This window comes from Coptis chinensis, chromosome 5 (genome assembly GCF_015680905.1).
Source record: "Coptis chinensis isolate HL-2020 chromosome 5, ASM1568090v1, whole genome shotgun sequence".
In the NCBI taxonomy this organism is placed as follows: Eukaryota; Viridiplantae; Streptophyta; class Magnoliopsida; order Ranunculales; family Ranunculaceae; genus Coptis; species Coptis chinensis.
Window position 1 is genome coordinate 78,535,926 of NC_141460.1, and position 72,089 is coordinate 78,608,014.

At 38.7% G+C, this 72,089-nt stretch overlaps 1 pseudogene across 1 annotated transcript; it reads left to right on the top strand.

The window, feature by feature from the left end:
* The first annotated feature begins 45,814 nt into the window (after nucleotides 1–45,814).
* LOC147499085 (shaggy-related protein kinase zeta-like) lies at nucleotides 45,815–47,010 on the top strand (annotated as a pseudogene). The gene is made up of 6 exons (XR_015194406.1): nucleotides 45,815–45,905; nucleotides 45,985–46,077; nucleotides 46,150–46,209; nucleotides 46,294–46,566; nucleotides 46,639–46,713; nucleotides 46,793–47,010. The product of XR_015194406.1 is annotated as a shaggy-related protein kinase zeta-like (transcript).
* The last annotated feature ends 25,079 nt before the right edge of the window (nucleotides 47,011–72,089 follow it).

Consider the following 72,089-nt stretch of genomic DNA (forward strand, 5'->3'; position numbering starts at 1 on the left):
TACCTAAACTAGAGAAATAATCTAAAATCCTACTCACTAAAAGTTGTAAATCTAGTTGTGAACCTTGCCTAGCCCTAAGGTATGGATGATCCCTTACTCGACCTATCCTACCAACCCACATGAGTAAGGTAACTTGACTAATCAGACGTTTACGGACTTTGGACTTTGGACTTCAGAATTTGGACTTTAAAAGGACAAAAACCTAAATTACCGGTTATCAAATAGCGCCACTACACGCCTAAGGACTTTGGACATTTAACGTAACAACTAGAATACATCATTGGACAACCCCCCCCCCCCCCCCCTCATCTTTTCGATTTTCATTTGTTTTGCGATACTAACGTGTTACGTACTTGCTTGTACAAACTTTTCTTTTTCTACTAACAGGTATCTGTGAACCAGATAGGGATTATCATAATTAGCAAAGTCTAAGAATGTCGTAGGAAGTTGAAGTACTGAATTGATCTTACAGTCTTGGACGAGACTTTTCATAGTAGCGCGCGAGACTAACCTGCAGTATTAGCACTCCAGTTTTCAGGACCAAGCCACTTTCCTTCTCAATACTATTTTGGACTTTGTAGACCTATTTATCCAACTTCCAGTAAGTTCACGAGCTCAGGAGTTAATTCGATCGTTATACGAAGAAAAACAGGACACCAGGTTTCGCATTCTTAAAATCCTCAAACTTTGTCGAGGAAATTATTTCGTTGATTGCTATAACCTATTTTTCATCGCATATTTGTATGTTGGCATGTGAACTCTTTGCATTTATAGAAGTTTTCCTAAGTATGTGTGGTTATTGACGTTAAAACGGTTAATATGATTCAAATATATTTGGATGTCTGCGTGATTTCAAACCACTTGCTTAGATTATTTTTGTATGTGTATGTTACATCCATTCATGTTCGCGGTATTACTTTGCATGAGTACGTTCTTGACATTTCTCTAGTTCGCATCTAGTTGCACGTGTAGGTTATATTTTGTGTATACATAGCTATATATATTATTGCATGCGTAGGAGGTGTTTCTATTCACGTAGGAGTAATATGTAGTTGCATGTGTAGCCTTCCTCTGTATAACTAGCCTGTGCTTATTGCATGATTAGTCATCTATTTTGGTATTTCTCGTCTTTATTTGCATGTTTTGTAATCTATTCACATGTTTAGGTTACATATACAGTTGTGCTAGTATATTACCTGTGTTTTCCCTACCTTCTCCATAATACATTAATTACGTAAACCAAAAAAAAAAAATTCTAATAATAAAAATTTCATCATAATCATATTACTAATAATCACATAATCTACCATCATCAATCATCTTCCTATTTCATCAGTGTCTAGCAAACTTGAGAGAATGAGGTTACCTAATTAAGGAACGTGCTAGCACGGAAAATCTCCCTCAATTCTCTCAGGTGACCTGGCTGCTCGAATATTCACACGTTATCCTAGCTCACCTACTCAAGTTGGCAACAGCTCAGGATGACGTGCTTCACCTCCCTCCTTCCGTAATTTCTAATCCTCTTGTCATAATTCGTTCCTTATGAACCTTGAATTGAAATTTGTGTTTGCATGAGACTACGGTTTGGTACTAATAAGGAATTCGAACATACATATCGTCGTCGCAAATACGATAAACAACTGCATAAGTTATCCTGTAGACATAGTTCTTCCTCCGTAATCCAACCTCATCAAGTTTCTCAGTTACCATTACCTCCCATAGTTATGACTCAGGAAAATCCAATAGTAGAGAAGCCCCTTTCGGACTTCTATACTGCCTTACAGGAAGGACTTGCTTCCTGCATTAAACTAGCTAGATGAAATTGCAGGTGATTTTCGCATTCCGCCAAACATTTTCGGTTTGTTACCTGTTTACCATGGTCTAGACCATGAAAAACTGTACAATCACCTTCGTCGGATTCAAACAATGGCCAACACGTTCCACCATCCGACCGTTACCAACGAACAAGTCTTGCTTAGGTTGTTTCCATTCACCTTAGCTGATAAAGCTTCAGTTTGGCTCATGGGCGAACCGCCGCAATCCCTTGACACATGGGCCAAGCTTGTACAAGCTTTCATGATAAAGTTTTATACTCAGAAGAAAACTACAGAGATGCTTCAGAAGATTCAATTTTTTCGCCAGCATCCCCAGGAATCCTTTATGGAAGTATGGAGCAAATTTACTGATCTGCTTCTCGAATGTGCACATCATCAACTCGACACTATTATCTTAGTCCGGTCATTCTTTAATGGTCTCTCTGACCATCAAAAGGAAACATTAGATATCATGAACATCAGTTATTTCATAGACAAAGGCGCTACTGAAGCATACACTTTTCTCGAGAAACATGCTTCACGAAACACCCATTGGGGTAACACTAATTCTTCTAGATCTTCTAAAGACACTCCTACCAAAGTTACGTCTATGTTCGAGGTCAAACCCGATCCGGAATTAAAAACTCTGATCGAGTCCCTAACCAAAAAGGTCGATGCTCTTTCTATTCAAGTGAATGATCAAAAACCCAAACAAGTCATGGCTGCCAACGCTTCCCCATGTCTTCTTTGCTTAAGTCCTGAGCACTCCAATTTTTATTGTCTTTTGGCATACGAGTGCCCTCCCCAACCATCTGAAGAGGCTTATGCTTTCAACATCCCTAATGCACCTTGGCGACAACATCCGAATTTGGCTTGGCGTACCCCTACCCAACAGCCAGCTCCTCCAGGTTTCAATAACCAACCTGTACGGCCATCCACGAACTACAATTCCTACCATCAAGGGAATCCTCCGCAATTCCCGCAAGGGCAAAGTCAGTTTCCCAACAACGCCAATATAGGGTACCAAAACAACCGCAGCCTTGTTCCCACTAATCCAGGTTATGGGTACCAAAATCAACCCGTAAACAATAGCCGTGAACTTGTTCCTGCTGCTCCACTAGTACAATCTACTGCCGATAAAACAGTTGAAGCCCCTTACTGACTTACATGAATCAACAGTCTCAAATATTAGCATCTATCCAATAGTCTCTTCAGCTGTTAGCACAAGATAAAAGTCAAAAGGGCGTGTTTCCTGGCCAAGCAGTCTCCAAACCTAAGCCCACAAACATTGCTTTTGAACTTACCAATGCACCAAGATCTAGTAATCTCAGCCAGGGTGAAGTGAATGCCATTACCACCCTTCATTCTGGCCGAACCGTCGACAATCAAATACGTATGCCAGACATTCAACCGACGGAAGCCGCGACTGAAGTCGTTCTAACTCCTACCTCACAACCTATATCGGACAAAGTTGTTCCTTCTAATTCTGCAACCACGTCCCCAGGGAAAGAAGCCACTGATCCATATGTGCGATTCCGCCCAAAAGCTCCATTCCCTGCCCGTTTGGCAAAGAACAAACCTGACGAACATTTCGAGGAGATCTGAGAAACCTTCAAAATTTTAACCATAAACCTACCTTTTCTCTATGCACTTAAGCATCTGCCCAAGCATGCCAAATTTGTGAAGGACATGTGCACCAACAAACGACGAACGAATATTCCTCAACAAGCGTTCCTCACTGAGCAGTTTCCCTCTATTACTGCTACCAATGATGTGGTTAAATACAAAGACCCAGGTCGACTAACTGTGCCATGTACGTTGGGCGACAAGTATACCGCTACCACACTTTTAGACCTAGGTGCGAGTGTTAATCTACTTCCCTACTACTTATTCAAGCAGTTAGGTCTTCATGAATTAAAACCTACTAGCATGACCCTGTAACTTGCAGATCGCTCAATCAAGTATCTAAAGGGCATAGTAGAAAATGTCCTCGTCAAGGTCCAAGATTTTTTCTATCAGTTGATTTTGTCATTCTAGATACCGAAGTTGCCTGTGACTCAATTCCTATCATTTTAAGACGTCCATTTCTTGCAACTGCTAACGCTCTCATCAATTGTCGAGATGGTTCAATGACAATGTCTTCCGGGAACTTTTTTGTATAAGTCAATGTGTTCAAATTAATGAAACAACTTCCCGATCCTGACATTGAAGGTGAGATTAGCATGATTGATAGTCTGGCACATGAATATTTCACAAACTCTTTTCCTGAAGACGAGGTACACCAATTTCTTTCTATTGATAATCCTGAGTTTGACGATGACTCATACATTAAGGATGTTCATGAATTATTAGAGTCAGTACCACTATTTTACCCTACTGCTGCATAACCAACCGATTTAGAAGAACCTAACTCGCTCTTTTCCATTGAAGAGGAGACCCCTCACGAATCCTTGATCCCCAATCTTCCAACTCTGAATTTAAAACCTCTACCCTCTAATTTGAAGTACATGCATCTCAATCCCGATGGTAATCACCTTATAATAATTTCTTCCCATTTGACTACCGACGAAGAAACGTGTTTGCTTCATGTCATTCGTGAACACCATTCCGCTATTGGTTGGTCCTTAGCTGATATCAAAAGAATATATCCTAGTGTATGCATGCATCACATACCTCTAGATGACGATGCAAAGACATCACGGGAAACGCAACGTCACCTTAACCCCTCCATGAAGGAGGTGGTGAGGGAGGAAGTTTTACGTTTACTTGATGCAGGTATCATATACCCTATCTCTGATAGTGATTGGGTTAGTCCTGTCCATGTTGTTCCCAAAAAGTCCGACATTACAGTTGTATGAAATTAAAATGATGAATGCATCTCCACTCACATTCCAGTGAAATGGAGAATTTGCATTGACTATCGCAAACTTAATGCCAGAACACGTAAAAATCACTTCCCTTTTCCATTCGTTGACTAGATGTTAGAACATTTAGCTAGTCATGCTTACTACTGTTTTTTTTATGGTTATTCCGGCTACTTCCAAATTGTCATCGATCCAGCTGATCAAGAAAAGACAACTTTCACATGTCCCTTTGGAACCTTTGCATACAAACGAATGCCTTTTGGTCTTTGCAATGCCCCTGGTACTTTCCAATGCTGCATGCTTCACATTTTTAGTGATATGGTGGAACGTTTTACGGAAGTCTTCATGGACGACTTTTCCATTTATGGAAACTCCTTTGACGACTGCCTATCCAACCTTTCTAAAGTGTTAACGCGTTGTTAAGAGAATAATTTGGTACTTAATTAGGAGAAGTGTCATTTTATGGTTACCAAAGGAATTGTTCTAGGTCATGTTGTTTCGAAAGACGGGATAGAGTTTGATAAAGCTAAAATTGTTAAAATTGCTTCTCTACCTATTTCCCGAACAGTTCGCGATATCCGTGCCTTTTTAGGCCACAATAGGTTTTATAGGCGATTCATTCAAGATTTTTCTAAAGTTGCTCGACCCTTAACCAATCTCCTGCTTAAGGATGCGGTCTTCGATTTCAATTTCAATTGAAAACAAGCTTTTGAAACTCTAAAAACCGCCCTGACTACCGCTCCTATCATTCAACCCCTTGATTGGTCTCAACCACTCGAACTGATGTGTGATGCTAGCAATTTTGCTATTGACACCGTCACTAGGACAACGACGTGATGACAAACCCGTCGTCATTTACTATGCTAGTAAAACTATTAATGACGCTCAATGTAATTACACGACAACTGAGAAAGAGTTTCTAGCCATTGTCTATGCTTTGGATAAGTTTTGCCCTTACCTGGTCTGATCATCAACCATCGTATATACTAACCATGCCGCACTTCGGTACTTACTCGCGAAAAAGGATGCGAAACAGAGATTGTTCCGCTGGATCCTTCTCTTGCAAGAATTCACCCTGGAAATCAAAGACAAGAAAGGAACCGAAAATGTCGTGGCCGACCATTTATCAAGGCTGGTTGGTGACATTGATAGTGATTCTAACGCCATCTGTGATTCCTTCCCAGACGAGTATTTGTACTCTATTTTCTCCTCTCCATGGTAATGCGGACATCGTTAACTACCTAGTTCCGAGGAAGTTCCTTCCTCTTGGTCACCGATCATAAAAGTTCTTATCCACTATAAAATATTATTTCTGGGATGACCCCTACCTATTTAAGTATTGTTCTGACCAACTCATTCATCGCTGCATTCCCGACTGGGAACAAACCGACGTGTTATCCTTTTGCCATGAACAATCTTGCGGTGGTCATTTCAGTGGAAAGAAAACGGTGGCCAAGGTTTTACAATGTGGTTTTTACTGGCCTACTCTTCTTCGCGATGCACACCAACATTGCAAAGCTTGCATTCGTTGTCAGCATCTGGGTCGCATTACCCAACGCAATATGATGCCCCTAAATCCTATTTTAATTGTGGAAATTTTTTTATGTTTGGGGCATTGATTTTATAGGACCCTTCCCTATTTCTCAAGGTTTTCTCTACACTCTAGTTGTTGTGGACTATGTGTCCAAATGGATTGAGGCACTCGCATGTCGCTCAAATGACCAGAAGAATATCGTGAAATTTGTAAAAGAAAACATTTTCTCTCATTTTGGTATCCCCAAAGCTATCATCAGTGATGGGGGTACACATTTTTGTAATAAAATTTTTGGATTTTTAATGAAGAAATATAGAGTTACTCACAAAGTTGCTACTCCATATCACCTACAGACGAGTGGCTAAGTGGAAGTCTCCAACAGAGAGATAAAGTCCATTCTGGAGAAAACTATCAATCCCTCAAGGAAAGATTGGTCTATCCGCTTATCAGATGCCTTGTGGGCATACCGAATGACCTTTAAGACACCTATAGGGATGTCTCTTTACCACATCATTTTTGGAAAACCTTGTCATCTGCCGGTTGAATTTGAGCATCGTGCCCTATGGGCCATCAAAAACCTCAATTACAATATCAATGCGGCAAGCGAGAAGCGAAAACTGCAATTAAAATGAGCTTGAGGAGATTCAGAGTGATGCATATTGATAAGTGCAGAATTATTACATATTCACGCCCAATTTTATATGAGTTAGTCCAGTTATTTTATATAATTTCATTATTGATTATCGTGTTTCCTTGGTTTTTGCGAAATGGTATGAATCGTGAACAAAGTTGAAAAGTCTTTGGAAGTTGACTAATTGTGCTATAGAGGGCCTCTATTTCCTATTTTGACTAAGCCCAAGTGACCAAAGCCCAGAACCGAGAGTTAAAAGGTTGGACCGAACCAGTTAACAACTAATGGCCATACCGATTCATGTCCACATGAGAGCACCGAATCAGACCTTATGTTTCTCCACCCTTCGCTCATGAACAGAGAACAAAAGGCCGAAAGTCCTTATTCAAATAAAACTGATCGAATTCGAAAATCTCGCTACCAAATTAGATACTCCTAGTTCCATTCCAAATCAAACACTGCTAAAAACCGAAACCTCTATATATACAAGCGAAAGCAGTGAAGAAAAGGGTCGGTCTTGGCTGGAAAATAAAAGCAGAGAGAACCAGAGAAAGGAAAACAAAGCTAGGACCGAACGAGAGAGAGAGGAGAAAAGCAGTGAACAGGACTGTAGCTGGGACGCGCAACACAGCAGTGAAGAAGGTGCGTTTCTTGGCTGGAAAAACAGCACAGGAAGGTGCGTTTCTTTGCTGGAAAAGAGGCAACAGCAGCAGGAGAGAGACTACACAGCGGGAAAGAAGGCGTTCTTGGCTGGGAACAAGAGAGGAACGACAATGATGAACAAGGGCGTCGCCTCTTGGCTGAAAGTGGGTCGCGAACACGCCAGTGGTGAAGAGAGGCTGCCACCGGTTCTGCGAAAGAAACATTGGAACCAAGGAGCAACAAGAGAGGACTTTCACAAAGAGGCTATGGATCTGTTAAGGAGTTTTATCTCTTCTCGTTTTATGGTTCCGTTATTATGTGTAGCTAAACTATAAGCTAGGGCTTAGAGGAAGCCCTAGACTTCGTGAGGTTTATTTGTTTAAGTGATTTTCGTTTGTTTCGAAGTTAAAGATTCATTGATCGTTTTCGTATTGATATTAGTGGTATACTTTCATTAATTATATCTTGCATGACTTGACTAGTTAATCGTTAGATACATATTCCGTTCTTATCAAAGCATCGTTTTTATCGTTTACGTAAACTTGTGAGAAGTCGTACTGTAAGAAGACGATTTTTGCTAGGAGTTTATATTCTCGTTTGTTGAAATTCGATCAAACCAATATATAGATTTATATAAGAGCTCAACGTTCACATCTTCGAGAAAGCTAGGGATCTCTTTTCCTCGTGCTACTCGTAATTAAAAGAGAACTTTAAAATTAATTAAACTAAAATAATCTACAACGGTCTAGGGTGGATTCGAATGCCTTAGTGTTTTCTTCGTTAATAGTTAATCCATTTAATTTATTGCTTTCGTAGTAATTAGTTAATTTTAGTTAATAGTAATTCAAACTTCCATAAAACAAATATTGTTCGAATTAGGTTAGGTAATATTTTAGTATTCAATTGTCCTGAGTAGCAATCCCTGTGGGATCGACCCGTTCGCCGCAACTATATTCAACGATAGCTGTGCGCTTGCGGTTTAACTAGGGTTAGATTAGTCTATTTAATTAGACTGACTAATTTTCTATCAAGTTTTTGGCGCCGCTGCCGGGGATTGTAGTGGCACAATTGAGTTTTAAAGTCTTATTTATCGTAATTCGTAGTTTAAGTTTAGTCGTAGTTATATTAATTCGTAGTTTACGTGTTTTATTTTAGTTATTTTTGCAGATAGTTAAGCAAAGATTTCTTCTTACAAGGTTGATAGTCGTGATTTTGTTGTGGACTTTGTGAAGTTTCTTGCTTGTCGTCACCCGGCGTCGCAAGTAGCCCTCGAAGGCTCACGGAGGTAACGATCTCTTTCCTTTGTGGGTTGAATTTTGTTTGTTTCGTGTGTTTTGTTTGTTTTATTGTTTCTTGCATTTAGGAAGGTTAAGTCACCTTTGACCAGCCTTAGGCATCTTGCATTAGGACAGGTTTTAGCCCGCTCACTAGGAAAGCTCTTTTGACACGTGGATCGAGTGACGGTGCTTTTGCACAAGAACGGGGAATCGTGTTATTTGGGTTTAGGAGCAAATATATTAAAGAATATTTAAAAATTCAACTGGGTTGAAATATTTGTTTGATATTGTTTGTGTGAGCATCGCTTTTGCATCATTTATTAGAGTCTTAGGTTTTAGAAGTGGTTTATGATCGAGACTCGATCCAATAATCCGAAGTTAGCACTATTTGATTCAGAAATTGAACGGACACTCCATAGGAGGATTAGAAATCTCGCCGAAGTTAGAGATACCTATAACCTTTGTCGGTAATACACCAATTTTGGCGACATGACCGACAATAATAATGACATTGTTGTCCAAGTACCTAGGTCCATTAAGGAATTCATATATCCTACTAGGACAACTCGACCGTCTTGCATCGCTCCTCCAATCCACCAATGCTAATAATTTCGAAGTTAAAGCCCAATCTACTTGGGCTACTTCCTAAGTTTAAGGGTACGGATGAGGAAGATCCATATCTTCATGTAAGAGAGTTTGAAGATATTTGTGGGACCGTGGGGTTTAGCGATGAGGCTATAAAAGTCGAAGTTATTCCCTTTTTCCCTTAAGGAGAAAGTTTAAAAGTTGGTTTCACACCCTTCCATCTAATTCCATAACTACATGGGAAAGATTATGCATTGTGTTCTTAAAGAATTTTTTCCCTAATCATAAGGCAACCGCTTTTAGAAAAAATTTATCATCTTTTGCCAAGTCGATGGAGAGTCATTATGGAAGTGTATGGAGAGGTTCAAGGACCGCTCTTGCAAAGTGTCCTAACCATGGCCTAGAGAAGGGTAGACTTATACATTCTCTATGAGGGTCTTGATTTTAGCTCTAAGGCTATGATTGAGACCATGAGTACCGGAGATTTCGCGGATAAGACCGTGGATGATGCATGGTCGCTTTTAGAAGGCGTTGCTGAAAAGGTCCAACAATGGGAAACTAGTCGGTGAGCCTAAGAAGGTGGCTAGTAGTACTACAAAGAATGTTATGTTTCACGTTGATAAAGATTTTGACTCGAATGCCAAAATAGCTGCCTTAGTTAGAAGAGTTGAGGCTCTTGAGGTAGAAAAGGAGACAAAATCTCCATTTCAAGTTAATAATGTTGAGACCCCGGTTGTTTGTTGTCAGGCGATAGTCTTGATCACGTGATTGATAATTGCCCCTCAAGGCCAATGCGCAAGTTAATGCTTTTAATTCACACCAAAAGCCAAGCAATAATCCGTTTTCTAATACGATATAACCCGGGTGGCGAACCACCCCAACCTATCTTGGTCCAAGGGTATACATCGTGGTGGTCCAGTTAGTAATACAAACCCGTGCAACAATATACACCCCAACCACCTAAGCTGTCACCTTTAGAAGAAACTATGGCTCAATTAGCACTGCACCACCATGAAATTCCGTGAAACAACCCAACACTTTTATGCAATTACCAAACGGCTACTCGAGGAGAATGCTCAAGCCCTTAGGAAGTTGGAAGTTCAAATTGGTCAAATTGCTAATACTTTGAATGAGAGGGACAAGGGTAAGTTTCCTAGTCAACCAAGAGCTAATCCTGGGGACAATTTGAAATAGGTTCTAACTTGAACCTAGGGAACCACCGAGAGCAAGCCAAGTCTATTACTATTCTTAGGAGTGGTAAACGAGGTTGATAATAGGGTTGAGGTACCTAAGGGGCGGTGAAGTCGATCTGATCCTATAGAGATTGAAAGGGAGGAGAATGACGTAATTGGGACTACTAGTCGTAATACTTCCAAGGAGAGCTTAGACCCTCCTACTCCTGTGTGAGACTAGTCCTATACCTTCTTATATACCAAAAGCTCCTTTTCCCCAACGGTTAGATCAGGCTAAGAAAGGTTCTAATTTGAGTGAGATGATGGACTTTGTTTAAACAAGTTCAAATCAACATTCCATTACTTGATGCCATAAAACAAGTTCCTTCTTATGCCAAGTTTCTTAAGGATTTGTGCACACGTAAACGTAAGTTGAATGTGCACAAGAAAGCCTTCCTTACCGAAAGCAAGTGAGCTCCATTATCCAAAACCAAACCCGCCTAAGTTTAGAGATCCCGGATGCCCTACTATTTTTGCTGCGTGAATTGGTGATCATGTGATTGAGAAGGCATTGCTAGATTTAGGGGGCTAGTGTTAATTTGTTGCCCTACTCGGTTTATTTACAGCCTTGGTCTTGGTAAGTTAAAACCCACCACCATTACTCTTCAATTAGCGGATAGGTGCGGAGAGTTCCACGGGTATTATTGAGGATGTTTTGATTCAGGTTGACAAGTTTTATTTCCCTGTTGATTTTATTGTTCTAGAGATACGGCCGTTCGGGGACCCTAAGCACCACATTTCTGTTATCTTAGGTCGCCCATTCTTGGCCACATCTAATGCTATCATTTCGACCGAATGGAGTGTTGAAACTTTCTTTTGGTAATATGACTACCGAGCTTAACGTGTTTAATGTGGGTCAACAACTCCCTGAGCCTGATGATTTTTGGGAAGTTAATCTTATTGAGTCTGTGGCTGTGGTGGAGTGTTGGACATTAAATGTGCGTAAAGATTTTGCCCGACCCTCATCAGTCCCAAAAACCTAACTTCCACAACAAGCACATTTTGCGTAAAGATTTCAAAATTGGCCAAAAAGTTTTAATTTACAACTCCAGATTACACATTTTTCCTAGTAAATTGAAAACATGATGGTCTGGTCCTTTCATTGTGTCAGTTGTGACCCATTATGGGGCCATCTCTTTGCTTAATCCACAAGATAACAGCGAATTTCAAGTAAATGGTCAATGCCTCAAACATTACTGTAACGCCCGTATTTTTAAATACGTATTTTTCTAATTATTTATTAATTAATTTAATTAATTATTTTCAAAATTCGTCGGATTGGACTCGGGATACGTGGGCCCGGTTTTGGGCCCGAAGTTTGTGAGGCTTGGGTTTAGGACCCAAGTATATAAACACTTTTTCTAGAAAATAGGGTTCCTGGATAATAAAATAATGAAAATGGAGGCAGAGAGAAGCTGGTTTGCTGGAGCGTTGGAGCGCGACGAATCGGACTAGGAGGATTCGTCGAACTGTTCATACAGGTGAGTAGCTAATTGACTATTTCACCGGATTTGTAGTTTACATACATTGGCGTATACTGTTTCGTTTTCTATATTGTTTATTATCCTGTTGTATTGGAATTCGTGCTATTTGAGTTATTAAATTTTATTAAATTTCGGATTTTGTATTAAACTGTCGAAATCTGGTCGATTTGGGAAAACTGTTCGAACTCTGTCAAGGTGTTAATGGCGGCGCTGGAGAACTCGCCCGTAAATTTTTGTGTGGACTGTCATTGAGGGTTGTTGGTTGATTGAATGAAGTTAGGTGGCTGTGGTGGAGTGTTGGTGATGAGGGTCGGTAAGGGTCGCCAAAGCTTGGTTGGAGGCGCTAATGGCGGTGGCCGAACCAGTGTTGGGCTGAATTTAGGTCGTTTCTTTTGGTTGAGTGATGATGGGTTGATGTTTGGTTGAAGTGGGATAGTGTAGGGTGTGTGGGTCATCGATTAGAGCTTGGTGGAAGCTCTGTTAATGGGCGATAAACTCTCGATCTAGTTTTGGGTTGAGATGTGAAGTTAAAATTAGAGTTTCGGTTTTGTTAAAGTTATAGGGGTTTGTGCAAGGGTTAAAACCGCTTAGGTTGGATGGGTGGCGATTGGAACGGTGGTGGCGGATTTTTGGGTGGTTTGTTTGGTGGAGGGATGATGAACAAGTAATTTCAATTTTTGGTTTGGGCCTTGGGCCAAAACCTTAAGTTTTGTTTTTGGGCGGTTTAGTTTTGGTTGGGGCCGACCTTTGTTTTGTTTTAGATTGTTGGGCCGAAATTTCAAGGTTTGGTTTGGGCCCAAATTCTATTAGTGGCTTGGCCGAAATTTCGATGGTGGTTGGCCGAAATTTCAGTTTTAGTTTGATGTGGGCTGAAATCTAATTTAAGTGGTTGGGCCCTTTTCTATTTGTTTTGAAATCTTTGGACCAGTTTAATTAAGTTTAGTTTGGGCCCAGTTTAAGTTAAGCTTTTGGGCCAGTATCTAATATTGCATGGACCAGTCCATTGGACTTAAAATAGATCTACATGGGTCTTTCACTGTTTAGACTTCAGGGTTCTAAGGTTTGGGCTTGGCCGGTTAGGTCCGAACCATGACTCGGGTCATGAGCCACGAGCCACGACCTTTGACCTTAGCCATGAACCATGGCTATGACCCTGAACATGTCGAACACGGAAACGACGGTTTGACTTTGACAATGACAGTTTGACTTCGACCATGACGGGTTGATTTTGACGTTGACCATGATGTGTTGACTTTGACCATGATGGGTTGACTTTGATTTTGACCATGATGCGTTGACTTTGACCATGATGGGTTGACTTTGATTTTGACAATGATGCGTTGACTTTGACCATGATGGGTTGACTTTGATTTATGGGTTGACTTTGACCGTTGACATTGGACTTTGACTTTGACCATGATGGGTTGACTTTGGCTTTGACCATGATGTGTTGACTTTGACCATGATGGGTTGACTTTGATTTTGACCATGATGTGTTGACTTTGACCATGATGTGTTGACTTTGACTTTGACCATGATGTGTTGACTTTGGCTTTTTGACCATTTAACCGTTGACTTTGACATTTAATGATTTGACTTTGACGGGACATGTGGACTTTGACTTTGACCGATTACATGTGGACTTTGACCTTGACCATGGCGTGTTGACCGTTGACCATTGACGGTTGACTTTGACAGATTGACTTTTCCAGGTTTTCACATATTTGATCATATGGATATATATAGTAAGAAAATATTGTTGATATTGTATAACTTGGTTTGGTCATTATCTAATTAAGATTTGGCGTGAGTAGTGTGTAAAGTATATAAATATTGGGCTTTGATTGTAGACTTTTGACCGCCTAATTGTGCTTACGTTTTATGTTGTATATTGTATGGACAAGCCATAAAATAAAATGGTATGCGAAACCCCGATAATTGGTTAGTCACCGTCTAAGAAAGATTTGATGATGATGTTGTGTATTTTTGACACGTGGACGATATTGAGATGTTAGGAGACATTATATTCCTAATATCTGCTTATAAAAATATATGTGATACGTTGAAGCATTATGACATGATATCATATGTTGGGATATATATATTAATGCAATATCTTGGAGAAATGTATATACACTCCATTATTTTATATGTGAGATGCTAATAGAGTATTTGTGAATATTGCCACGGGAGTGTGGTGTAGTGCAATAATATATTGTACGTGAAAGAATGAAAATGGTTATGAGGTAACCGAGATATTTCTATGTATTGTGGCTTAGTGCAATAAGGTAATTGACCCACGTGGTATAGTAGAAATGCTTATGAGTCATAAACGTATGACACTGAATAAATTACGAACGAAAATCCTAGAACCTCGACTACCACAACTCATGAGATTTGCCTTGTGTGGGCTTATGTGATATGATTGACCCATGTGTTGGGTGTATATATAAGATGTGATTGACCCGTGTGTTGGGCAATCGTCGTAGCGAATAGTGGCTTGATATATTCGTTTCGCAAAAATAGAACGATGATCGCTAATATTTTATATGCGAATAGTGGCGGGTCTTACATAGATTTGGCTTCCGTGTGAGGATTTACGGTGTCGCGGCATCCCAGGTGGTGGTTACGCACGAGTGGCTCATTATGTAAGGGAGGCATGTGGATGTACATGTTCGGCGTTGGGTTGCGATTGTGGTAGCCAGGGAAACTAGGTAAGACATAGATACGACGTGATTTTAGGGACACACAAAGAAAGCCTGAAATAATCTAATTATGGTAATATGTTGGTAAATAATATATCTCTAGATAGATGATTTGTATATGGTTGGCTTTGGTTATAGTTTAGTTAGAACCTAAAAGCCTCGATGGAGGAACTACATGCCTTATTTATTATGAGTATAGTTGTTGTGTGGTTAGTGGGAAGTTAAAAGGCCTCGATTGGAGGAACTACCTGCCTAGATTAGTGTGCTTAAGAATGTTAAAAGCCTCGATTGGAGGAACTACCTGCCTAGATTATTGTACTTAAGAATGTTGTATTAGTCGTTGAAAGTTAAAGGCCTCGGTGGAGGAACTAAGCTGCCATTATGGATTGTGTATATATATGTATATTATATGTTGTATTTTAGGACTACTCACACCAAGCATTGTTTATAATCTTGACCCGATTTGCATGTTTGCTTATCGGGTGTGTTCATTAAATGAACATAGTTGATAAGTCTTTGCGGGTTTAGTGATGAAGAAGGAAGGGTTGGCTGCTTGTGGTTTTGCATTAAGCGTTACATCTCCGGATACGTTTTGTTTTTCCCTCGAGGTGATATAGCTTTTCAATTATAGACAATGTTTTGTATTCTCATTTGTATATTTTAATTAAAGAGTTATTGAAAAGAGATTTGTAACCTAATCTTAATTGGGAATTTTTGTAATGAAGAGGACTTATGTATAATTGAAATTTTTATTGGTTTTTAATTATCCGCATATTTTAAACTGTTTATGGGTTTTTGGAAGTGGAGAGTGCGTCACACCTCGGAGATCGAAGAGTCGGGGACAAATAATGTTTTTTCCGAATTCTGTCGAAATTCGGGGTGTGACAATTACCACGAGTTACGCTCTCCAACTGTTGAACAAAATCTTCTTCAGGATCTGGTCTACATATACTAGATGTTTCATTTGACGTACTCAATCTTGTTTCTCTATAGAGGGTACATCATTTTGGTAGCCGAGCCATCTTCTATTTTAAGATCTCAAAAGTACTTTGAAGTGTGTGGTTGCAAGTGCTGGAGTCGTAGTCTACAAAAACTCTACTTCAGAACTGAGTATAAATGTCTTCTGGAACGCGAGCAAACGTTCTTGCTGGTAAACGATGGGTACCAAATATTTCTCCTTATTCCTTCTCTTCCCTTTTCTACTCTCTGCCTCGCAAACTTCAGCTAATCATTTGGTGTAAGTCTCACTCATCACGAATAGGTAATGATCGTAGTACTTTTGCTCGTAAACGACGTGCACGAAGGATAGGGTGGTGTATGCATTGTCAAACACCTTTTTGTCCAGGTCTTGACTTCCTATCCAATACTAGCCGGTATAAGGTATACTTTTGTCTGACACCAGCTGAGCAGAATAAACTTTGTCGCCGCACCGTTTCTCCCACGAGTTAGGAATCGTTTTAAGGATCTGACTTTAAAAGACTCACAAACGTCTTGAGGATCTGACGTTAAAAGACTCAATTCGTCTTGAGGATCTAACATTAAAAGATTGTTGGTTGTGTGAAGGTTTTTCATCCTTCATGGATTAGTAATTCTTGAATAATTGAACTTGGTTGAGCTATTGGTTTGAACTAGCCTATTAAGAAGTTTAATTTGTCCATTAGTTGTTGAGACATTTGTTCATTGTTGCTATCTTCATGAGTTTCAAATTGAAAAGTACATGTCAAGTCTGTGATCAACTTGGACACTTAGCTATTGAGTGCCAATTTATGTACTCTCCCTGTAAAAAAGCTACATATGATGGGATCCGATTGTTGGGCATATTGCAAACAACAAGCAATCCAAGATGGAAGTACTTGAAGTGTCAGCATGATTCATGTCGAAGTTATTTGCAATGGTTGGATGAAGCTATTTCTGATAAACTTTATGGATCAAGCTCATCAACAAACGAATGCTTTAAGTGTGGTCAGCCAGGCCATTGGATGCACGAGTGCCCTTGGGTAGACTGTGAATGCAATACAAAAGACTGTAAGGGGAGGAGGACTGTTAAGACTACAAAGTATGGATTAAATGTTGGAAAAAAGTATTTGAAATGCAAGAGCTGCGAGGAATTTCAATGGCTTCGTGATGCAGTGAAGATGACATCAAGAAAGAAAACAACCAGTTTGACTGCGGAACCCATTGTTACCCTGAAAATGACTCTGTCTGAATTCTCAAAGCTAAATATAAATTGAAATATGTAATATGTAATGCAAAGTTTAACTTTGAACTTCTGCACAATTTTAGCTTTGTAAGATGTATTCTGACATTTTTCTCTCTTTTTTCTGATTGCAACTTTTAGCCTTGTAAGGTGTAATCTGACATTTTTATGATTGCAAGTCCATAATGCTCACGATGTATGTATCTGAAACACTTGACAAGCGCTTGACCACTTTTTAAAATTGAAGCACTTATCTGTGTCTTTTTGCTCATTTTGCTATAACTTTTTCGGTAATAGCCTATTTTGTTATGTCTATTCAGTCATGCTAGCAATTAAGATACACTCTAATGTAACACAATTGCACTGTGAACACATGACAAGTATATATGAAAGTAACCTGTCAAAACTCCATAATTCTCATTTTAACATAAATTTTCTTTACTATATGGAATCCATAATGTAGTGACATACAAAACAAAGTTGCACTAACTAGACGCAATCTCAGGTAGTATGCCAACTTTTTCGGAAAAATAGTTTGAGATACAATGGTTTTATCATATGATTAAACTTCTTTTAAGTGATTGCTTATTAATCTCAACACCAGTTTTGTAGCACTTAAATGTTCTACTGCAATAAAATGGTAAATAACATGCAGTTGTGCGTAGTACACTATTAGCAACCTAATGCCATCACAAATAGCTTGCAATACTAATTGAATTCATTTTTATTGTACAATATTTCATTTGTTGTTAGATACTAAATTATATGCCACATATAGTCGTTTAGTGTTAGTATGTTACAACTTGTGGTTTAATGTGTAGTTTATTGATGCAATATGAAGTTCACTAGAGTCAATATGTCATTTATTGTTAGTTACTAAAGTATATGCTACATCTAGTAGTTTAACAGGAGTATGCTACATTTAGTGATTTAATGGGTAGCTTAGTGACTGCAATTGAAACTTCTTCACCCGGTTATTCCGGTTTTGCCCTTCAAAATGTGTGGTTGAAAATCCTGCGCATGCGAAATTTGGGTGCACCCTGCGCACTCTAGAAGCCCTCTGTTTTTTTTTTTTTTTTTTTTTTTTTTTTTTTTTTTTTTTTTATGTATTTCTCTTTTGGTAATGGGTTACTATTGGATCTGCAAGTTTGCATTGTTTCTTTTTGGAAGGAAGTTTGGAGACCTAGATGGAAATGTAGTTTTTACTTATGGTTGATATTATGTTTTGCAAAGTTAGTTACTCACATTATTGGAACTGGATGATTTCACTAAGTACTAAAGAAATGTAATTTCTCTTCTTCTTATTTCCTTTTAGCTTGCAACCAAATTTATCAAAAAATCTGAAATATAATCTCCTTGAGACCCTAACTCATACTCAATTACTATCTCCTAGTGTATAATATCTGCATCCATAGAAGGTACAAAACACTAAAGATGAGAATCAATCCAATTTGGAAACATAAACCAGGTTTTCACTAAAATAGCAAATATTTCTTGGGGTGCACAGTTCCACAAAATTTGTCCATAGCCACAAAATTTGTTTTGTGGAACAAATAAAAAAGGAGACCATAATTCGGCAACCAATAACCAATTCCTCACATTTCATTTTCTAAACAAACTAGCATTCTGGGCACGCTCGATGAGCATGAAACCTATTTTGGCACGCGCGATGCGCCTGTTGTTTTTCACACTTATTTTATGCTACCTATCCAAAACCGAAATCAATCGGGTTAATAAAAAACTCCGATTCCAAAATTCAAATTTGAATCGATAATTAAAAATTTAAATTCCCGACCCGATTTGTTGATCTAGATGTAAGGAGGTCCCACTAACCATAGTTAACAATTCGGCGAATTATTTGCGAATTATTCGTTTAATTCGGAAAACGTTTAAAAATGTCGTATTTTTCAATGATACAGAATAATTCATTAATTCGGCAAGAAATCATTAATTCACAAATTATTTGTGAAGTATTGGTATTGTCACTATAAGTTTGTTGAGTATGTTGTTAAATTTTATCGTATTTTTTTATTTTTAGCTTCGTATTATACTCGAATTACTTACGAACCCGAACTTTTGCCGTTTCTATTTTTTTTAATCTGAATTGAAAAAACGAATTCTTATCGAAGCTCGAATTTTATTCGAACATTTTCCTTATCGAATTTTTGTCGTATTACGAATTGCTAACTATGCCACTAACCCACTAATTCAGACTAAATATGTTAAATTTGTCGGGACAAAATAATAATAATAATAATAATAATAATAATAATAATAATAATAATAATAATAATTTCTAAAAATTTGTCTGAAATTTCTGATGAAATTGTCGAAAGTTCGGATAGCATAGGTTCTGGCATGGGTTGTAATAATGGTGTGAAAATTTGTCCAAAATTTCCGATGAAATTGTCGAAATTTCGGATGGCATGGGATGTGGCATGGGTTGTAATAATAGTGTTTGGTGAGGGCAAAATCGAAAAAATGAAAGAACGACGTATGAATTCTACTATAACTGGGGGCGCGTTCTTTAAAAGAGACTAGCATTCCGGCACGGCGCCGATGCACCGTTACATCCTTATTTGGTGCTCATTGTAAAAATTAAAAAAACAAAAAAACAAAAGTTTTGTAACTTATAGTATAGGGGCTTATTTGTAATTTAGACAAAATATAGGGACTGATATATAATTTATCGTAAAGTACAGGGATGGACTGTTCTGTAATTTAAGTAAAGTATAGGAGCTGTTTTGTAAATTAAAATAGTTAGATGGTAGTTTCGTAATTTGTTAATAACATAGGGGCAATGTGCTAAATCAAGAGAGAAGCGTCTAAATTTTACCGGTCAAATGCCAGTCTTACCCTTCCATAACATATCTTATTACATATATACTTTTTAATAATAATTGTAATAATAGAAACTGCATAGGGGTATTATAGGGAAAGACCACTATTCACCGAACCATCCTCTTTAAAGTAGTTAGATAGATAAGCGACATTAGGGAGGTTTTTCTAAATTTTTAATAAAAGAAAGTTTGCTCTAATTTCAGTGAGGGAAATCGGGGATAATTATATAATTTTAGTGTCATTAGAGAGCAGGTACTTCAAAATTATTAATAGGGGGGTAGATAGATAAGCGACATTAGGGAGGTTTTTCTAAATTTTTAATAAAAAAGAGTTTGCTCTAATTTCAGTGAGGGAAATTGGGGATAATTATATAATTTTAGTGTCATTAGAGCATCTCTAATTGGTAGTATAACCTGTCAAATTCTTCAAATTTGAAGGACTACTTCTGAATTTTTCTGAATTCCAACTCTAGGTGGTAGTAAATTCGGTCGTATAACATGTTCGTTCACATTCTTGTTCACAAATTTGGCAATTTGGATGCAGATATGGAGCGACATTGGTAATCTCGTGCGCCATTGCAAATGTCGCCCCAATTTTTTTTTTTTTTTTGACTTTGACCGACCAGACGTGCCAAGAAGATGTCTTGTCGCTGCGCCACTACTAATATATCAGCGAAGTTATTTTTTTTTTTTACTTTTTCAATTTGGTGCAACAGTGGGAATGTCGAGTGAGTTTTTTTTGAACTTGGGGGCGACAGTGGTAATGTCGCGCGACAGTATCAATGTCGCACAAGGTAGCCCATTCCAAATTTGCGAGCACCTAGAGTTGGTCGAAATTTGCGGCCAGCTTCTTCAAAAATTTCTTCAAATATGAAGAGTATACTACCACCACCTAGAGATGCTCTTAGAGAGCAGGTTCTTCAAAATTATTAAAAGGGGGGTGGGTGGGTGGGTGTTCTAATTTTTGTGAGGGAAGTGTTTCTAAATTGAGCAAATAAGGAGATCTCAAATTGCCTCCTTGTTCTTGAAAACCCATATAGTGTAGATTAGTGCAATATAAGCATTCAAAAATAGAGTTCGTAGACTTCATAAGAGGGGACTAGGGGAGATACTTCATTTGATTATTATTATTATTATTATTATTTTGATAATGCATTTGATTATTTCTAACCTTAACAAAAGATGGAAATACATTATCGTGGTGCCTGAGTATTATTCATTCGATTAGTTTGTACTTTGTACAGATCAATTTTTTTTTTTTTTTTTTTTTTGATAATCAACAAATATATGTATATATATTAAGATACTGAAAGTGATGAGGTTACAGACAGAGTATCATCTTCCAAAAAGTGCTTCAACCAACTTGGTGGGATTGTCAACCACTCAGAACTAGGAAGTAAATTATGCCCAACAGATGATAACTTGTGGGCTACAGAGTTGGCAGATCTATTGATCCACTTAATATTTACATTATCAAAAGTAACAAGCTCTTCTATTACATCTTCAAGTATAGTCTTTGAAGACCAGGAAATGCTTGTTGGTTTATTTACCAAAAAGTTGCAAACATCTTTCGCATCCAGTTCTACTTCAACTGATGAGCTGAAAGTCCGACACCATTGTATTGCTTTAAGTGCCCCTCTACATTCTGCCTCTTCTGCAGTTCTGCCCCTGCCTCTATTTGTTCCTGCTACAATGAAACATCTATTAGAATCTCTAATTACATAACCCATGCCAATTGGATAGAGTATATTACTTTTAAAACTGGCATCAATGTTTAGTTTTACCCAGCCTAATCTTAGAGGTTTCCATATTTCTAAAGCAACAGGCTGTGAAATTCCAATATTATGGTCTAAACCAACTACCAAATTATTTACAAACCCCTGTACTAGACTATAAACATGTCTCCAGTTTGGTTTAGTATTATCATGCAACACTCTACATCTCTCTAGCCATATAATCCAGTTTATATATAAACAAAAGTTTGTCCAATCATGTGCCTCAATCGGCTAATCCACTGGTGGTTTTTACCACATGTCTATCCATTCTTTCACCTGCAAATTCTCAAAGTCTATTAGTCTTGGCCTTTTCATCTGTGTTCTGTTTTAAGGCCAACACAGATGGTTCGGCATTCGGAAATCCAGGAAATGGGGGTGCGGGAGTCATTTTCAGGAACTATACAGCTGAAGTTCTGGGTACCTTGGTACAAGGCCTAGGGGTTACTACAAATTATGAGGCAGAAAGTTTGGCAGTGGTTTTGGCGGCCGAAACTGCTGTGAAAAAAGGATGGCAAAAACTCTGGATAGAGAGTGACTCTATGGCAGTAGTTTTAGCATTCAAAGGAGGTGAAGTCCCATGGTGGCTGAGAACAAGGTGGTATAGAGCATCAAGGCTTATTGACTGGAAAATCTCACATACACTCAGAGAAGCAAACTTTGGGGCAGATGCGGCAGCAAAACATGGATCAACTTTGCGAAAAGGAGAGCTCTATTGGAGTCCCAATAGACCCCCTTTCATTAGGTCCTTAGAATGTCCTCACCGGACTTACTACAGATTTGATGCTTAGAGTTTGCTGTAAATCCATTTTGTTAGAATTGTATTCTTTTTTACCTATTAATAAAACATCCTACTTGTATGCAAAAAAAAAAAAAAAAAAAAAGTCTATTAGTCTGAAATTCCAAGGAGTTGAAAACCAAAGAGATCTTGTGAAAGGACAAACCAGGAGTAAGTGATGTACAGATTCTATAGAAAATTTACATAACAAACAAGTTTTATCAGCTACATAGAAAAGAGTACTAAGATGGTCTCTTGTTGGGATAATAGAGTGGTAACACTTCCAAGCAAACAAAGTTTCTCTAGGTTTGAGATCATTTCTCCAGAAAGGTATACTAGTTTTGTGATTCACATTGGTGACATATCATAAGCTTAACTGATGGTAAGCAGACTTTACAGAGTGTTTCCCATTTTTGGTTAAGGTCCAATGTAGTTTATCCACAGGGTTATTCCTAGGAATGTATATGTTCTGAATACACTGTGAAGTATTAATATCAAAAAGAGAATTTAAGATACCTATATTCCAAGATCTAGTATTAACATCTATAAGATCGCCAACTTTCTTTGTACAATGGATTTTTGCATTTGTTTGAAATGGTACTCTACCATGTAAGACTTCTGGAATCCATGAGTCTGTCCAGATATTTATTTCCTTACCTGATCCCACCTGCCACATAGCATTTTCTTTAACTATAGTCTTGTAGACTGTTTGCATTCCCTGCCAAAACCAAGATGCACCAGAATTGTGTACAGTAGGTAAATTATTAGAACTATGATGATATTTATCCTTTCAGCTATGTGGAAAGCAAAGAGTCAGGTTTTGTAATGATATTCCACAGGATTTTACTAAGATGAGCAAGGTTATTTGTTTCCATTTCTCTAATAACTAGTCCCCCACATTTTTTTGATTGACAAATAAAGCTCCAACTCTTCAGATATAAAGAATGTTTTTTACCCTTATTTTTCCCCCACCAAAAGTCTCTCTGAATAGCATTCAAAGAGGATGTTATAGATTTTGGTAGCAGAAATGTACTTATATGAAAAACAGGGATAGCAAATGATATAGATTTAATAAGAACAGTTCTAGCCGCTTGTGATAGCAACTTGCTTTTCCACCCAGTAATTCTAATGTTTACCTTATCAATAAGATGATTAAAAATCCTAGTTTTTGGTTGACCAAGAAAAAGAGTTGAACCAAGATACTTTTCACCAATAGATATTTTTCTCATGTGAAGTAATTGCATGATATTAGATGTATCAGGAGAAATCATGTTTGGACTGAAGTGGATACCTGATTTTTTAAAATTTATTTCTTGACCTGTGATCTCACAAAAGAGGTTAAGAGCATCCAGAAGTTCTGTTGCCTCATCCAAATTTGCTCGACAGAAAATGAAAGCATCATCTACAAACAACAAGTGAGAAATAGGACTACTATTTCTAGAGATTTTTATACCATGAAGCTTGCTGTTCTGTGTTTTTTCATTAAGGATTCTGGTTAACATTTCCATACATAAAATAAAGAGAATAGGTGATAAAGGGTCACCTTGTCTGAGCCCTCTGCAGGAATTAAAGAAACCATGAGGTGTACCATTGAGAATAACAGAGAACTGGGGTGATGAGATGCATTAGTTTACAAGGTTGACCGAGTTATGGTTAAGACCAAGAGATGTGATGATAGAAGAGAGGGTGTTCCAATTAACCTTGTCAAAGGCTTTAGACATATCAAGCTTAATAGCCATCAGGCCAAACTTTCCCTTTTTATGTTTGATAGTGTGCATAATCTCATGAGCCAGGATGATGTTATCTGTGATCTGTCTATTAGGTACAAAGGCAGACTGATAAGGAGATATACAAACCCATCAGGTCCTGGGGATTTGAGACCCCCAATGCTGAACATTACCTTTTTTACTTCATCAGGAGTGACAGGCCTAAGTAAGTCAATATTATGTTCAATAGAACTTAAAGCAGGAAAGAGAGAAGTAATAGGGTTAGTATTAACAGGATTATTTACATTAAAAAGGTTTGAAAAATGATTTACAAGAGTTTTACCTATATCATTTTGATTAGAAATCCAACAATCATTTGAAGTTTTCAACTATTCAATTTTATTGTATCTTCTATGTCTTAGAGTTTTAATGTGAAAGTACTTGGTATTCCTATCACCTTCAAGGATATCCTTATCCCTAGATTTCTGTTTCCACAAAAGCTCTTCACAAGTTAAGAGGTGATCAAGATGATTAAGAGCTTGTGTTTGAATATAAGAATTGTCTTTATTAGGTAACAAACTATTTAGATAATCAATCCTTTGATGTATAATGTTCATTTGTACATGTATGTTACCAAAAGTAGTCTGCATGCCTTTATGAGGCATTAAGACATGTAATCAACCTGAAAGTTGCATTGAACTGTATTTTTACTGTTAACACATCTGATCTTTGGCAGCTCAATAATTATTGAAGTTGCTAATGCATAAAGAAAGTTTATGATGTTGCATTTGGATTTTGGAGACACGGTATTTAGTTGGACAAATCACAAATCAATGAATGTAATACATTCCCATAATACACTAGCTGACTAGCTTACAAAAAACAGTAGTCCCATTTCAAATATAAAATTTGAAAGTTTTCGTTCATTAAATACATACGAATCACAGACGACCGCACACATCTAAAAAATGCCTCTAACTAAAATTGAAGACTTGATTTAAACCGAATTATCTAGGGAATAGATATACTTTTTTTTTCCCTCTGTTTTATGGTTGGCAAAATCATAGGAAGCTTGTTAAACTCCACTAATCCACTGGTGTAGTCCAAAGTTTTACTTACACACATTGTACATGAAATAGTATTATTAGATTAGCAATTTAACTCTTATGAGTTATGATTATCAGAAAAAAGGACTAGATGGTTGGAATGTTGGATGTTGGAATAAGTATCCAATAAGAGCGATTCCTTTTTTTCAAAATGGTACTAGACATGGATAGCTGCTCATGAAGTCATGATTTCCATATCAAGATATCAAACAGATTTTAGTCTTTTGGTTTGCAGAAAGTCACAAGAAGCAATTAAACTCCATTCGTAAAGTAAAAACACTTGGTCAGCAAAACTAGAGTATTAGACGCAAATGCATTGCATTCCTCTAACAACTAGACGGCTAAGTATGAGAGTGATTCCTTTTTTTCAAAATGGTACTAGACATGGATAGCTGCTCATGATTTCCATATCAAGATATCAAACAAATTTTAGTCTTTTGGTTTGTAGAAAGTGATGAACACTATACTAGAGTATTAGATGCACATGCAGCTTCTGTTTGTGTCACCACTCTTAACCCCATGATTTCCATATCAAGATATCAAACAGATTTTAGTCAATCTTTTAGTTTACAGAAAGTGATGAACAACTATACTAGTATTAGACGCACATGCAGCTTCTATTTTCTGTTTGTGTCACCATTCTTAACCTTACACACCCACAAATAGTCTTGAACGTTTGACCATTATTTCTAGTCCATCCCATTTTCTCCATTTCTATTCATTCATTTTCTTTGAAACTCTAGCTTGAATGGCTCCTAGTACCTTTATGCTTCTACTTCTTTTCACTACTCTTCTTTGTCGCTTGTTTTGAAGTCTAATAATTGCATATGTGTGTCTTTCTTCATTTACACTCCCCTCTGATTGTAGTCACATCTATTATCATGCTGTTGTTCAACTTTTGTTGGTAACTCTCCTGTTTATGATCTTGTTATTAATCTTCTCTATTTCCTTCAGGGTGTCTTGTCTTCTGTGTCTTACTCTTTCTATCACTATATATTAGAATATGTCAGTATTAGAATATGTCATATATGTAAAGTCTTACATTTTTATAAGTGTGGACATCGATATATCTAGTAGTTTCTATTATCATGTTTTAGGTTAGTATAAATATGTAACTCTGGGGGGGTAGAGAATAATAACTAAGAACACTCTAACCCTAATCAATCTCTCTCTCTCTCAATCGATCTATATATTTTATTCTCCATTGTTCTTCTTCTTGGTTTCTCTCAATTATCAATGTCACAACTCACCTAGCATCGCCACTAACATATAATTTAACATGGTATCAGAGCGTCAGGTTCAAATCAAATCAAAGTTTAGTGGTATGTTAGGAGAGGAATATTCAATTTTTTTTCAATTTTCAATATTAAATTCAAGTTCAATTTCAATCTTTCTCACAAGAGGAAGTTTTTCTATCTCGATTCAAGTTTCAATCTTTCTCTGGATGGATTTACTGTTCACCGATACTATTCATGGGTACTGTTCATCGTCACTGTTCACGGGTACTGTTTATCGTCATGTTCAAGGCACTTCTCAAGGTTCCGCAATCTCTCGTCTCATTATTCTCCATGGTTCGAAGTCAGTATTCAAGTTCCGCAATCTCTCGGACTCCGTAATCTCTCTGTTTCAAAATCAGTATATAGGGCACGCACACGCTCAAGATTGCCTTCGTCAAGGGGCGCCCATGCCCTTCTCTCTGTATCACACACTTCACTATAGGCGCGCCCGCGCTCAATATTGCCTTCGTCAACGCGCACCCGCGCCCTTCCCTAAACATATCAGGCCCAGTTTTTCATATTCTTAAGAAGTTTCTCCTCGTCTCAACTAATATGATTTGGTAGAATTCCTGATTATTGGTTGGTTGATAAGTTCTTTCCTTTATAAGGGTTTGATTCCCTTTCATGTCATGGTTCTGAGTTCTATGGTGTTTCACCATATTTCTATTTTAGCCTTCTTATTGAGGAGCTTCTTATATGCTGCTGTCGTTGATGGTTCAACTTTTCATGTTTTAATTTCTTTTATGCCGCAGTGATGCCAAGTACTCAGTATTAATCTCTCAGGTTGCAGTCACATCATCACTGCCCTATTCAGTTTTCATCGATCTCTCAGGTTGCAGTCACATCATCACTGCACTATTCAGATTCATCTCTCAGGTTGCAGTTATCCCATAGGTGTTCTATTTCTAGTTTGTGCCTGTTGTATAACTTCAGTTTTCAGGTTAGGCCATTGTCTACACCGACAGTTTCACTTTTCAGAACGTCTCATCTCAACAATTGTTTGAGTTCTTCAACTAAAAGCAATTATATGCGAAAGGAGGAGTTGTATTCTTATTTTTTTCTTTCTATCATTCAAGCTGTTATTTGCAAGTATGCGGCATTCCAGCTTGAGGGGGAGTATTAGAATATGTCATATATGTAAAGTCTCACGTTTCTATAAGTGTGGACATCGATATATCTAGTAGTTTCTATTATCATGTTTTAGGTTAGTATAAATATGTAACTCTTGGGGTAGAGAACAATAACTAAGAGCACTCTAACCCTAATCAATCTCTCTCTCTCTCAATCAATCTATATATATTATTCTCCATTGTTCTTCTTCTTGGTTTCTCTCAATTATCAATGTCACAACTCTCCTAGCATCACCACTAACATACAATTTAACACTATATGGGTATAATCTAGTCCTAGTAATTCAGTAGTGAGGATTTGGTTGATTGCTTGGTTATATTGTACGTTTGTCTGTTTATACTCAGAACATAAAAGTTTCAAGCATTTCAGTTCTACATATGCTGGCTATATACGGGATACTATTGGGTATGCGTATAATTATGCTATAGAAATAAATTTGTATGTATTTTGGTAAAGGGTTTCCACTCACTCTTTCTTGAATGAATAGGCTTCATATCATTACTATTGTGAATTGAAGCATTTATTAATGGATTGTTTTCCATACTACCATTTGCTTCTTTGTGCTCGTCGTTAGTTGTTACCTAAGTATTTCGGTATTTTGAAATTTTAATCCACATAAGCCATACTGTCCTTCACTGGTTTTGCAGCTTTTCTTTTGTCTAAAATCACGAGCACCACTGTGACTTAAACTCCCAAGAAATCCAAAAATGTTTTGAGCAAAAAAAAAAGAAATCCAAAAATGTTGACCATCATTTGAAGTATTCTCTCTTTTACTTCTTCGTGCTCTTTGTTTTCTCTACTGTATTCTATTTTTTTTTATCATCATCTTACAAATTTCCTTGTGTTAATCTCCTCTTTATTAGAAAAAAACAAAAAGTGGACTAGTTTTTTGAAGAAATGAGGCAAAAGTCATTGTTGAGTGAAGGATGTGATGATTCTGGGATTAGTAGTGCTCTTCGTTCTTGTGTGGGTGTTGATGGGTTTAAAGATTTTTTAGTTTGGAATACTTTACCTATATTTACTGTTGAAGATTTAGTTGGTTCTACTGATTCTAACCACTGTTTTCAAGCAATGGGTATTATTCCACAACCTCTTCCCAAGGTAATATTGTTTATGTTTGGTTAAGTATGTGTTCTTGACTTGTTTTAATAGAAAGGAAGCAATCAAAAAAACAAAGTAAAATAATGGATTAGTGTGTTTTTGACTTTGGTACATTTTGTTGTTTGAGTTAATGGGCTAGTGTTGGATTTGGTTATTATTGATATTTCAGTGTAGATGTTGGTTAATTTGGGACTACAACCTGATGTTCTGTTGGATAAAAAATGGCTGCACTCTTCATGGGATAAGAGTTGCCTACGTATCAAGTTTCTCCGGATAAACTTGAATCAAGCCTTACGTAGTTCATCTCTCTCTATTTGTAGATGTGTGTCCAAACCGTTATGGATTGTAGATCCACCTTGTATCCTATCTTGATGATTTGCCATTACTCTGATGTTACAAAGTAAATGACTCCTTGATTGTTGCGTTGACTGAGCTCTAGGATTGTGTTAGTTGATATCTTTCCATGTATGGTTGTAACTGCTGTTGGTGACGACCTGGGTGTTGGGTCGTTAGTACGTTCTGATGTTGTGGGACGAGCTTAGGTAAGGCATCCTGCCTTGTGGACACGTGCTCTGTAGTGTAGAACGGAGGGTACTTACACAACCCCCTTTTTTATCCGTTCTGTGGACAGCGGTTGCGTGGGATAAGAACGGTTTAAAAAGTAAAGTTTGAATGAACGTGTCTGACAGCTATTTTGTTTTGAATTTAGGTTTTGGGGAATGTGCGGGAACTGTTGGGCTAGATTCGTGGGCCCAGATTTACTGCGATTTGTGGGCGAGTAATGATTTAAGTTTTGGGAACACGAAACGTTTTGATTGTCTCGAGGTGTTTGGCAGTTGAGGGGTTTTTGACTTGTAGAAGATTTTTGTTTGTTCACTTTTCAACCAAAGGAAAAAAATAGTCTGGAGTGAAAGAGAAAGAAAAAAGAAGAAAAAAAAACTTCTCATCCTTCTTGAATCAGGTTCGTCTTTCAACTTTAAAAATTTGAGCTTTCTTTCTTTCTTTGATTGTGTCATGTCTATGACTAGTGATAGTGTAAGTGGTGAGGTTGAAGTTGATAAATGGAGAGAGAGAACTGTAAGTGAAGAAAATGAGGAGAGGGTTTGTAGTGGTGATGAGGCTTCATCGTCTTACTCGTTGGAGATGGTGGATGAGAGGAAGCCTAAGTCGGTGAATTGTTATGCCGCTTTGAGGAGGGAGTTTGGTTGGGTAAAATCCGACCTGGGCATGTACGATCTGGCTAGGGAGAAGAATTTGTATACTAACTACTACGTTCCTTGGGATGGAGGAGTAGTTGTTTGTTATGGGCAGTTGAAGGTTCGGATGAGGCTGCCCTTTTCCCGTCTTACTGTGGAGGTGTTGAACTTTTTGGGAAAAGCCCCTTGTTAGCTTGTGGGGATCAGTTGGAGGGCTCTCCATGTGTTGGACTTGTTGAATGACAGGGGTTACAACATCTGTTGAAACGATGTGATTGAGCACTTTGTTTTTAGGAGATCGGGTGTTATGAACTTTAGTTTTCATGTTTATAAAGGGAAGTCTCCTGTTATTGTGTGGGTGAGCAAGGAGAACTGGAGTCGTAGGCCATTGTTGGCTGCGGGTAGATATTGTCCTCCTGGCTTAGAGATTGATAAACGTGTTGTATAATCTCGTGGTAGGTCGTTGGTTGTAGGTCGTAATGTGTGTGTTTTATATTATAATTTGGACGTTCTGATTTATTGTTGGGTTTGTTTTGTTTTTTTTTGTTTTTATTTTTTTTTGCAGAGGTTTCTATCCCTTCTCGTACGAAGAACGGTGTGATTGAAAGGTTTGCATGTTTGAGTTTGGAAGATAAGCAGGCTTTACTGGGTGAGGTTGCATATTACTTTAAGAGGCGCTGAGGGAAGAAAATCAACCGTAAGAGGTTGGAGCAGAAGGCTAGGGTTCACAAGGTGGTGGTTGAACTTTCTGATTCTAGCTCGGAATCTGCCATGGAGAGGGAGAGTCACAAGAAAGCACCTGTTTCTAAAGTGAAACGGAGTGGAGGTGCTGGTGACAGCCGTTCTGGTGGAGCTAGGACATCTGGTGGGGTCATTGAACACCGTTCTAGAGTGGTGAGGGCGGCTGGAGTAGTGACGCCTTCCAGACGTCCTGAGTTGGGTGACGCAAATTGTTTGGCACCCCAACATTCTGAGCTGGGGGGTGGAGGGCGCTCTGCGTCCAACCACTTCTCCTCTGGTGATGCAGATTGTTCTGCATCCAACTACTTCTCCTCTGGAGATGCGGTGCCGGAAGTCTTTGTTAGTCTTTAGGTGGCGATCTTGGTGGGGAGGGTGATGCTCCCACTTCGTTTCGGAAGCCTAATATGAAAAGGCATTCCGAAGTGGTTGAGTCGGAGGGGGCTAAGAAGGCTCGAATTGGGTCTGGAGACCGACCTGGTGCTGTTGTAGGTCGTTCATCTTCAGGTCAGGCTCCTCTGCTGAAGATGAGCCTGATTGATGTGGCTATTGATGTTGGGGTAGTTGAGGCCCGAGGTAAGGAGAAAGTTGGTGATGTTGAGCCTGTTACTGAGCAGGGCAAGAGGTCAGGAAGTACGGACCCCCGTAAGAAGAGTGATAGTGATGTCCTCGATAGACTGGTTACATATGAGGACCCCTACAGTCTGCTACCGAAGTTTGTTGTGAATGGTGACTGTAGCTTCAAGTCTCCTTTGGTTGGTGGGGCGTTGTTAAAGAGTATTGTGCTTGCCGGGGATAAGCGCAAGTTGGATGGTAAGGGTTTGGATGTGAACTTCGTGGAGATGGAACGGTCGTTGTGCTTTGTGAGTATTCTTCCGTTCTGAGCTTGCTCCTTTTTGGTCTTGTTGATTTTGATCCCTTCTAATGTCTACATTTGTTGTCTTGTTTGTTAGGTTCTGGTGATGTATCGGAAGCTGAAGGATATGGCGTCTATCTCCGACCGTTATAAAAAGGACCTGGATGACAGCAAACAAGCTTGTATCCAACTAGTGGCTGAACAGCAGGTGGAGAGAATGGAGGTTTCAGGGCTAAGGGATCAGGTGCAACAGCTTGGTGCTAAAGTGGCTCTGTTGCAACCCGCTCTGGATTCCACAAAGTTGGAGGTTCAGCAATGGGTTGATGAGTGTAAGAGGCTGCGCTCCGTTGCTGAACGAGCTGAAACTGCATACAACGACTTGGTGGATAAGGTGGAGAGTGGCGATGAGTACGTGTTGTTGGATGATTATCTTGAGGCATTGGATAAGTATGATCGCCTTAAAATGTCTATTGAAAGTGGGGCTGCAATAATGTCTGTTGGAGATGCTGGTGTAGATGCTAATAGACCATCTGATATGCCATCTGACCAAGTCGTTGTGCCACCGGTTGCTCCAGCTGTTCCTTCTGTTGTTTCTGAAGTTGTTGTTGATCAGGCTACCAGTTCTGGTGTTGCAGAGGGCGTTGATCTGGACCTTTTGAATGTGGTTACTCTCTTTGTGTGAATTGATTCTGAACGTCTTGTGCTTGTCTTTGGGTTGGGAGGTTTTTGAATGTCTTGTTCTTGGGTTGGGGGGTCTTTGAGTAATACTTAAACAGCTTTTGTTCTTGATATAGATACAATATTATTTTTTGGTGGGGATAATCAGGTCGTTTTCCTTGGATAATCTGGGGGCCGTGGTATCTAACTGATTTTGTATTGAAGTAGAAATATTTAAATTACTTGTTGAAGTTGGTTTGAAGTATACATGTGATTGCTTTTTTTTGCTACTGATTTGTTCTTTGACGACCTGTGCTGCATAGTACTAGTCCTGATGTACTGCTTGATTTTGCTAGATCGTCGTTAAGGTATAGGTCGTAGAGCGTTTGAGTACGACCTGATGCATTTGCGTAGTTGGCACCTAGGATTCGCCTTGTCTTAGGTATACACCCTAACTCGTTCCTTTTAGGGGAACTTCTGATTGATATAATTAGCCTTTGAGTACGACCTGATGCATTTGCGTAGTTGGCACCTAGGATTCGCCTTTTCTTAGGTATACACCCTGACTCGTTCCTTTTGGGGGAACTTCTGATTGATATAATTAACCTTTGAGTGGCCATTATATTTGAGTATGTCTTAAATTCTTTGTGAGGTTGTAAGTTGACTTGGGGTCCTTTTGGGGGTCCCCTAGATTGAATTTGTCTGATAATTGGCCTTTGAGTGGCAATTACAGTTGAACCATACCTAACCCTGGCGTTGGTGTTAGGTTGGTTTAGCGTCCTTTTGGGGGACCTTGATTTGAATTGAATGAACTTAACCACTGCGTGGCTGTTGCTGTTGAGTCGTTCTTAACTCCATCTTTGATATCCGACCTGACATTGTGATGTCTTAGGTCGGGCTGGGTAGTGTGAAATACAAGGTGCTCATTTAATGCAAAAATGATAGCTGAATACAACAATGTTGATGAGATTTCATTCATATTGACTTATGTACTTGGAGAAAAACTTATTGATAAAAGCGCTTGAGGAGAGCTGTATTCCAAGGACGGGAAAGCCTATCACCGAAATTTGGGTTTTGATCCAAGATATCGCCATTTCCAACGACTTTGTCAACAATGTAGGCCTCCCATGTTGGGTCGAGCTTGGCTAATGCTAAAGTCTTTTTGAGGACTAGGTCACCAGCTTGAAAAGATCTTGGGACGACCCTCTTGTTGTAAGAATGTTGGATTGTTTGGTGGTACCGAGCTAGGGATATTGCGACAGCTTCTCTACGTTCTTCTAAGAGATCCACTTCTTTTGCCAAGATGTTGTCATTGACTCCTGATTCAACAATGTCAGAACGTGTAGTTGTGATTGTGAGTTATGATGGTATCACTGCTTTCGTTCTGTAGCAAAGTGTGAAGGGAGATTCATTTGTACTAGATCTAGCTATTGTTCTGTATGCCCATAGAATGTTTTCTAGTTGCTCTGGCCATTGGCTTTTCTTACTCTCCAACTTTTTTTGGAGGTTTTCTTTGATGGCCTTGTTGGTGGCCTATGCTTGGCCATTGCTTTGTGCATATCTAGGTGTGGAAAATGCTTTAGTGATGCACCATTTTTGTAGAAAATCCTTGACTTGAGTGCCAACAAATTGCGTTCCGTTGTCCATGATTAGGGTGTGGGGTAGACCAAATCTAGTGATGATATTAGTCCAGATGAAGTTGATTACGTTGACTTCCTTGACTTGGACTAGTGGGATTGCTTCAACCCACTTGGTGAAGTAATCTGTGGCTGCTAGGACATATTTGAGCCCTGATTTCTTTTGCGGGATGAATGGTCCCATGATGTCTAGTCCCCATATGTGGAACGGCCATGGGCTGGCTATGTTGATCAATTTCTTTGTTGGACTTAGGTGATTGTGGCCAAAAGTTTGACATTGGAGGCATTTAAGAACGTACCTTTTTGCCTCGATATGTATGCCTGGCCAATAATACCCTTGGGTGATTGCTTTGTGTGCCAGTGATCTTGCTCCTGCGTGGTTGCCACATTCATCTTTGTGGATTTCGTCAAAAATGAGTTGTCCCTCTCTTGGACTTATGCATCTTAGGAGGGGTCCTCCTGCTGATTTGCGGAACAGTCTTCCATTGATCACTATGTACCTTGTGGCTCGGAGTTGGATTGCACGGGCATGCTTTGCTTCTGATGGGATCTCACCATGTAAGATGAACTTGAGGAATGGGCCCATCTAAGATTGACTGATTTCTTTTTCAGATGAGGGTTGGAAATCTGTGAGGCTGTTGATACTTTCTTTATAGTACGCAGGTCATTCCAGAATGTCAATGTAGACTGTGGTCGGACATGCCTCTTGTGTTTTGGAGGCTAGGAAAGCCAAGCTGTCTGCATGTCTGTTGTCTTCTCGAGGAATATGATCTAAGGAGAATGTTTTGATCGAGCTGATTATGCCATAAACGACTTGAGCATACTTTGCCAAGTTTGCTCCGTTTATGACATATTCTTTTGTGATCTGCTTGTCGATTAGCTGGGAATCGCTGTAAGTTTTAAGCTTTGAGACTTGTAGTTGTTGTGCCATTTAGAGTCCTGTGATCAATGCTTCGTATTCTGCTTCGTTGTTGGACGTTGCGAAATCTATTTTTATTGATTTCTGTAGCTGGGCTCCCTCTGGTGAAGTTAATACAACCCCCAGTCCACTGCCACTATTATTGCATGTGCAATCTACGTGGAGGTGCCATGTGTCTGGGGTGACTTGTTGATAGAGTGATGTGATTGGCTCGGGTTCCCAGTTGATATCTTCGACAGGGAAATCTGCCAAGAACTCAGCAACGACCTGGCCTTTGCGAGACGTTCTGGGAACAAACTCGATGTGATGTTCTCCTAGTTCTTCAGCCCATTTGGCCATGCAGGCTGTTTTGTTGCTAGAACTTAATACCTGTTTAATGGGTACGTCAGTGATGACCTTGATGCTGTGAGATTGGAAGTAAGGTCGGAACTTCCAAGCTGAGTAGAGTAAAGAAAGCATTGCTTTCTCCATCGGGGAATAGTCATTTTCTGCATCTGCCAACGTCTTGCTGGTGAAGTAGACCGGCTTCTCGACTCCATCATGCTCTCGAAAGAGAACTGATCTGATTGCGAAGTCGGTCATTGCAAGGTACAACCCTAGTGTTTCTCCTTCTTCTGGTTTGGACAGGACGGGTGGAGTTGATAAATAGGCTTTCAGGTCGGTGAAGGCTTTGTGGCACTCGTCTGTCCAAGTGAAAGTTGCTCCCTTTTTGAGTATTTGCAGGAATGGTCTAAGATGAACCTGTTGAGGGCTGAAACCATGCCAGATAACTTGTAGATTTGTTGCTTTGTGGTTGGTTCTGGCATTTCAAGGAGAGCTCGTATCTGTTCTGGATTTGCTTCAATGCGTCTTTGTGAGACGAGGTAACCTAAGAATTTTCCTAAGGCTACTCCAAATACGCATTTGGCTGGGTTGAGCTTCATTTTGTTTTGGCGAAGTCGTTCAAAAGCCTCTTGTAGGTGGGAGATGTGATCACCTGCCTTTTCGCTTTTGACCACCATGTCGTTTATGTAGACTTCCATAGTGTCTCCTAACAAGTCTTTGAACATTTTTGTGACAAGTTTTTGGTAGGTTGCTCCCGCATTCTTCAAGCCGAAAGGTAGGACGTTATAGCAAAACGTACCTTGCTCCGTTATGAAGGACGTCTTTTCCTGATCTTCCTCTGCTAGTGGTATTTGATTGTACCCACTATATGCGTCCATGAATGACAAAAGCTCATGGCCGCAAGTTTGATCTACCAATATGTCGATTCTTGGTAGGGGGAAGCTGTCCTTTGGGCAGTGCTTGTTAACGTTGGTGAAATCTATGCAGAGTCGTACCTGACCGTTCTTCTTTGGAACGACTACTATGTTAGCAAGCCAGGTCGGGTACTCGACTTCTCTGATGAATCCCATGTTTTTGAGCTTTTCTATCTCTTCATTGATGGCTTTTTGAAACTTGAGTGCTAGCTTCCTAGGTCGGTGTTTGATAGGCTTGATGGTTGGATCTACATTTTACTTGTGGCAAGCGACCTGAGGGTCGATTCCTGACATATTGATATACGACCAAACAAAAACATCTTTATTGAGAGATAGAAATTTGACAAGTTGCTCCTTGAGCTTGGGGTCTAAGTCAGCCCCTACATATACAAATTTTGGGTCATCAGTTGTGCCCAAATTGACTTTTTCTCCTGGTTCTGTTTGAGTTTGTTTTCCTTTGAGCTTTTCTGATGCCGCTGCTGGAGGGCTGGATGTTTGAGGATCCTGCCTCTTTGGAACGTCCTTAGTTTCGACTACCTGAAGCTTGGATGAGGTCGTAGTGCTAACCTAATTGCATCGGTGGGCTTCTAGTTGGTTGCTTATGAGCTCTATGATGCCTCTGGGACCAGGATATCGTAGGACCTGGTGTAGGGTTGATGGAATAGCTTGGGTTTTGTGGATCCAATGGCGTCCTAGAATGGCAGTGTAGGACAACCAGACATCGATAATACTGAAGCGTGTTGATGTTTTGACCATGTCCTCTTTTTTGCCAATGGAGACTAGTAGGATTACGTCTCCGATGACATCTGTACGATCTCCGTTGAACCCATAGAGCGGTGCATTAGACTCTATCATCACCGTGTCTGGCAAGTGCATGTCTTTGTAAGTTTGATAGAACAGTATGTCGCATGAGCTCCCTAGATCGATGAGGACTCTTTTTACCGTCCAACCATTGATCTTGACGTGCACTACCAAGGCATCATTGTGAGGCAGGCACACCTTGTCTAGATCTTCTTCTGTGAATGAAATTGTCGTTATCTTCTTAGGGTTGGTAGGGTTGATCATCTCGGCTTTGTGTGAGAGATGGTAGATTTCTTAGATTGCTCCCACTCTTCTACGCTTCTCCCGACCTGAGGTTTCATTGTTTGAGGTGTCTGTAATCATGTTGATTACTTTGTCCTCATCTTGGTCGGAAGAGTACTGTCTCTTGTTGTGCCTTGACCGACCTTGAGACTTAGATCGTCCTGTTGATATGCCTCTACTTCTGTTTTTGTTGTTGGCAGGTCGTTCATTGCTGTGGCTCCTGCTTCTGTGGCGTTTGGCATCCAGCTTGTGCCTCAGATCGCTTTATGGCAAGAACTCTTTTAATTTTCCTTCCTCCACTAGGTCTTGGAGGTAATGTTTGAGGCTCCAACAATCATTGGTGTCGTGGTGGTGGAGTTTGTGGAAATATCAATATGGACGCTCTGGTATAGCTATCACCTTGTTGATGTCTGGTTTGAAGTATGGCGCTGTATAGATCTTCTTCAAGATTTGACTTAGCGTACTAGAGAAGTTGGAGAATTCCCTCTTTGTGTATGAGGGTTTGCTGGCGTTGGATCTCTTGTTGTTGTTGGTGTTGTTGTTGTTTGAATATTTCTTGCTTTCCTTGGGATCTGGCTCGTTGTTGACTGCAAGGACCTCTTTGCCTTTGCGCTTGGCCATCCACTCTTCGTACTGGATGTATTTGTCGACTATGTGATACAGGTCGGCTGAGGTGTCTGGCTTGTTGCGCATGAGGGACCCTACTAGGTCGGAGTTGTCCAAGAGGGCATTTGTGAACACAGAAATTGCAAAATTGTCACTGAAACCTAACTCCAGCAATAGTAGGTCCTTCTTAAAACGTCCTAGAAAGTCTCGGATCGTTTCGCCATGAGCTTGCTTGAGCTGGAATAGGGAATCTAGGTCGGCGTGCTTCTTTCTATTGTGGACAAACTCTGCTACGAATGTTTCAGCAAGGCTCTCAAAGTTGTTGATTGAATCTGAAGGGAGTATGTAAAACCAGTCTATTGCTCCATCCTTTAAACTGGCTGGAAAAAGTTTGCACTTCAGGTAGTCGTAGTCAGGATGGCTGTATAGTGCTAGGATTTGGGGAAGGCTACGGACTCGTGCCCGCTGGGCAGAGGGAATGTACCGTCGTACAACGGGAACTTTGGTTGAATGAACTCTGAAGGAGGTTGCTTGTCTTTGATTTCTTGGATGAATGGTGATGCTTTGTATGTCTCCAGCATCTTCTGAGCGATTTGGATCGCGCTGGCTCTTTCGCTTGACTTCTCTAATTTTTGCGCGAAGTCTTCTAAACGCTGATTGGTGGTGTTGGCGAGGGCTGCAACAATGTTGTGCTCCCCTGCTTCTATGGTGCCATTGTTAGTGTTGGAGTTGGCATTCTCTCGCATTGTCTGGTTTTCCTATTGTAAAGTGATGAAGGCTTCTTGGAGTGTCTTCATCTGGTCTGCCAATGCTTGTAGGTTGGGCTCCATTGTGGTTTTGCTGACCAGCTTCGTGGGCTTGAGAAAAAAGTGGTTGTTCTTTTCTTAAGAAAACGAACCGACAGACGGCGCCAATGCAGATTTTGGTTATTTTGGGACTACGACCTGATGATCTGTTGGATAGGAAATGGCTGCACTCTTCTTGGGATAAGAGTTGCCTACGTATCAAGTTTCTCCGGGTAAACTTGAATCAAGCCTTACGTAGTTCATCTCTCTCTATTTGTAGATGTGTGTCTGAACCGTTATGGATTACAAATCCATCTTGTATGCTATCTTGATGATTTGCCATTACTATGATGTTACAAAGTAAATGACTCCTTGATTGTTGTGTTGACTGAGCTTCAGGATTGCGCTAGTTGATATCTTTCCATGTATGGTTGTAACTGCTGTTGGTGACGACCTGGGTGTTGGGTCGTTGGTACGTTCTGATGTTGTGGTACGAGCTGAGGTAAGACGTCCTGCCTTGTGGACACGTGCTTTGTAGTGTAGAACGGAGGGTACTTACATTCAGCATATTTCAGTTCTATGACTAGTATTGGTTTTTCATGTATTTTTTTTTTCATGGATTATTACTATTGGGTTTGCTTATATTTGATCTGTTTTTTTATTGTTCCACTTTGAAAGGAGGGGGTAGAGGGCTAGTTCTTTCAACACTCAAATTTGGTTGTATTTTCAACAAATAATAATAAAAAAACTTGGAGACAGATATAAACCTATGTATGAAGGTTTAGCTTGTAGTTTATTTGGTCTGGTAATATTTTCATACTTAATTGTGATTAAGATTTTTATTGTTTATTCTCTGTATTCCCTTCTTCAATATTAGCATAAGTTCGCAAATGATATATATCAAGTAAGACTCGCCAAAAGATTATGGTAAGAGATAAAGGATGTAATCAATGGTAGTTTTTGTAATGTCCTGTTTTTCTAAAGTAAAAAGTTGTAAAGTTGAGATGATTTTCCTTTGGGTTTTGCTATTGTTATGCGATTGTTGAGTCGGTGTTCTGTCCTTGGGATTTTGGTTTTTATTAGCTTTCTTTAGGACCCTCAAACATAGTTTTGGTGCATTAGACCTTATTGGCCTCTATTTCTGCCGTACCTTGTGGTGGATCTGTAGTAACAGAAAGGTTAACTTGTATCTGGTAATTCTGTGAATATAGTCTAGCTTGGTGGAAGATTTCCACCTTACAACTAGAAATTGATTACTTTTTTTTTTCTGCTGAACCTAGAAATTTATTACTTATTCTTAAATCATATCAGGGGATATAATTTAGTTAAGCTAACGTTGAACACCGTGGAAATGAGTGATCGATGCCAGAAATACATTCGACTGTATGATTTAAATACCTATGATGGTTACAAGCATCCAATACATAATCTAGCAAAAAAACAACAACATCCAATATGTGTAGGAGATATCTTGATAATTAATCTCATTGACATGTACGAAACTAAAAGAAACTCTGTCGCACCCAGTCTCGTTAATTGCAATAACCATGTCTTGGCCCTTCATCGCAGCTTCCACCGCATATATAGCTGATCTGATTTGCAATGTTATGATGTCATTTAGTTCTATGAAAATTTCGTTTACCATTTTACTGCTTAACCTGCAGGAAAATGAAAACAAATGGAAACACAGTTCCAGTGAGGCGGCAGTTCAGGTTCCATTTCACTCTTCGTACACAGGAAGTTATGTTGGTCGAGATCCTTTGATTCTTGAGAAAAACACTGCTGTTGGTAACAATGCACCAGATGCCCACGGTGATAAGGACAACCAAGTATAACTACATCCAGGGGCGGACCCAGGAGTTTGGTCGAGGGTATTCAAGCTAAGTCGGAAATTCAACAACGAAAATTTTATTTAGTGTTATGTAAAATAAATAAATAAATAAAAATTAACGAGATAAACATATGCTTTCAAAAAGCAAAATGATACCCGCGAGAAATTGAATTGAGAATTCGAGATGGTTTGATAAATGAATCCGAGAAAATGTCCAAATAATAGAGAAGGTGATTGAGAAATCGAGAATATTTGAGAAATTTACTAGAAAAAAAAAACGAAATGAATTACTCATTGGAGTAAAAGTAAAAGTGTGGACTTGACCTACGTTACTGTCTTACAGAGTCCTTAATCCAAAATGTTAAAAATCATTAACTAATGAGCCAAGTTTTTTTTTAGCTAAATACTAATGGGTTAAGTTAAATATTAAACATTTAAGCCTACTATTTTTTTTTTTTTTTTTTGGAGAAACTTGAGGGTATTCACTTGAATACCCTGCCTATACAGTGGGTCTGCCCATGACTACATCTTTGTATTAGTGAAACTCCTCCTATCGTTCCTATAGACAAGTCAATGAGCAAGAATAGAGACTTGGGTTAACCAATATTACCCCCTCCCACTAGATGAGCCAATTAGGATTTCCCCCCAACTAGATGAGCCAATTAGGATTTCCCCCCAAATATATCAAAGACCATTAATACTGAGTAGTGAAAAATGCTCTCAGTGACCCACGTCAGCCTCCCTTTTTTCTCTGAGACTGACACATCAGATTTTTCATAAAAAAAAAATGAATTCTACGCCTTTTTTTGGCGATTTCAATTGTTCATAATCCAAAATAGATAAAAACCTCTTTCCTGATTTTTTTGTCAATTCTACAAAACACTCCCAACTCTCCAAAAAAAAATTCATCTCTTCAAACTCTCTCTCTTATTCTTCTCTTCTTTAAGTAGTTAGATTTAAAAGATACTCGAAGCCTTTAGTTATGTTCTTCTCTCAACTAAAAGAAGCGACCAATACAGAGAGTATGGCAAAGAAAAAGAATGGGGAAGATTCAACTTGTAGCCAAAAAGCAGAAACCGATGGAGACAGAAAAGAGTCCAATTTCATTCAACTTCAGCATGGAGTTGTTGACGAGAGTTTCTTAGCCGTGGTAAAAGCGAGTTACTTTTAGAAAGAAGAAGAAAGGCATGATTTTCTATCTCTGAGCTGTTTATCATTTCTGTAATTTTTCAACAAAAGCGTAGATTGTGCATAGCATACTATAAAAATCTTCATTCAGTTGAAGAAACAACTACAGAGCATCTATGTTTTATTGTTTTTGTAGTTGCTTAGTGGTCAGCTTATTGCATACAAGCAGAACTGAAATGCAGTCCCGGAATAATAAAGAAATAAGAGGCTTGCTAGTATCACATGGTCTCTTTTTTCAGTGGCCCCATCTTTTCACACTACTAAAAAAAGGTTTTTTATGACGGCTATTTTTTTTCTACCTTGACGGATTCCGTATAAGACGTAATTATTTCTATCTCACCATTACTTTTATGACGCTTGATGTCAAATATTAACGGTTATAGGCTAACCGTCATAAATATCTTTGACGTTTTTTATCAATGTGTCAATTTTGTGACTAACAATTGTATACTTACCGTTCACTTTATGACACATGATGTTAATGTTGACGGTTATAGGCTAGCCGTCATAAATATCTATGATGTTTTTTTATCAATGTATCAAGTTTGGTGTCTAATTTATGAGTTCTTTCTCACAAACATCAAGTCAGAAATTGTCTAACTTTTTCCTTCTAACAAAACCGGTGTTTAATTAATTGTCACTACTAAAAAACTATCAGCTAATATAATTCTATTTTGTACGAGAGTAAGAAAGGCATCAAGGATTATTTTGACGGTTCTAGCACAAGCCATAACTCCCATAGTTCATAAACCGTCAATACCATTGGTTGGTTAACATTTTATTCTAGGACCCTTAAATTAGTGTTTCTATTTTATAGTGAAGCGTCAAGACGACATACGGGTACGTTTGGTGTGTTTAATCAAATTGAAACGTCAATAACTCAAGGCTCGGGTCCTAGCTGAAGAAAACCCTTAATTAGTAAAAACCCAAACCAAACAAAAAAAAACAGAGAAAGCCTTATTCCGCCGTCTTCTGATCAGTTCTCTTCCTATCTTCTTCCCAAATCTCGATCTCTGCACTCTTCAGTGGATTAGATCTCACCACACTAAGGAACCGAATCAAAATGGATCGAAGCCCTTTCTTCTCGAGCTCTTTCTTCTCGAAATCGAGCGGGCAGCAACGAGTGGTCTCAATTCAAAATGCGATTGCACATGTTTATGCGGATTGATGAAATTCAAGCTGCATTGATCAAGGTATGCATCTCTATCTCAATTTCTTTAAATCTATTACTGCTTCAATACATTTTCGAATTGATTGGGGTGCCATTTTGATGGCTTATTAGTTTCGTGGGTGCTATAACCACGTAGTTAAAGAAGATACTGAGAGTTGTGTAGTTGGATTCTTTTAAAGGTCCAAGGGCATAGGACAATGGAATCATGTTACAAATGGTGATTTTGGAGTGTCACGGCTTATTTGATATCGACCTGCACATACTTCTCTTGTCTTTCCTTCAGAAGCGATTAAAGTTGCCCCCTTTTCCCCAAATCTATGATTTAGCTACTCTTGTCGTTGAATTTACACTGATTTTTTTAATTCAGTTCAATGATTTTTTGGTAGTTTTAATTTGGGGGTTGAAAGAGAGGAATAGTTTTGTTCAATAACATGTCATTATTTCTATGAGAGTGTGGCCTTTGTCAAGATTTTTGGAGAAATGAAATTACTGTATCTATTATTAGTTATTGGATTATTTTTCAGTTTACTTGTTGATGCTTTTGCAATTCTAATCTTCTTTTTGGTTTCTTTTTGTATCTGATTTAACCAGTTTGTAACACCAACTCTAATCGACAGGGAAGCTTAGGTGCTAATGCTCAACAAGGCTCGAGTTTGCAAGTGAAGAAGATGAAGAGTTTTGGATTATGTAGGATCGTTCATTCATCTCTTATGCTTCCCTGTCGATAAGTCATGTGTAATTTGGTAGGTATATATATATTTTTTCTTGTTTTTAGTTAATTGCTACAGTGCTTGGCAAATTTTTTATAAAAAATGATTTCTTTTCTTATGTTAACAATCCAATTCGAAACTTTTTATTGTAATTTCTCGGTGGCTTGATTTTGATTGTTGATCTATATTAGTATCAGCAAGCTTGTCCATAAGAAATGGTATTGGCACTTTTTAGATATAAGATGTATGGACATGTTGAAATATGGTTTAATCTTGAAAGATTATTTCTATAGCATTATAACTTATCTCTGGTTTTTTTTGGGATAAACCTTGTGGTGCAACACTTTTACCTCATTTACAGATTTTTTGTCTTGTGTTTTTTTTTTAAATTTATTTTTCTTATTTTGTTATGAAATTCAAGAACTCGTTCATAAAGCAATGTGAAACTGAAGTTTTTGAATAAACAAATCCGACATTCTTGTAAGTTCTTTCTTCTACATGTTCTTACATATCGTGTACGTTTTAAGAACGGGTTTAGGATGTAGGTGTTAGATGTCAATCCTTAAACAAGGACTTCTTCCATGGTTTAGTAAGTCACGACAAAGTTTTTAAGCCACTAGCTTCATCCATTTCTACTCTACCCAAGTGTCGTATAATAATGATAATTTTTCTTGCCACGCACAATTATGTGTGTCACGCCCACTACTTAGTTTTAGCAATTGGATTGTGAAACACTTTAGATGCAAGGTGGACTGGTCAAGTAGAATATCTATATAGCTATTTTCTGGTAACTATAGATCTTATGTTTGCTACTTCTTTGTTGCTACATTAGTTTCACCCTTGAACTCTTGATACCTATTACCTTAAACATATATGTTTTGAGTTGTTTACTTGGTCTAAGAACCTAGCATATGGATGCATGACCTAAGTGTATATTGACTATTTTCTCAAATTTTCGTTCGTCAATAAAAGTTCACATTAACTTAATTGTATATTTGTATGGTTATCTTGTTCTGAGTAACACGTACCATTGGTAAAAATTGAGATGTGGACTGGTTTTGCTGGGAGGTTGTGTGTATGTGAGTGTGTGCTGGGAGGTGGTGTGTATGTCGTGAGTGGACTGGTGGTGTGCAGTGTTGGTGTTAGACTATGGTGGTGCAGTGGTGTGACAAGCTAGTAGTGAAGTGGACTAGTGCTGCAGGTACTGTTGCTGCTACTACTACTTCCCGATGTTGGTGTGACAAGCTAGTAGTGCAGTGGACTAGTGCTGAAGGTACTGCTGCTGCTACTACTACTTCCCAGTGTTGCTTCTAGCTAGTGTGTGAGTGTGTGCAGGTGATGCTATGAGTGTTACTAGTTAGTGTGTGGACTGGTGGTGTGCAATGTGTGGACATGTGGTGGTGCTGCTGGTAGTGGTGCAGGTATATGTGACTATGCTTCTGGTAGTGGTGATGTTGGTAGTGGTCAGATATATGTTAGGATGCTAGTGTGTGTGTATGTTAGTACATGTGTGCAGGTGGTGGTCAAGTGTGTGTATGTGAGTGTGTGAAGAGTTGGTGCATATATATATTACTATTGTGAATTAAGCAACTGTGGGATAGTTGTTTAACCTATGTCTGCATTTTTTAGACTAATTCATTTTGCTTACTAATGACTACCATTGTAACATAGCCGTATAAAAGAGAAGTGCGCACATCCTTCACTTGTCCTTTAGCTTAAAAGATATGGTTAGTTGTATATTTTTCTATTGCTTATTATAGACTAAAAGGTGATTTTTCTGTTACAGGGAAATGGAAGTGCACTCTGGTTGATGCAGAGAATGTTCATATCTTTGCATTAGTTCATTTTGCAAAGGAGAGAGTGAACAATGTATGCATGGTTGAGAAACGAAAGAATCAGAGCTTGGCAGAAGACTCATTTAGATCGATATATAGTTTATTAGAATATTTGTATGATGTGTTCAAATTTAATTAGTTTATGAGAGTTTGTTGGACCATGTAAATTATATAATTAACATACAACTTTTATAATTGAGAAAGTTTTTGAATTTTATATGGATTATGTTATGGTTCAAGTTTCTACAATGGAGTTCATTGTTTACAGGTTTAAATGCTTTCTACTATAAATTATCTACAGGTGTGTGTGTGTGTGTGTGTGTGTGTATATATATATATATATATTGAAAAATTCAAATTATTTTTTTTTTGGAAAAAAATATAATGTTACGACAGTTGAAGAAAATCAGTCAAGAAATACTGTCATTTCTTGACGTTTTTTGCTAAGAAATCATGACGGGTAGAAAGAACATGACATAATAACTCACCCATATTATGACATTTTCAGATGAAAAAAATGTCATTAGAGCATGACCTTTTAAGACTGCTTTCTAGTAACCGTCATAAATTTAATGACAGTTTTGGTAGACATTTTATGACGCCCCCAGTAATGACGGTTTTTTTCTCACTCAAAAGCCGTCATCACAACCATATAACATTAAAAACCTTTTTTTTAGTAGTGTCATTCTTCTTCTTTTCCAAACAATCATCATCAACAACAACAACATAGTGTGAAGAAGATCGATTCAACTCAAATGGGCGAAGAAAATAATAATAAAGTAGTGATCTTTACCTTTTTTTTTACTTTGCTTTGTTTTCAAGTTTATGGATGATTCCTGATTTATGCTACAATTGCAGGAAATAAATTCAGCTTTTGTTGATGGGAATGATCAAGTTACGGGCCATATTATATCTACTACTATTGGAGGAAAAAATGGTGAACCCAAGCAGGTGGGCAATTACTTGATTAACATGTTTTTATACTCTCTGTTTAAGATTTAACAATTGATGCTTCTTCTACAGACTATCAGCTACATGGCAGAGCGTGTTGTGGGGACTGGATCTTTTGGTATTGTCTTCCAGGTAAGCAAGTATTACTTATGTTCACTATGGCTCCATTGTACATGCCTCATTTTGGTCTAAAGTCAGTTTCTTTACCTGTGCTAGGCAAAATGTTTGGAAGCTGGAGAGACTGTGGCTATAAAGAAGGTTTTACAGGACAGGCGTTATAAGAACCGTGAGTTGTAGCTGATGCGTTTAATGGATCACCCAAATGTGGTCTCTCTAAAACACTGTTTCTTTTCCACGACAGCTAAAAATGAGTTTTTCCTCAATTTAATAATGGAGTACGTCCTTGAAACTATATATCGGGTTCTGAGACACTATAGCAATATAAATCAGAGGATGCCCCTCATATACATGAAGCTTTATACGTATCAGGTATATGCATGACCTTATTTCCATGGAACTATCTCTGACTTTGTCTATTATTAATTAAACCCTGTTATGCAGATATTTAGGGGGTTGGCTTATATTCATACTATTCATGGAGTTTCTCACAGGGATGTGAAGCCTCAGAATCTTCTGGTATGCATTTCTCTTCAAAAATTTATATTCACAAGAGAGACTATGGCGTTTATCCTAACCAATTTTGGGCATGTAACAGGTGGATCCTCTTACTCACCAGGTCAAGCTTTGTGATTTTGGAAGTGCAAAAGTCGTGGTACGTCCAATCTCTTATGGCATTAGTTTTCTTATCCCTGTTTGTGGTGAACAATTATGGTTTGGTAGGTGCTCCTCTTAGGTATAGGAAAAGAAGAATATTTTACAGATGTAATTCTCCCTTCAGTGTTGACCACTTGAGACATTTTTCTTGGTAAAAAAAATAAAGTGCAACGTACTAAGTTTAACCTTCCAGGAACATTTGTAACTGTTGAAACTTGGGCAGATGAGTCTGCGACTCTGCGGAGTCTTCTTCTGAGGTGTTTGAATAATTTATTCCTGCAGTTGATTCACTGTTATTGAAAGAAACTTTAGGTTCACTTTATTCTCTATTTGGAGCTGAAGTTGGAACTCAACATGTTCTGCAGAATTATTAAAAGATGTAACAGTGACAATCTTTCTGGACATCAAGTTCTTCCTGACAATTTATTGCGTACGATTCGGGGCAAATATGAGATCAAGTATTAAAATGTCATTGTGATGAGGTCAATGAGTCAACCGATTTTATCTAACCAATTACTCTTTATTCGACCACATTATTTGTTAGAGTTAGATCAATGGAACAAGGAGGATTCCCTCAAAGATTCGGTTCACAAAGTCGTTTTACAGGCATGCATTGATGAGAAAGTAGCTCCTATTCTGCGTCCTTTAGGGGAGGAACAACTTTCAAAATGGATATTAGAGGATAGAGTCTATAATAAGCTAAAAGCACATGGATAGAGCAGACTACTGCAAGGAGGATTCAAGGCCAGATTCTAATGTAAACAGTTTAAGTACCTTTAATTTTTTTCGTTTTTACGATTGCTCGCCGAGCAAGAAGGTGAGCATCGCCTATTCTGGCCGGCACCAAAGGCGGTTTGAAGCTTTGCTAATCCAGTTTCAAGAAGAGTTACAGCCACGTTAGTCTTTGGATCCCACATGGATCCCAAGTAGGTTCCAGTTCTATCAACAGTTTCTACTTCAACCTGTTCAAGAAAGGGGAAAAAGTTACACAACATGGAGAGAAATAAAATTCGAAATTTACATAAGTAGAGAGTAAGTCGTACCTCAACATCCCTCTACAGTATCTTCCTTCTCATAAAAGCAATTGCTTCATCTGAATAAGGTTCGCCACGGCCAGGGCATCTAATGCCAGAGAAGGAGAAAGCAACAGTACAAGTTTCCTTGGGAATCAACAATTTAAACCGATGACCACTGATATTGTGAAGTTATTTGGTTGGGAGACAAAGGAAAGTAGACTTAAATCTGACAACCTTTCTTTTCGACCCATTTTATATATCTTGCTACTCCATGTGTCGCACTGATATTGCTTTGCTTTCTCTGTTTCATTTTTCTTTCTTTCTTTTCTTTTCTTACACAGTGTTGCCGTTGAAGTTGACACTCACCTTCAAAAGCTTCAATGCAAGGTAAGTTCTAGTCTTGTATATTCACTTCCATAAGTATATATAACCATCAATTTTTTTATTTAGTACTAACTAAGAGCCTCTGCTTAACATGTTTAACATCTAATTTGATTTCAAATACATGTATGAGAGACATCCGTATTTTATAGTTCTCTAATAGATTCAGTAGAATCTAGAAAGAGAGTGTTTTGATCCAAAGATCAAACACTTTGGTTTTTTATTTTTGGATGGAAACTGAGTTGGCCATTCCTCAGTTTCAAGTTTTGCTTTGATATATATGAAATGTTCAGAGTAATATATATAGCATTACATTGTTTGGTAGGTGGCATTTGAGGTCCTGCAATTTACCACACTAATTGTAGAACTTGGGAACAAACTGGCAGAAAGGATGAGGAGCAAGGGCACCTACATAGCTCTCCATCTACGCATGGAAAAGGACGTCTAGACTAGAACTGGTTGCCTTCTGGGGCTGAGCCATAAGTATGATGAGATCATTAGCAGTGAGAGGAAGTTACAGCCTGAGCTCCTAACAACAAGATCAAACATGAGTTATCATGACAGGAAACTTGCTAGAAAGGAGAGGAAGAAGAAGAAAGTGTCTGAACTTGAGGAAGTGAAGAAAAAAGGGGATGTCGATAAAGATAAGGATAAGAAGAATGCGTCTGTGAAACTTTGGAGTGAGAATGATGAGACTGCGATATTGAAGGGGTTGATTGAGTTTAAGAAGAAAGGGAAGAATATGGGTAGTGATTTAACCGGGTTTCTTGATTTTATTAAGGAGGGATTAGATGCTGATGCGAATAGAGATTAGTTGAAGAGTAAGCTTCAGAGGTTGAAACAAAAGTATCAAAGTAGTTGTCACACCCCGAATTTCGACAGAATTCAAAAAACAATATTTGTTCCCGACTCTTCGATCTTCGAGGTGTGACGCACTCTCAACTTCCAAAAACCTATAAACAGTTTAAACATGCGGAAAATTTAAAAACCAATAAAAATTTTAACTTAAACAAAAGTCCTCTTCATTACGAAAATTCACAAATAAGATTAGGTTACAAAACTCTTTTCAATAACCTTTTAATTAAATTTACAAATGAAAATACAAAAACATTGTCTAGACTGAAAATCTATATCACCTCAAGAGAAAACAAAACATATCCTGAGATGCAACGCTAACGCAAACCACAAGCAGCAACCAATCTTCTTCAACACTAAACCTGTCAAGACTTATCAACTATGCTCATTTAATGAACACACCCGATAAGCAAACATGCAAATCGGGTCAGCATTATAAAAATGCTGGTGTGAGTAGCTCTAAAATACAATATATAATTATATATATACATACACAATCCATAAGGCAGTTAGTTCCTCCACCGAGGCGCCTTAACTTCCAACAACTAATACGATATCCTTAAGTACAATAATTAAGGCAGGTAGTTCCTCTACTGAAACACCTTAACTTCCCACTAACCACACCACAAACTATACGCATAATAAATAAAGCATGTAGTTCCTCCATCGAGGCGCCTTAGGTTCTAACTAAACAAATAACCAACCAAGTATATTATATCCGTACCACATTTCATGCTCAATTACAGAGTGGGTCGTCTCTGCCCAAGTAATTAGTTTGACCCACCCTTCTGCAAAGCCATATACAATCATATATTTAAAGATATATAGTTAACCAATATATTACCATAATTATATTATTTAAGGCTTTCTTTGCGTGTCCCTAAAATCACGTTGTATCTATGTCTTACCTAGTTTCCCTGGCTACCACAATCGCTTTCCAATGCCGAACATGTACATCCACATGCCTCCCCTTACATAATGAACCACTCCGTGGCCTGGGTAAACTACTTGAGCGAGATGTTGCACACCAGGTAACCCTCACACGAAAGCCATTATGTAAGTCTTGCCATTATTCGGCATAAAATATCGCGCATCTCGTTCTAATTTTGCGAATGAAATAATCAAGCCACAATTCGGTTACGCCAGAAGGGCCATTCAGCTTCACTGAAATGCTAGAAGGGCCAATCACATTACTTACGCCAGAAGGGCCATTCAGATTCACTGAAACGCCCGAAGGGCCAATTCACATGAGTTGTGGTAGCTAGGTTCTAGGATTTTCGTTACGTAATTTATTTAGGTGTCATACCTTTATATCTCAGAATAATTCTTATTCTATCTCATGCCAGTATGCTTAATTGTACTGAAGCTCAATGTTTCTCGTTATAATACAATCCACATTATCACGTGCCAATACTATTCATTGCACGATATCCAAGTATCTCTATATCAAATCTCGAAACTTATTATTTCGAGTGCCAATAATATATTGCGCTACACATTATGAAATATCTCAAGCCTTCATACATACTACAATCATTTTAGTAGCAACTCATAATAGCAATCAATCATCTAACGTATTCATTCCATATATTTATGTGAACTCAATTCACCATCAAAGGCACGCATTATTTCTATTTGTGTACAATATAAATAGTATATAAATAATCAAAATATAAGACCATCCCACCAAATATCAAAATGAAACGACTTTAAAAGAAGGAACAACTCAGGTCCAAATATCAAGCATAATTATTCTTAAACATGTGAAAAAAACTGGAAAAAGTCAACATTCCACAGTCAACGGTCAAAGTCACCACATCATGGTTGAAGTAAAACTGTCATTGTCAAAGTCAAACTGTCGTTTCTATGTTCAACAGGTTCATGGTCATAGCCATGGTTCATGGCTAAGGTCAAAGGTGCATGGTTCATGGGCTCATGGCTAAGGTCATGGTTCGGACCCACTAGCCAAGCCCAAGCCCCAAACCTTATAACCCAAAAGTCTAAATGTTGAAAGACCCATTTGGATCTCTATTAAGTCCTATGGGCTGGCCCCAGACAATCAAGCTAAACTGGCCCAACAACTTAAAACAAAACTGAGCCCAATCAAAACAAAACAAATTAACCGGCCCATTGAACTAAACCAAATTGGTCCAAAACACAACTGAGTTCGGCCCAAAAATTAAACTGAAACCGACCCAACAAAACAACCCAAGAGGCTTTGGCCCAAAGCCCAAGCCTAAACCAAGTCGTCTTCTCCCTCAGGCTTCTCCTCCACCACCAGCACCAAATCGACCACCACACCTCCACACACCACCCCTTTTTAACCAAGCGGTTTCACTCCTATACACAAACCCTACAACTTTAATAAAGCCAAAAACTCTAAATCATTCAATCCCGATTATTCATCAACCTAGATCTAAAATTCGCGCCACCATTAATGGCTTATACCACCTCCGACAGCTCTCACACACCCTATCAATTAACCAACAAATCAACCAAAAACAGTTAGAATCAATTTACTGGAGGACGTCTGGGCATGCCGCCATTGATGCTCCTCTCCGAGCTTCCAACCGCCCTTCCTAGCACCCATTTATAGCCCTCACACCAACTGTCGCACCCCATCCCAACAATCAATTCTCAACCAACATCGAGACAACTTCCAATTTAAATTGTATCGACCCTTCCTCCACAGTATCACAGTTTTACAGTATCGCACTCGCGCCCCCATTAACGCTCCTTCAAGCTTTTATAGCTCCATTCAATCAACTAACAACCCACAATACAAACCATACCATTAAGAGTTTAAACAAAACAGGCAGTACGACTTATTTATTTTAGTTTTTAGCTGCCATTAACGACCTCCAGAGTTCGAGCACTCCAACAGTTCCAATGACTCTACTCCCAAAGTTTTTAGTACTTAAACGAAACAACACCTAACGTTTAACGAATTAATCCTTTAACGGGATGAGAGAAAAACAGTCTAGAAAAACCGTACCAAAAACTGAACGGAAGAAAACAGAAAAAAAAAAAAAAAAAAAAAAAAAATAACTTCTTCTTTTTCGTTAAAAACAAAAATGTAACTACTCACCTTTATTAACAACTCGACGAATCCATCCTAATCCGAATCGTCGCGCTCCCACGCTCGAGCAAACAAGCTGCCTCCATTTTTATTATATTTTATTCTCTAAAACCCTATTCTCTAGAATAATGTGATTATATACTTGGGTTTGAAACCCAAGCCTAATACAGACTCGGGCCCAAAAATTAGGCCCGTGTATCCCAAATCAAATCCAACGAATATTAAATAAATAATTAAATTAATTAATAAATAAATACATATTTTAAATACGGGCGTTACAGTAGTAGTGGGGGGCTTACGAAACCTCATGAGGTGAAGTTGTTTGAACTGTCAAAGCAGATTTGGGGTGAGAAGAGTGGTGGCGTTGTTGATGCGGGGAATAATGGTGCGGGTGATTTAGTTGTGGAAGATGGGAAGAAGAGGAAGAGACAGAAAAGTGCTAATGGTGTGGCTTTGCAGAAGAAGGGTGATACTCCGATGGTGGAAGCGGAAGTGGAAGATAATAGGAATGGATCTGGGTACCTGTACTTGAATGCATCAACACCGCAGGTCATTTGATTAAGCCGCACGGGAGTTGGGAGAGGTTTTCTTGAAGAATGGATGGGATTTGGTTGGGAATGCAAATGCAAAGGAGTTGGATCGAGAGATGGAAGATCGTTATGATTGCCGAGACTAAGGCATACATCTGAGTGCCTTGACGCTCGCGGATCGACAAAGTTGATGTTGGAGGCGCTTGAGTCGTCTAATCTTTAGGTTCTTGGCTAGGTAATTGAATCTTATTGACCTGTTTACATGGTTTACAAAGGAAGTACTATTTTGAGTTGGTTAGTATTATGGTCATGTTTAAGTTGTTAGTAAAGATGTGGGATATTTGACTGATATTTGGCCATTAATTTTAGTTCTTAATTGACATAGTAGACTGTTTTGATGGTATATCTGTGTTGTGGATATAATATTGTCATATGTTCTTTTCTTAAAAAAGTTTGTTGTTGTTTTTCCTGCTTTTTGTCCGAGTGATTATGTGAAGATTTTTGTTATGTGCTCTTGTGACATCTTAAACCTCAGTACCTCACATCTAACTTTTGTGTCAGTAATTGAATAAGTTGAGCCAAGATAAATGTTTGTAAGTTCAACTTGGAACTATTTTTTCTTTACGGTTTGCAACTTTGCATTGCTCCAATTGTCATGAGACACTTTCATCTACACAATTAAACAGATGGAGCTGAAACGACACCTGTACTATATATCTCAAGAGTTGAAAGCGGTCCAGCTTAAAAAAAGCAACTCAGGAAATACTGGAAGAACTTTATACTCAGTTACCATCAATTGATGTTGTTGCAGAATAAAACAGATTGAGTTGAAGCGGCACCTATACCATCAGAACATCTCAAAGCCCCCCATCTTAAAGAAGCAACTCCAAAAGTACCTGAAGAGCTTAAATCCTTGATACTCGGTTGCCACCAACTGATGTAACAACAAGGCCTAAGTTTTCGCATAATCAAACTCATGCCACTATTAAGTAGATTTTAAGTGCACATTCTGCATGGGAATTGATTGTCAACTGGATTGAAGGTTGAGGCAAGTCTGTTGTTTGCGAAGCTATTATCAAAGGTGTGGTGAAGAAACCAATGAAACATTTTTTTTAGGAGTCTATTTTACGTGTTTGTTTTGGTGGGATAATTTTCTCTTGGTTGCTCTTCCTAAAGAATGTAGTCATCGTCATCCAACACATGCCCAAGCTAGAACATGGTGGTCATTAACCAAGTACACCCTTTTAATTATTAGATTCATATGCGTATTTTTATTTATTGGGTATTGAAGTTTTTGTTGTAATGCATTTTGGGTGTTGTTTTTTATTTAAATTGGGTATATTGAATAATTGGAGTATATGTTTTGTGCTAATGAATCGATTATATTTGGGTCTCAATATTGAGAAAGTGCATTGATTAACAGATTTTAATGAGCATTTTAAAGATGGGTTTAATTGGGTAACGTTAAATTAGATTAATTGAGTTGATTGGATGATTGTGTAACACTAAATAGAATTAGTTCATCACAATCTGGATTGAAGCCAATGTGTTTGGATTTTATTTTCCTCTATTGGATACTATTCTATTGTGTAATTTGTCTGAGCACTGAGAGAAGTTTGGCTCGGGTCTTTAGCTATCTATGTAGCAAGTCCGGGCATTGGCCGGGCCAAATGGCTAGTACACAAAAAAAAAATTGGTCAACCCAATTTGACTTTTGTTTTGTGTGTATTTAGGGGGGAGACCCTAATTTCCCATCTAGTAGGGGGAAATCCTAATTGGCTCATCTACTGAGGGTAGCACTAGTTCACCCTAGAGACTTATTACTTTCAAGGTACAAGGAGAAAAGTGAAAGAAGGAGGTAACACTCATCTATATACATTAATTGTGTGTGGGATCGTCCGTCAGTGCAGTGCATACGTCTATGCAGTCATTTGTGAACTGATACTTTAGTTACAAAAATAGGTACAATCGATACATTCGCTATAAAAGGCGTAAAGATGTGGCAGCAGGCAGATCAAGGATGATACAGGGGCGTTTTGTGAAGGAAAACCAGAAGAGTGAAGGCTAGCTAGTGTTATGGAATGATGGCGGCTCGAATAGATGATTTAAAAGTTTTATAGTTTAGAAGTACTTAGTTTCTTTCTGCTTTCTTTCATCATGGGATCTCTGATGTTGCTTAATGTTTTATTAAGTTCTTCATTCAATTTTAGGGTCATTGTTCACCAAGAAAACAAAGTGCGGTTACAAAATGTTGTTGAGTACAGAAAGAAGAACTTGTTCTATAAAGTATAAACTGAAAAAAGAGGCATTTGGATGCAATCTTTCTCATTATTTGTTTTGTTCTGCTATAAATTGATAATCTTTTCTTTGACATTACATTTTCCTTGGGGACTTCTTTTAAAGCAATCAATCCCTATTAAAAGTTGATTGATTGTGCAGAAGTTATCCCGGCCTTTTCTTAAGCTAGCTTGCTATTGGTGTTTAGTCTAGTGCTAAGCCCTCTTCCATTGCCAGATTAGCATAAAGCTTAGGTTAGAATAATTATGCTTGTAATACTTTCCATGTTTTAGTCTACATATATGAAGCATATTTATATCCAAACAATTGGTGAAAAAAAACCTTTGTCAAGTTTCATCTTCTCTGATTAATGAACAACAACACCATAATTCTTGCGTGTTAAATACTTAAATCACAACACCATCACTGTTATGTGATATTGTTCTTTTGTGGATCTTTAGTCATGTATTAGCATTACTTGTGGCCTTATGCGTTGTCTAGGAGCAGGGGTACTCTGAACGGAACAGTCTATCAGTTGTCTTGGGACTTATATATGTTGGATCAATGGATTGGGCTAATATTAAACTGTAACTCCTAACCCTCTCCTGCTCTCCATCGATACCGAGCTACCCTAAAAGAGTACCATGTTTTCAAGTATCTTGATCTGCAAATTTCTTTCCATGTCTTCCAAAAACAAACAAATAGTTTGCAAGCACAGATAGAAATGTCCAAATATCAATTCCCTCCATGTATTTGTTATCTCGAATAATATATGCTTTGTTTTACAGTTGATTTGGAGGGATCTTTGACATATACCAGTGCAATTTTTAAATTGAGTACTATGTGGTGTCGTGGTAGCTGGAGAGTTGCCTGATTGAACACCTTGTTCCCAAGAGCTCTGTAGCAAAGTTATGTTTCAGTTTTACAGTTTGCTTCCCAACATGCATATTATGGAATATATATATTCGCTCCAAGGAACTCACATGAAGTGGCAGTTTTATACACTATTACATAAAAAAAAACATGAATACTGAGTAGTTGAGAATGCTCACAGTGAAACACTTCATCCCCGTTTTTTCTCAAATGTTGCCATCTCAGCTTTTTTGAAAGAAAAAGTAAAAACACGCCCTCTTTTCAAATTTTCAATTTTTGGCGATGAATCCCAAACAAAACAAAAACCAACCCTTCCTCTGCCCTCAGAACAAAACCAGACAAAAACCCATCCCGACTTTAATCACCAAAACTGAAAAAACCCCTACCCTCCTTACCTCTCTCTCATCTCCCATGTCAACAGAAACCCAAAACCGACTATTCAAAAAATTTATCGCCTCCATTCTTCACGACTTCACAATTTGAATTTCTACTTTGGGTATGGTATTTTTTTTCTTTTTGTTTAGTCAAAGAAACCATTCCATTATTACTAAAAATAAGAGAGTTTACTGAGCACGCTCTCGGAGTGAGACTCTGATTGTGAGAAATTAGATTCAGTAGTGTTAGGTACTGACATCTATCATAAAGGTGGTAATAATTTTATGGATTTTAATTTTTAAACATGATAGGTAGTTTCATCTCCTATTTTTTTGGCATTTTGAAGCGTTGCCAGTTTGTACATAATCATTTATCAGGGATGTAAGGTTTGTAGTTAGTTCAAGATGCAGGGAGGTGCATAGCTTCATGTTATATTTTAGTTGCTATTAATGGAAAGCGTCTTATCTGATTAGAAAACAGACTCCAAGTAGGTTGATAGATTACGCCACTATCCCACATGAAATCGATTCTTTGCTTATTGCGTGTTTTTAGTCATGAAATTGAGTGTGATTATACCTATATGTGCTTTACAGAACCGGCAGAGTTACTCACAGTTGCCTGGGGATTCCAAAGTGTCTTCCGTCAAGATAGTGCCTCCACGAAAGACTGGAAAAGGAAGAGGGAAAGGAGAGACGGTCCATCCTCCAGAAGATAATAAAGTTGAAGTCACTTCCATCAAAGAAAGGACACTTAATACACCTGAGATTTTGAAAGCTTTTTGCGTTCAATTTGTTCGACTAAATGGCGTTCTTTTCACACGCACAACGTACATCATCTTCGTATTACATTATGGTTTGTTACTCACACTTACACACTCAAATTGTCACACTATCTATTGCTGATAAAAAATATGAGATTTCTTTTATGAACTTTAAGGTTGTCAATAGCATGCCTTTGACCTTGATGATATGCACAATGGGTATTCGGATTATACCACATAAGCAAAGGATCAGGAACAGGCATGTGCTCCAACAAAGTTAGCAACCCCTTCCGAGTAGTTGAGGTAGAATTACAGTCATTGGTTGATTGAGGGGAGTGAAATTCCTCCTGGGTCTAACCTGATTTTTATTTGGGACTTGAGCTGGTGGGTTACCAGGTTGACCATCGACTTTGCGGAATAGCAGGGGAGGCAAAGTTTGAAAGAAAAGAAGAGGGAGAGATGGAAGGCGACTTATAAGCTTCAGGTGAAGTTGCACAAGGTCAATCCCATGATTGGCCTATGGGCCTAACACCCGAACAGTGCAGTTGGCTCAATAGGTTTGTGCAGTTCTCCATTGGTATTATATTTATCCAACATTTCACTGCATTTGAAAAATAATTTGCAGTCGAAGTGAATCTTAATGTGTACGAAATGGTTGGAAAGGTTTTCATGGGCAAATGCTCATATTTAAGGATTATTGCTGATTAATTTTCCGGAGTCCTTTTTTTCTATTTATTTTTAATTTTTTAATTTTTTTTATGAGAACCGGTTTTGCAAAAGCGTGATGTGGATACTCATATTACAAAATTGCATATGTTCTAATTGTATGTTGCTTCTATTGCAGGTACTTCCATGCCTTAGAGAACGAAAGATAGCATATATAACCGAGCAAATCTTCTGTTCGAAAGGGCTGAGAAAAGTGAATGGACTCCTGAAGAGTTAGAAACTATCAAAAAGTTTGTTCTTTGATATTGAATTTTAACTATTAGATGTTACTTTTTCAATTAATTCTTAATTGGGTTTCTAGAGTATAGTTACTAGGAAAAGGGTTTCTAGAGTCTGGAACCTATATCACTTGGTATCATGACCCAATATCTTCATCCAGTTTTATAATGAGGTGTGCCTAGACAAAGTCAGGCCGAAATTATGTCTATTACCTTTGCAAGACTTTAGTTGTCTCTGTATATAACTCAAATTTTAGGATGTCGAGCCTGTTAGCCCGAGGTTAGGCCAGACTAGAGCTGAAATTATTACTTTCCTCATAGACACTATAGCATATTAGCTTTATCACTGAGTTTAGAGACATAACTTTGGGAACTGCTTTTGGCTTTTGGGGACTGTTTCTGCTATAGCTTACGAGGACGGAAAGTTACATAAGCCTGAACTCTTAAGTAGCACTTTGGTTTTCGGGGACTGTTTCTGCTATAGCTTACGAGGACAGAAAGTTACATAAGCCTGAAATCTTAAGTAGCACAAATTAATGTAAGGTGGTTTATCCATATTGCATTTTATAGTTTCAGCTTAGCCAAACACAGCCTACGGTTGGAGCAATAATGCAAATATCTTAGAATCCCTGTCAATTTTTCTTTCTAGCTCTCAAAGGTTAAATTAGCTTATTGAAATAGCTTATGGGTTTGCTTCTCTCCCTTATCACCCAAAGGTTTTATCTTATTTCGCATCAGGAGTAAACTTGGCCAGTATATGCAGTATATTCAAAGCCATGGTTTGTCAATTTAAAGGATGCATTACTGCTCATTGTAATATGGGATTCTATACTTGAAAGGTTGAATTCAGCAAACGTTCCAAGGTAAGATTTTTTCTTTCCTTTTATCTCTTTCTGATTATTCCATTAGTTGAATTTGTAATAGATTTGTTTTTTATTTGTTCGGTGATTGTTTGTAATTGAATCCGCTTTTGAATGATTTCATATTATTGTCCAATGTAGCTGATTCTTTCATTGTTTAGTATAAGTCATTATATACACTTTTAATTGCTATGCACTTAGTTTGTACTTCAGATGTTGGTTTGTAAACCAACCATAGAGAGTAAGAGGCATAGTGAAGGAGGTATGGCTGCATATCGTTTGTGAGAGGGTTCAATGGACCCCTCCAATGGTCTTGACCACTAAGTTGCCTCTAATATTTTGCTATGCTAGCTGCATTCTGCTATGTTCCGTTCTTCAGTTAATATTGGGAGGTAGTCATATTATTTGTATGGTAACTAAGCGAGGAAATGCAATTTCTTAATTGGAGTTTTCTCCTTAAACCAACTCATACTTACATTGTGCGTATATTAATTTCAATATTGAATTTCAAAACTTTGAAAACAGTAAGAGATATCTGACATTGTATAAATATAATGGAAACTGATAAAACCTTCATAATGCACGTTTATTGATTTCAGTTACTTATTTTCTTAAGTCCGAGGTCCACAGTCCAAAGTCCGAAGTCCAAAGACCCAAGTCCAAAGTCCAAAGTCCAACGTCCGTATAGTCGTACGTTTTAGTCAAGTTACCTTACTCACGTGGGTTTGGTAGGATAGGTCAAGTAAGGGATCGTCCAAACCTTAAGGCTCGGAAAAGGTTCACAACTGGAATTACAACTTTTGGTTAGTAGGATTTTAGGTTTTTTAGTTGGATTTAATTAAATTAACGGTAGTGCAATTAATGTAAATTACTACGGTGATTTTGATGTAGGTAAACAAAGATGGAGAAACAGGGAGAGAGTTAATCATGCTCATGCAAGAATCGTTTTTCAACAGTTTACTATTACATCACTACATCTCTAATTCGTCTCGTGTTCGGAGACGATGTCGAGTATTGATTCCTAGCGCATGCCCACATATCTAGGTCGCATTGCACTAGCATAAGGAGTTTAACTAATATCTCATCTCTGGTATATTATTTCAGCTCCTGGCTCGATTTCACATTAGCTAGACAAATTGGAGAGCTATCTGACACCAAAGAGTCACGCGCGAGACATTTTGGGTCGCGCACGAGACTGTTCTAGAGCATCATCACTCCAAATTGGTACAGTCTCGGTCATTTTGGGACCGGATGTCTAATCTATGCCTAAATCCTAAGTACTGATTCTAGAATATTAAAGAGTCAATCCGGATTTTCACACGAAAGCAAAGATAACCCTCCCGGCGGGGATTAGCTCATGATCATAGAAGGAATAATAAAACTTGTTGTATACATTAAGTAAATAAATGCGGGACATGAATTACACTAGAAAAAAGAAATAATCATTATTAAGGGTAAAATAACTTACAAGATTTTTAAGTGCCTGAAATGGAAATGATGAGTAATGTAAGTCTTGAAAGAAAACGAACTAAAGCTAAGCGGATGCTACAAAGATGAAAATGAAGGCGAATAATGAAGACCCCTCACATATATATAGGCCGGGGACCCTTCACGGAAGTCCCAACATTTAAAGGTTTTGTTTCTTTCAAATTGTTAAGATCAAAACTTCAGTATTTATAAAGTTTTGTCTTATTATAATTTGTTTTGTCCTTTTATGTTTTGGTTTTGTCTTTTAGCCCAATTCAATTCAGACATTGAATTGGTACATGTCTTTCCTCTTGTAAGGTGGCACCAAATTGAACTCATCACTTGCCACCTGCCTATGCTGACTCGTCATGCCTTTGGGCCCGCAGAGTGGGTCCACTTAGTGTGTCCAGTGGTGGCGTCGATTTTGGCATTTTTACGACTTTCTGTCCTTGCGCAAAGTTCGTCGCCCGGGTCGCTATGGCAGCTTCACTAGCCAACGTCGGCATCTAGATTTATCCGATTTGAGCTTCGAAAGTTTGCTGCTTCTTTATATGTGGACCTGTTCTGCACTGGTTTTGTTCTTTTGGAAACTTCGGCTTTAGTCAGGCTTTGTTGGGCTTCACGGTGGTTGAGTGGGAAACTTCAAATATTCCAGTATTCCCGTACTTTGATGCATGTTTTATCATTATATTCATTTTAATTGTGGAAACCTGCAAAAGTACGAAAATATAATTATTACATGATTATTAAACACATAATCGACCAAAATGCTATGTCTCTCGGAGTTTAATATTACAATTTTGGGTGCTTATCACACCACCCCCAAACAGCACTTTGCTTGTCCTCAAGCAAAGAAGAGACATTAAAACGATAAGTGGTCAAAAATGTGTTATCCTAAGCTAAATCTCATTTCGTAGAGTGCGGTTGCATTGACCATATGCAACAAGGCCTTGAACCACTAGGAATTCCCTAGTGGACGAGTTATAGCCTCGTGAGAGTTTTCCAGAGAAGATACTCACAAACTTCATTTATACTACAACGACTTAGTAACAAAGGCTTGTTTCCTTAATTAATCTCAGGTATCTAGACATCTCACTAGCGGGGGAAACAAGGATTTAATTCTTTTGAATTTCAAGTTAATATATATACAATAATCAAAACATCTACGTATGAGCATGCATGCAGTGATCTAATAATGAAATGTAGCTAACAGGCCGCTTTTCGATCCTTTGGATAGATGGCCCTTAAGTAGGTTATCAGGTGTATGTGTAAACACAATTTCTCTCTTATTTTTCCACTCAAGCTTCGCTATCTCTAGTGTGCAGTGGGCACACGTTTCCTCACATACTCAATGACAGTCAGAGGAGCCGAGGTCGAGAAGTCACAACTACTACTTATTATCTTACTATCCTATTCCTAATTGAGCTAGAAGTCTTTATTAGGTGTTATGGGGCTTAGGTAGTAGTGTAAAAGAACTGGAATGGAAAATTAAAAAATGATAAGTATGAGAGAATAAGGTCTTCGAGATATTTATACTAGAGAATTCTTATTTTCTTCCTGCTTCTAACATGGGTTTCCATACTTGGATTTTTCAAGCTTTTGTATTCCCTTTTGATTTGATTTTTGGGGGGAATTCTAACCTTGATATTTCTTTTGATTTTTGGAAACATATTTCTATTTTATTTTTCTTTTCTTCTGAAACAGGTAACTGATTTTGATTCGTTGACAAGGTTTTTCTCTTCATTTTTGTGCACTTCATCCTATTTCTCATACTCATCATCTGGGTAGGCTTATTTATTTGTGGTTACTAGATGGGTAATGATTTTTTTGGTGAAGTAGAAAGGATTAATGAAAGGTTCTGGGGCTTAATTAGCGGTAATTTTTTTTTACAGTGTGAATTTTTGGCTATATCGATCCAAAGAAGGCCTAAATTCTCGGGGATTTGGGTAGTGATCAAGTAAGTAGATGTGTGAACTTCTCTATTCGAAGAACTACTCCTCCGTGGTCATTACTCATATATCACACATTTTGAGGCTTTTGGTTAGATTCTTACGGGATATGGAAACTAAGTTATCTAACCGTGGTCTCGTAAACTTATCCGCCGTGTACATTTAATGATAGTCGAGTGCATGAATGCTCATGAAAAGATGTAAAAACTATTGCATACGTATTAAATTAAGTTTCTAAGAACAAGTCCTAATTGTGATGCTAGGGTGAGATTTCTAAATATTTTTCATCATAGAAGGGAAACGAGAATTTGTCACTAAATACGTTTATTTAGACATTAAGTAAAATATATACAACTATGCATGCCTAATTTTTGCAAAAGGTTCTCACCACCCCCAAACAGTCGGACACTGTGTCCTCAAAGTGTTAAGAGGAAGAAAGAGTATACCTGAGAGGCTTTGAGCAAAAATCTAGCTGACATCTTCCACAGAAATTTATTGTAACACACTATATATTATACATCATAAAAGTAGAAACACACTATTAGAGTAGCACACTGTTAGGTTATTTATTTATTTCTCAACAAAACGTAAAACAAATATGTACATGCATCAACTCACATTGCCCCAACCTTGAACTGGGGGATAGTCCATCCTTGCCTCGTCCCTGTAGAAATGTCATTCCCTTGCATCCCGCGAATCTATCATAGCTTTCCAGACTTCACTCCACTTCCTCTTCTTTGCATTGTCTAGATGAGCTATCATTTTATCATCATTAGGGAAAGAACGAACTTTCTTAAGATACCTTGCAGGGCGTTGCCATGTCCCAAATCGCAAAGAACTAATTATCTTGTTTGTTGGACACATAGAGTCCACCTTTACCCAAATTCCGAAAAGGTGGCCGCGAACCGAGGGAAGTACGCCCTCACTATCCCGCATCTCAGAATCGGGTGGTGATACAGTTGTTGCCAAAAAGACCGAAGCCTTCTTAAGATTCTCAATTACTAGGTCCAGAATGTCGGCGGTATGTTGTCGGGCCAATGCATGGAATGTCTTACACGCCGACTTCGATGCGGTGGAAAATGCCAATCCCCCATGATGTTCGTAAGAATAAATAACATGGCAGTTCCAACATTCATGGTCATATCGGCTAGTGGAGTGGAATAGTGAAGTCCGCCATCGGCCGCCTTCGACTAAAAAAATGCTATCCAATTGTATGAGTCATCCTCTAAGGTCACAAGAGTTTTTGAAAAGAAGGAGGGTGTTTTATTTATAAACCAAGATTTTATTTATATACAAAGGAGATAAACGTGAAGAACACTGGATGTCCAAAAGAGTCACCATCTATAATCATAGACAACTGTCATGTCGGGCTCGAGTTTAACCCAATCCAAATGTGATTTGTGGCTTTACCTTTATGTATTATGGGGTTAGGGGCAGGACGGTACCATCCTGGAGCGTGCGCACTACGGTCTAATAAAATTGCCCTTATTACATACGGCTATCCTCAAACCGCCCCAAGGGAACTCAAAGTAACCAATTCTAGGGTTGGTCTGGTGGAATCCATTGCCCGTTTATGTTCCAAGTATGCGACATCCAAGGTTGGACACGAATCTCATGTGCAAAACTTAATGCAAAGGGAAAAGGCAACAATATAAACATATCTACAAGATGAGTCTTTTAACATCAGATCCTCAAGACGAATCGAGTCTGTTAACGTCAGATTCTCAAGACGAATCCCAACCTGTGGGAGAAACAGCAAGGCGACGAAGATTATCCTGTGCAGCTGGTGTTAGACAAAAGTATACCTTAAACTTGCTAGTATCGGATAGGAAGTCAAAACCTAGACAGAAGGGTGTTTGGCAATGCATACACCAACCCATCATTTGCGCACGTCGTTTACGAGCAAAAGACCCACGACCATTCCCTATTCGTGATGAGTGAGACTTACACCAAATGATTAGCTGAAGTTCGCGAGGCAGAGAGTAGAAAAGGAAAGAGAAGGAAGGAGGTGAAATTTTAGGTACCCATCGCTTATCGAAAAGCACATTTTCGCGGTGCGAGAAGACATTTATACTCGGTTCAAAAAAAAGAGTTTTCGTGGACTAAGGTTCCGGCGCAAACCAACCACACACTTCAAAGAACTTTGGAGATCATAAAATAGAAGATGGCCCATCTACCAAAATGGCGCACTCTCTATAGAAACAAGATTGAGTACGCCAAACTAAAACATCTAGTCCAGGTATACCGGATCCCGAAGAAGAGTCCGCTCAACATCCGGTGAGCGCATTGTGGTAATGTTTTAGGCGTTGTCCATTGACTTGAAATTCATCGTTATCTTTTGGATTAAGCAAAGAGATTGCCCCATAATGTTTCACACCGACACAATGAAAGGACCGCACCATCGCGGTTTTCAATTTACCAGAAAGATGTGTAATCTGGAGTCAGACAAGAAAACTTTTTGGCCAATTTTGAAATCCCTTACGCGAAAAATGTGCTTGTCGCACTCTTTTCATATTAGCTTTGTAGGATTTCAAGAGATCATAAGTATCATCTCGAATCTCCTCCTCCACTCATTTAATTGCAGTTTTCGCTTCTCACCGCCTCGATGATATTGTAATTGAGGCTTTTGATGGCCCAAAGGGCACGATGCTCAAGTTCAATGGCAGATGACAAGGTTTTCCAAAACAACGCGTAAGGAGACATCCCTATAGGTGTCTTAAATGCTGTTCGGTATGCCCACAAGGCATCCGATAAGCGGAGAGACCAGTCCTTTCTTGATGGGTTGACAGTTTTCTCCAGAATAGAATTTATCTCTCTGTTGGAGACTTTCACTTGGGCACTCGTTTGTGGGTGGTATGGAGTAGCAACCTTGTGAGTAACTCCATATTTCTTCATTAAAAACCCAAAGATTTTGTTACAAAAATGTGAACCCCCATCACTGATGATAGCTTTGGGAACACCAAAACGAGAGAAAATGTTTTCTTTTACAAATCTCACGCACAGCCCTTATGGTTATTTGAGTTTATATACGCGAAAGTGCCTCAATCCATTTGGACACATAGTTTACAGTGACTAAAATATATAGAAAACCTTGAGAAATAGGGAAGGGTCCCATAAAATCAATGCTCCAAACATCAAAAAATTTCACAATCAAGATAGGATTTAGGGGCATCATATTTCGTTTGGTAATTCGACCTAGGTGCTGACAACGAATGCAAGCTATGCAATGTTCGTGTGTATCGCGAAAAAGGGTAGGCCAGTAAAAACCACATTGTAACACCTTGGCCGCAGTTTTTTTTTCACTGAAATGACCTCCGCAAGATTGTTCATGGCAAAAGGATAATACGCCGGTGTGTTCCCCGTGAATGCAAATAACGAACGAGTTGGTCGGAACAATACTTAAAGAGGTAGGGTTCATCCCTTAAATAATATTTCACAGTGGATAAGAACTTTTATGATCGACGCGTGACCAAAAAGGAGGGACTTCCTCAAGAATTCAGGTAGTTAACGATATCCGCGATACCATGGAGATGAGAAAATAAAGTACAAGTATTCGTGCGGGAAGGAATCATCGATAGCTTCGTAATCACTATCGATGTCACCAACCAGCCTTGATAAATGGTCGCCTACTTACATTTTCGGTTCCTTTCTTTGTCTTTGATTTCCGTGGTGAATTCTTGTAAGAGAAGGATCCGGAACAATCATTGTTTTCGCCCTTTTCGTGAGTAAGTACCGAATTGCAAAGATGGTCAAGATATATACGATGGTCGATGTTCCAACTAGGTAGGGGCTTAAACTTATCCAAAGCATAGACAACAGCTAAGAACTATTTCTCAGTTGTGGTATAATTACGTTGAGCATCGTTAAGAGTTTTACTAGCGTAGTAAATGACAATGGGTTTGTCGTCACGTCGTTGGCCTAGTACGGCGCCAATAGCAAAGTCGCTAGCGTCACACATCAGTTCGAATGGTTGAGACCAATCAGGGGGTTGAATGATAAGAGCGGTAGTCAGAGCGGTTTTTAGAGTATCAAAAGCTTGTTTGCAATTGAAATTGAAGTCGAATACTACATCCTTAAGCAGGATATTGGTTAAGGGTCAAGCAACTTTAGAAAAATTCGGAATGAATCTCCAGAAACCCAAAGATGTCCTAAAAGGCTCGGATATCACTTAACCGTGACGCGGGAAAGGTAGCGAAGCAATTTTAACAATTTTAGCTTTATCGACCTCTATCCCGCCTTTTCAAAACAATATGACCTAGAACAAGTCCCTTAGTAACCATGAAATGACACTTCTCCCAATTGAAAGTACCAGATTTTTTCTTCGCAACGCTGCTAATACTTTAGAAAGGTTGGATAAGCAGTTGTTAAAGGAATTTCCGTGAAATGGAAAAGTCGCCCATGAAGACTTCCATAAACGCTCCACCATATCATTAAAAATGTGAAGCATGCAGCGTTGGAAGGTGCCCGGGCATTACAAAGACCAAAAGGCATTCGCTTGTATGCAAAGGTTCCAAAGGGACATGTGAAAGTTGTTTTTCTTGATCGGGCCGGATCGATGACAATTTGGAAGTATCCGAATAGCCATCAAGAAAACAGTAGTAAGCATGACCGGCTAAACGTTCTAGCATTTGGTCAATGAATGGGAGAGGGAAGTGATCTTTACGGGTTCTGGCATTAAGTTTGCGATAGTCAATGCAAATTCTCCATTTCAAAGGAATGCGAGTGGAGATGCACTCACCATTTTCATTTTGCACAACTTGAATGCCGGACTTTTTGGGAACAACGTGGACAGGACTAACCCAATCACTATCAGAGATAGGGTATATGATACCCGCATCAAGTAAACGTAAAACTTCCTCTCTCACTACTTCCTTCATGGCGAGATTAAGGCGGTGTTGTGGTCCTCGTGATGTCTTTGTGCCGTCATCAAGATGTATGCGATGCGTGCATATGTTAGGGTCTATTCCCTTGATATCATCTAAGGACCATCCGATAGCGGAGCGGTGTTCACGAATGACATGAATCAAACGTGGCTCTTCGCCGGTAGTCAAGGAGCGTAAATTATTATAGGGTGACTACCATCGAGATCGAGATGCACGTACTTCAAATCAGAGGGTAGAGGTTTTAAATCTGGAGTTGGAGGATTGGGGATTAAGGATTCATGAGGGATCATCTCTTTAATGGAAAAGAGTGAATCCGGTTCTTCCAATCAGTTTTGTAACGCAAAGATTAGGGTCAAATAGTGGTACTGACTCTAATAATGCATGGACATCATTTATGTACGAGTCATCGTCAAACTCCGGATTATCAAAAGAAAGAAATTGGTGTATCTCGTCTAGGGAAAAGGAGTTTGTGAAATAATCATGTTCCAGATTATCAACCAAGCTAATCTCGCCCTCCATTATAGGATCGGGAAACTGTTTCATTAATTTGAACACGTTGAGTTCGACAGAAAAGTTCCTGTAAGACAATGTCATTGAACCGTCCCGACAATTTATGAGAGCGTTAGCAGTTGCAAGAAAAGGACGTCCCAAGATGATAGGAATGGAGTCACAGGCCACTTTAATATCTAAAATGACAAAATCAACTGGGTAGTAAAAATCTTGGACCTTGACTATGACGTTCTCTACTATGCCCTTTGGGTACTTGATGGAGCGATCCGCGAGTTGCAGAGTCATATTGGTAGGTTTTAATTCATGAAGACCTAACTGCTTAAATAAGTAGTAGGGAAGTAGGTTAACACTGGAACCTAGGTCTAAAAGTGCAGTAGTGGTATACTTGTCGCCCAACGCATGGTGGGTACGGTTGGTCGACTGGTCCTGTACTTTACCACACCATCGGGTAGTGGTAATCGAGGGAAACCGCTTTCGATGAGGAACGCTTGTTGAGGTACATTCGTGACGCCGTTTGGTGGTGCACATGTCCTTCAAAAACTTGGCATGCTTGGGCAAATGCTTTTAGCGATCTAGGAAAGGTAAGTTTATGGTCAAATTTTTGAAGGTTTCACGGATCTCATCAAAATGTTCGCCATGTTTGTTCTTTACCAACGGGCGGTGGAACGGAGCTTTTGGGCGGAATCGCGATAAGGATCAGTGGTATCTTTCCTAGGGACGGGTGTAGATTTGGAAGGTACAACTTCGCCCCGTTATAGGTTCATGAGGTAGGAGTTGGAAGGACGTCTACCGTGGTTTCCGTCGATTCCTCCGTCCCGCATAATGATATTATTATCGATGGTTCGCCGTAACGAAGAGTGGTAATGGCATTTACCTCACCCTAGCTTGGATTACTAGATCCCGTGCATTGTTGAAGTTCAAAGGCAAGTGTTTGTAGGCTTAGGGTTTGGAACCGCTTTGGCCGAACACGGAACCGCCCTTTTGACTTTTATCCCGAGCTAACGGTGAAGAGATTGCTGATAGAAGGTAGGATTTGATTCTGTTGATTCATGTATGTCAGGAAAGTTTCAGCCGTTTTATCGGTTGTGGATTGTACCAGAGGAGCAGCAGGAACTAGTTCACGGTTATTATTCACGGTTTGATTTTGGTAGCCATATCCTTGATTAGCGGGAACAAGGTTGCGGTTGTTTTGGTACCCTATATTTGCATTGTTGGGAAAATTACTTTGCCCTTGCTGGAATTGCGGAGGATTTCCTTGACGATAGGAATTGTAGTTCGCGGGTGGTCGTACAGGAACGTTGTTGACACCCGGAGGAGCTTGTTGTTGGACAGGGGGTGCCCAAGCTAAATTCGGATGTTGTCACCAAGGTGCATTAGGGATTTTGAAAGCACAAGCCTCTTCAGAAGATTGGGGAGGACACTCGTGATACCAAAGGACAATAAGAATCGGGCTTTCGGGACTTAAGCAAAGAGGGCATGGGGAAGCGTTGGCAGCCATGACTGTTTGGGTTTTATTCATTTATTTGTACCGAAAAGAGCATCGACCTTTTGTTTAGGGACTCGATTAGAGTTTTAATTCCGGATCGGGTTTGACCTCGAACATAGACGTAACTTTGGTAGGAGTGTCTTTAGAAGATCTAGAAGAATCAGTGTTTCCCCAATGGGTGCTTCGTGAAGCCTGTTTCTCAAGAAAAGTGTATGCTTCAGTAGCGCCCTTGTCCATAAAACAACCACCGTTCATGATATCTAATGTTTCCTTTTGATGGTCAGAGAGACCATTAAAGAATGAACGGACTAATACAGCGGTGTCGAGTTGATGATGGGGACATTCGAGAAGCAGATCAGTAAATCTGCTCCATGCTTCCGAAAAGGATTCCTGGGGCTGCTGGCAAAAGAATTGAATCTTTTGAAGCATTTCTGTAGTTTTCTTCCGAGTATAGAACTTTATCATGAATGCTTGTACGAGTTTGGCCCATGTGTCAATGGATTGTGGCGCTTGTCCGGCGAGCCAAACTAAAGCTTTATCGCCTAAAGTGAAGCGGAAACAACCTAAGCAAGACTTGTTCGTTGGTAATCGGCCGGATGGCGGAAAGTGGTGACTACTTGTTGCATCCGACGAAGATGATTGTACGGTTTTTCATGGTCTAAACCATGGTAAACAGGTAACAAACCGAAAATGTTTGGCGGAATGCGAAAATCACCTACAATCGCATCGAGTTTAATGCAGGAAGTAGGTCCTTCCTGTAAGGCAGTATAGAAATCCGAAAGGGGTTTCTCGACTGTGAGATTTTCCTCAGCCATAATTAAAGGAGATGACGGCAACGGAGATGTTTGACGAGGTTAATTTACAGAGGAGGAACTATGTCTAGGAGATAACATAAACAGTTGTTTCTTGTATTTTCAACAATGATATGTAAGTTCTAATTCCTTATGTTTACCAGACCGTAGTCTCATACAAATTTTAATTTTAATTTAAGGCTTATAAGGAACGAATAATGACTGGAGGTTTTAGAATTTAGGAAGGAGGGAGGTGAAGCACGTCTTCCGAAATTTGCTAACTTTTCGGCGGGTAAGCTAGGATAACGTGTGAATATTCCAGCAGCTAGGCCACCTGAGAGGATTGAGGGAGGTTGTCCGTGCTAGCACGTTCCTTAATTAGACAACCTCAATCTTTCGAGTTTCCTAGACACTGATGGAATAGGGTGATGATTTATGATGGTATATTATGCGGGGTATTATTGAGATTATTAAGATGAAATTTTTAATTACTATGTTTTTTTTAATTTTTTTTTTAATTTACGTAATTAGTGTATTATGGAGACGTGATTACGAAATATGCAATTAAAAACGATAGATGCCAAAATAGAAACTAACTAACATATACTAGTTTATGCAGAAAGTCTACACATGCAAATCTATATTACTTATACGTGCAACTATATGTAAGTTATATGTGAGCTAGGGGAATGTCGAGAACGAACTCATGCAATTGAATACCACATACGTGAATTGATGTAACATACACATACAAAAATATTCTAAGCAGGTGGTTTGAAGCTACGCATATATCCAAATATATTCGAATTATATTAATTGTGTTAACGTGAATATGTAATGATGAACCACCTTTACATGCAAGGAGTTCTCATGCCAACATACAAATATACGAGGTAAAACAGGTTATAGCAAATAATATCCTCGACAAAGTTTGAGGAGTTTAAGAGTTTGAAACCTGGCGTCCCGCGATTCCTCGTATAGCGATCGATTAACTCTCGAGCTTATGCTTACTAGAAAAACAAGACCGGAGAGTCCAAAAGAGTAATCGAAAAGGAAAGTGGCTCAGACTGAAAACCGGAGTGTTGATACTCCGGAGTTAGTCTCAGCGTGCTACTAATTCAGTCTCGCCCCGAGACTCTTTTGTCTGCTCAAGATTTCCAAATTCCTACGGAGTACTTAGACATGCTAATGAAAATAAACAAAACTTGGTTCACGATATTTGTTAGTAGAAAAGTTAGGGTAAAGAGTTACGAACTTCGTTAGTATTGTAAATGAAATGAAAATTAAAAAGATGAGGAGGTAGGGGAGGTTTTATGGATGTATTCCGGTTATTACATTAAGTCGAGTCCTTCGTCGTGGTAGCCATTTGATAAAACCTTCATAATGCACGCGTTTATTGATTTTGAGTTACTTATTTTCTTAAGTCCGAGGTCCACAAAGTCCAAAGTCCAAGTCCGAAGACCCAAGTGCAAAGTCCAAAGTCCAACGCCCAACGTCCCCGTGATAGTAGACGTTTTTAGTCAAGTTACCTTACTCACGTGGGTTTGGTAGGATAGGTCGAGTAAGGGATCGCCCAAACCTTAGGGCTCGAGAAAATGTTCACAATTTGGAATTACAACTTTTGGTGAGTAGGATTTTAGGTTTTTTAGTTGGATTTAATTAAATTAACGGTAGTGCAATTAATGTAAATTACTACGGTGATTTTGATGTAGGTAAACAAAGATGGAGAAACAGGGAGAGAGTTAATCATGCTCATGCAAGAATCGTTTTTCAACAATTTACTATTACATCACTACATCTCTAATTCGTCTCGTGTTTGGAGACAACGTCGAGTATTGATCCCTAGCACATGCCCACATATCTAGGTCGCATTGCACTAGCATAAGGAGTTTAACTAATATCTCATCTCTAGTATATTATTTCAGCTCCTGGCTCGATTTCACATCAGCTGGACAAATTGGAGTGATGTCTGACACCAGAGAGTCGCACGCGAGACATTTTGGGTTGCGCACGAGACTGTTCTGGAGCATCAACACTCCAAATTGGTACAGTCTCGATCATTTTGGGACCAGATGTCTAATCTATGCCTAAATCCTAAGTACTGATTCTAGAATATTAAAGAGTCAATCCGGATTTTCACACGAGCAGCATAACCCTCCCCCTGAAGGGGGGGATTAGCTCATGGTCATAGAAGGAATAATA